Source organism: Salvia miltiorrhiza, chromosome 8 (genome assembly GCF_028751815.1).
Source record: "Salvia miltiorrhiza cultivar Shanhuang (shh) chromosome 8, IMPLAD_Smil_shh, whole genome shotgun sequence".
NCBI classification, from domain to species: domain Eukaryota; kingdom Viridiplantae; phylum Streptophyta; class Magnoliopsida; order Lamiales; family Lamiaceae; genus Salvia; species Salvia miltiorrhiza.
Genome location: NC_080394.1, coordinates 49,270,406 through 49,333,633, shown reverse-complemented (window position 1 = coordinate 49,333,633; position 63,228 = coordinate 49,270,406). Strand labels below are relative to the sequence as shown.

General features: G+C 38.4%; 5 protein-coding genes and 1 non-coding gene across 15 annotated transcripts; 5 read left to right on the top strand and 1 right to left on the bottom strand.

Moving 5' to 3' along the window:
- Nucleotides 1-7,532: 7,532 nt before the first annotated feature.
- LOC130998599 (uncharacterized) lies at nt 7,533-7,949 on the bottom strand. Its single transcript, XM_057924013.1, has one exon. The coding sequence runs from the start codon at nt 7,947-7,949 to the stop codon at nt 7,533-7,535; it is 417 nt and encodes a 138-aa protein (XP_057779996.1).
- A 4,248-nt stretch (nt 7,950-12,197) lies between these two features.
- On the top strand, nt 12,198-12,304 carry LOC131002130 (small nucleolar RNA R71). The gene has a single exon (XR_009094204.1). It is a non-coding gene; the product is annotated as a small nucleolar RNA R71 (small nucleolar RNA).
- A 12,683-nt stretch (nt 12,305-24,987) lies between these two features.
- Nucleotides 24,988-26,058, top strand: LOC130998597 (uncharacterized). Its single transcript, XM_057924012.1, has 2 exons — nt 24,988-25,773; nt 26,050-26,058. Exons 1-2 carry the CDS (start codon nt 24,988-24,990, stop codon nt 26,056-26,058), a joined length of 795 nt encoding a protein of 264 aa, XP_057779995.1.
- A 1,197-nt stretch (nt 26,059-27,255) lies between these two features.
- LOC130996955 (uncharacterized) lies at nt 27,256-32,605 on the top strand. Of its 7 annotated transcripts, none has more exons than XR_009092887.1 (6): nt 27,269-27,542; nt 27,611-27,759; nt 28,569-28,730; nt 29,940-30,094; nt 30,684-30,799; nt 32,204-32,297. XR_009092887.1 is itself a non-coding variant. In XM_057922244.1 (6 exons), the coding sequence occupies exons 1-5, from the start codon at nt 27,365-27,367 to the stop codon at nt 32,229-32,231; spliced, it is 633 nt and encodes a 210-aa protein (XP_057778227.1). In that variant the 5' UTR covers nt 27,269-27,364; the 3' UTR covers nt 32,232-32,275; nt 32,385-32,605. The 7 variants fall into 7 exon arrangements, 5 of the variants coding, with proteins under 5 accessions (XP_057778229.1, XP_057778225.1, XP_057778227.1 ...); XR_009092886.1 differs by having other exon boundaries at nt 29,928-30,094; XM_057922244.1 differs by lacking the exon at nt 29,940-30,094 and adding an exon at nt 32,385-32,605 and having other exon boundaries at nt 32,204-32,275.
- A 1,243-nt stretch (nt 32,606-33,848) lies between these two features.
- Nucleotides 33,849-40,074, top strand: LOC130996935 (probable E3 ubiquitin-protein ligase LUL4). 4 transcript variants are annotated; one of them, XR_009092885.1, is made up of 5 exons: nt 33,913-34,624; nt 35,534-36,041; nt 36,515-36,617; nt 37,425-38,774; nt 39,381-40,074. XR_009092885.1 is itself a non-coding variant. In XM_057922215.1 (4 exons), exons 1-4 carry the CDS (start codon nt 34,056-34,058, stop codon nt 39,455-39,457), a joined length of 1,260 nt encoding a protein of 419 aa, XP_057778198.1. In that variant the 5' UTR covers nt 33,849-34,055; the 3' UTR covers nt 39,458-40,074. The 4 variants fall into 4 exon arrangements, 3 of the variants coding, with proteins under 3 accessions (XP_057778198.1, XP_057778200.1, XP_057778199.1); XM_057922215.1 differs by lacking the exon at nt 37,425-38,774 and having other exon boundaries at nt 33,849-34,624; nt 39,378-40,074; XM_057922217.1 differs by lacking the exons at nt 37,425-38,774; nt 39,381-40,074 and adding an exon at nt 36,713-36,955 and having other exon boundaries at nt 33,849-34,624.
- A 10,661-nt stretch (nt 40,075-50,735) lies between these two features.
- Nucleotides 50,736-51,678, top strand: LOC130998596 (uncharacterized). Its single transcript, XM_057924011.1, has 4 exons — nt 50,736-50,745; nt 51,067-51,135; nt 51,223-51,285; nt 51,401-51,678. The coding sequence occupies exons 1-4, from the start codon at nt 50,736-50,738 to the stop codon at nt 51,676-51,678; spliced, it is 420 nt and encodes a 139-aa protein (XP_057779994.1).
- The last annotated feature ends 11,550 nt before the right edge of the window (nt 51,679-63,228 follow it).

The window sequence follows — 63,228 nt, the reverse complement described above, 5'->3', positions numbered from 1 at the left end:
AGGGTATGAGTATTCGTCACTTTCATTGACGATTACTCAAGATATGGATATATTTACCTACTTCAACGCAAGTCTGAATGCTTTGAGAAATTCAAAGAATTCAAGGCAGAGGTGAAGAAGAGATTGGGTAAATCTATCAAGTCATTGCGGTCTTATCGCGGTGGCGAATACCTCGGGAATGAGTTCTTGCAATACTTGTCAGATTCAGGGATTACATCCCAATTGACTGCACCGGGTACTCCCCAACAGAACGGTGTAGCGGAGAGAAGAAATAGAACTCTTTTGGAAATGGTAAGATCAATGATGAGTTATGCATCATTGCCTATTTCGTTTTGGGGATATGCCTTGGAAACAGCGGTATACTTGCTGAATCTAGTGCCTTCCAAATCGGTTCCTAAAACTCCTGTCGAGTTATGGTATGGGCATCAGCCCAGTCTAAACCATATAAAGATATGGGGTTGTCCTGCATACGTGCTAGACAAGGAAGCGAAGAAATTGGAACCTAGATGTGAAGTAATGTTGTTTATAGGATATCCTAAAGGAACGAAAGGTGGTTATTTTTATAATCCTAAGGATCAGAAAGTGGTTGTTAGCACCAACGCACGATTCTTGGAACAGGATTATATAGATAAACACAAGTCTAAGTCTGAGATTGTCCTTCAAGAAATCGAAGGCAATGGACAGGCGATTCCATCACCCCAGCCAAGTGTGCAAGTGAATGCACCACAGGATACTGCACAAACCATTGTCACAGCTGTACCACCACCGCTTCGTCGTAGTGGGAGGGTTGTAGTTCAACCCGATCGATTTATGTTCTTGGGAGAATCTTCGGATCTTCTTCATGTTGATGAACAAAAGGATATCGACCCTGATAACTATAGACAAGTGATGAAAGATCAGGATGCAGATTCTTGGTACGACGCCATGGTTTCTGAAATAGAATCCATGACTGCTATGGGTGTATACGAGAAAACTGAACTACCTGATGGCTTTGAAGCTATAGGTAGTAGGTGGGTATACAAGAGAAAGCGAGATTCGGATGGCGAAGTCGCAGCTTTTAAAGCTAGACTGGTGGCGAAAGGCTATACCCAGGAACAGGGTATAGATTATGATGAAACTTTTTCGCCGGTTGCCATGCTTAAGTCTATCCGAATACTCCTTGCCATAGCAGCCCACATGAACCTTGAGATTTGGCAAATGGATGTCAAAACCGCTTTTCTAAACGGTTTCCTTGAAGAATGAAGGGACATTTATATGCAGCAACCCGAAGGGTTTGTGAAGAAGGGCGAAGAGCATCTTGTTTGGAAGTTGAAGAAGTCCATTTATGGACTTAAGCAAGCTTCGAGGTCATGGAACAAACGTTTTGACGAGGTGATTAAATCCTATGGATTTACTCGTTGTGAAAACAAAAGTTGCGTGTACCGTTTGGATGCCGATGGTGACGTGGTTTTCCTTGCACTTTATGTAGATGATATCCTCCTCATTGGCAACAATGTTGAGCTATTATCGGACATAAAGAAGTTGTTATCCGAACAGTTTGAAATGAAGGACTTAGGAGATGCAGCGTACATCCTGGGGATCAAGGTTGTCCGTGATCGCCAGAAAAGGATGTTGAGCTTATCTCAAGCGACCTACATTGATACTGTGATTGCTCGTTTTAGCATGCAAAATGCCAAGAAAGGCTTGCTACCTTTTAGACATGGCATTCCTCTGTCTAAGGACATGTGTCCTAAGACGCCTAGTGAGGTTGAGGAGATGAGGAAGATACTCTATGCTTCCGCCGTAGGTAGCCTCATGTATGCAATGCTTTGCACGAGACCTGATATTTGCTATGTCGTTGGCATGGTTGCAAGATATCAGTCGAACCCTGGACCAGGACACTGGACTGCGGTAAAGCATATTCTCAAGTACCTGAAGAGGACTCGAGATTATAGGCTAGTTTACCAGTCAGACAGTCTATCTCCTTTGGGTTACACCGATTCGGATTTCCAGGCTGACCGGGATGAGAAGAGATCTACCTCTGGATATGTGTTTACCTTGGGAGGTGGAGCCGTATCATGGCGGAGTGCAAAGCAGAAGTGCATTGCAGACTCCACCATGGAAGCCGAGTATGTAGCTGCTTCCGAAGCTGCTAAAGAGGCTGTATGGTTCCGGAACTACCTCTTGGATCTAGGAGTGGTACCTAATTTGCCTAAGAGTATCATAATTTATTGTGATAACTCGGGTGCAGTGGCAAATTCTAAGGAACCCAGGAGCCACAAGGCGACCAAACACATAGAGAGAAAGTATCACATCATACGAGAAATCGTAAGCAGAGGAGATGTGCTAGTGTTCGCTATTATTTTCACCACGCCGCAAGTATACGGGTAGTTGTAATATATGGAAGCAAGGTCGTATCCCACAAGGATTAGTAGTTCAATCTAGTGATTATCCTAATTCATTTTACTCGACTATTTAGACTAAACGATTGAGTGATTGGTTTGATTATCTAACTAAATACTTAACAAGTGCAAAGACAAATAAAAATCAAATAAGCAAAGTGGATAAATAAGATGATTAAGGCGATTTAGGGACTAGGCATCGATGATTAAGAAAAGGACTTCAATTATAACTCAATACTAATCTTGACGAACCTAATTATCTAGAGTGATCTCCCAACTGGTTTTAGCCCCCTCCCGGACGACTAAAACGGTAGATTACGGGTCATAGTTGCCGTCCCCGGTCAACTTCTAACCTATAACTCCCAAAAGCACACAAAGATCGACATACTCTCACCCAACTCTCAACCTCCCGGTTATCGAATTGATATGTTTCAAACACCTTATCTATTGCAATTATCCTCTCCCGATTCAAAGTGCAAATTAGAAATGCATAGAATGTGGCCAACAATCCATACAAGAAATAAATCAAGGGTTTGAAAAGATAATGTGCAAATGAACAAACAAGATTTATATTGAGCATAAATAATCAATCCATTACAATAATCATCTAGCCTAATCCCCAAATCAAAGAGAAATTTAGCCTAACATGTTCAAACACAATAAATCAAAGTTAAAGGTGTACATAATGAAAGAGAGAGTAAGAAATGACAAATCCTATTTATGAGCTTCTTCTTCCTTCTCTTCTCTTCAATGGTCTTCAATGGTAGATGGGTGTGTTAAAGGAGGCTAGGGTTTTTGTGTGTGGAGTGTTGGGGAAGATGAGTGATGGAGAAGAAGAATAATGAGAGAAAAAAGGGGGGAAATGGGGTTTAAGGGCTGAAAAACGCGACTCCGCTCTTTTCCCGCGGTCATGGCCCGCGCCCGTGGTGCTCAAACGTGGGCAAAACTCAGGGAACCCGCGGTCCCGCCCCGCGGCCGCGGGTGGTGACCGTGGGGGGGACCCGCGGTCCCAGCCCGCGGCCGCGGGTGGTGACCGCGGTACACCCCTGGACTTGAGCACTTAGCCCGCGGTCCCACCCCGCGGCCGCGGGTGGTGACCGCGGGCGATACCTTCCCCACGACGCGTGACCGCGGCCGCGGCCTCTGTGCGCGGCTGACTTTGTCGGCCCCGTTCTCCCTCGTCCGAGCTCCGATTCGGGCGCCGTTCACGCTCATGGATTCCTCTCGAGACGTACTTCAATCCTATGCTCTCACAATTCTCCAATCAACTCTTGATTTGCCCTGAAAATACTCAAAAACTATACCAAGCAATCAAAACTTCATAAATACTCAAAATTGGGATACAAACACATATATGCAATCAATTCATGGGGAAAAATGACAACAATTCGTGTGATATTGAGGTATGAAATCCATGTTTGTCAACCCTCCAAACTTAAAGCGTTGTTTGTCCCCAAACGACAAAAAGAAAGAAATAAAAGTAAACAAACATGTAAGCATGAATTGATGTCATTTCAAGGGCTTCAATTTTTGCAAAATATTTCACTAGTGTATCACAAGTAGATATGCATTTCAAGAAGTCACAAGTGATAGTAAGTTCAACATTATAGCCTCCAAGCTTGAATCCTCACAAGGTGGATGTTTCAATGGTGCACTCAACTCTCAAGTGTTTAGAATGGACGTGTTTGCACTCAACTTGAAACAATGCATGCAATCTACCATAAGCTTGCCATTTATCCTAACTCTTTATACTTCAATGTGTTATAAATAAAGATCAAAAAGGGCTTTCCTTGGGTTGTAATGAGGGTTCTTTGGTAAGGTGAGTAGTTTTTAGGCAAAGTGACTCATCCCACGATCAAATAATCATAATGAACAAATCGACTTCACTATTTCTCTTATCAAACATAAACCACAATCCCTGCATTTCATCCTTAGTGATATCTATCATGGCCATGATTCAAAAGGCAAATCACTCCCCTTTATGCTCTTTTATTCACATTCATTTTCATTTCTTTTTCTTTTTGAGCTCATAGGGGACTAGTGATTTTCACTTAATCAAAGCTTGATAAGCACTTTCAATCATTTCCCAAACTTTTCTTCATCAAAGCAACCACCAACACTTTAGGTTCTACCCCTTTATTATTGGTTATTCAAAGAAAGGCTACAAGGCACAAAAGGGGTAAACTAGGATCATATGAGAATTTGGACACAATTTGAGTTAAGTGGCTAACAAAGATGGCCTTAAATCACTTCAATATTAACAACACATCTACTTTTATTTTCAAGAGAGGACTCATGGCAAGTTCTAGAGATCAACACACATGCTCAAATGATTTACACTCAAGAACAAAATGAGATTGTAAATGTATGACAATCAAAGGCTCAATTCTCACAAGCTCATTTCTTTTTCAAGTTCTTGGAGGTGCAACATTTAGCTCATCATCACAAGTTCAAACTCTTCATGCAAAATCAACAAGTGATACATAACAATTTCTTTTCAAAAACACAATCATATCATAAGCCCAATAACAAACAAATCATCCTCACAAAATTTGTTACAATTATCCCAACAAAAATCAAAACATCAAAAAGTCTTTCAATTATTCAAAACATAACAAAAACACAACATGCAAAAACACAAGATAAACGAGACAACTAATCCATCTTCCCCCTCCCCCCAAACTTATTTCACACAAAGTGGAAATAAGGATGGAGGAAAAGAGAAGGATAAGTTGGCTCGGACTCACAATGGTACGGGCACGACTACGGTGGCGGGAAGGGGCCATGGAAGGCATGGAAGTGGCGCATGTGCTCTTCATAGCGGCGCCGCTCATCCTCTTGGTATTGCAAAAAGGCTTCATATTGCCTTCTTTGCTCTTCTTGGATTGCATCAAAGCGGGCCATGTTTGCGGCTTGGAAGGAGTCAAAGCGGCCCATCATCCTATCCTCAAATCCGACACCCCCTCCTGGATACGCCGGGGGTGGTTGAGGTATCTCACCACCTGGTTCATATGCTTGCTCTTCCTCCTCGCCCTCGGGGGCGTGTTGTTGTGCATGTGCGTCTTGGAGGTGAGCAATGGTGGCGGCAAAGTGGGCGGGCTGACGCATGCCTAGGTTAGCGGCCTCCCCGGGGCCCATGATGGTGGTAAGGGCCGGATTGGGCAATGGGAAGTACACATTGCCGTTGTCGCCCTTTAGGATCCACAAAAGCCGTCTCCCGGAGGCGAGAAAGTGTTGTTGCACTAGGCAACGTTGGTCGAGGAGGATGTCACGGGAGATGGGGTCTTCTTGAATAGCCACCCCAAGATGTGTCGCTATAGGGGTGATCATGCCTCCAATGCATATTTTGCCCCCTCTTGTGTGAGCTTGAGATTCGAATTGGTCGGCCAAAAGACACCCAAGAGATAAGGAGATGTTGGTGAGGGCGCCTTGAATGAGTAAGAGCTCATTCGACCGACAAAAGCCCACATTCTCCCGACCAAGGAAAGTGAACCCGAAGGCCCGTTGGGTAAGGCGGATAACCGGGTTGCGCAATGACGCCGCCTTTGATCGCCGGGAGTCATAGCCTGCAATCTCCTCCACGCCTCGAAAGTGACATCGTTCCCACATACGGGTGGGATTGAACTCTAACCCACCGGCGTATGCTCCTCCTTGGGGGCAACCCAAAATCTCGTCCAACTCATCAATAGTTAGCTCTCGGGGCTCATTCCCGAGTTGGAAAGAGATTCTTGATGGAGCTCCGTTGGACTTGATGAGCTGGAATGTGGAGAGGAACTCAAGAGTGAGCCCTCGGTATGCTAACCATCCCCCAGTGATTACTCGCCGCCATCCGCCTCTATCCGCCAAAGACCAAATGTCTTCGGCTATTCCCATGGCCTCGATAGTTTCCGAGCAAATATACCGGCATTGCCGGTGAGGAATGGCACAAAGTTGCTCCCAACGTTCGCGGGAGTCCGGAGTAGGAAGTCGAATCCCATAGAATTGAGGAGTGTGCCGAGTGATAGTCACCTCATCGGCACGGGAGGTACTGGCCTTCCCCTTTCCTTTGCCCTTTGTTACACGTGGTGCCATAGCAAAATGTGCCTACAAAACCAAGTGTGAGTCTTTATTTGACACAACAAACGACAACAACAAGATACTAGAAAACAACTTAACTAAGCAAATTAGCCCGGGAAACGGGCGAATTCTTATTCTAAAAGCACATAAATTTATCACACCATCACAATGCATCTCACAACAACACATAGCATCAAAATCAAGCCCACAATCAACAAAATCTCCCCCCCAAACTTAGACATTTATCTACACCCAACACAAGCAAATTCTTAAGCAATAATGTCAATTAAGCATAAATTCACCGATTAAATTGCAATTAAATGAAAGACCCATCATCCTAGACATGTATAGAAGCAATTAAATGCATCAATTCAACAATGTAGCACAATGTAGGAAAAATCCTAATTTTGAGCCCTAATTGCATATAAACATGTAGAATGCAAAATATCACAAAATAATCGGTAAAAATCTTCTAATTCATGCTTAGAATGTAAAAATGAAGGAATGAAAGCAAGTAAAACATACCTTGTAGTTGGATTTGGAGGTGAAAGTAGAGAGGAAGAGTGTGTAATTTCGTGGGTGGTGTGAAATGAGAGTGAAAAGTGAGGAAAAATGGTGAAAAAGGGTTAAAAAACCCGAGTCAAAGCAGGTCAACGCGGGGCCAGGAGGCCCGCGGTCCCGCCCGCGGCCGCGGGTGGTGACCGCGGGACATCCCTGGATCAGCGCGTTTCGCCCGCGGTCCCACCCCACGGCCGCGGGTGGTGACCGCGGGCTCCCTGGGAGTCCTCACCTCTAAAAAAAAAATTCAATTTTTATGCGTTTTTCTCTCAATTTTTTTTTTTTTTTTTTTTTTAAGATAAAGGGAATTAAACTCACAAACAAAAGAAATCACACACATATAAAAATATATACATAGATGAATATATAATATCTATGTATATGTGTGTTTATTGAACTTGCAAAAATTAAAGATACCTTGTTGGGGTGCCTCCCAACTAGCGCTTAGTTTAACGTCGTGAGCTCGACGTCTTCATGTTGGTGTCATGTCTTTGGTTCGGCGAGAATGATGACGGACACTTTCTCTCGTGGCTCGGCTCAAAAGTATGCCTTAATGCGTTGGCCATTCACCACAAAAGTGCGTCCATCGTTGCCCTTCAATTCAATAGCTCCATTGGGGGAGACCTTGTTGATGAGGAATGGGCCCGACCATTTGGACTTGAGCTTTCCCGGAAAGAGTGAAAGGCGGGAATTGAAGAGAAGGACCTCATCCCCGGGTGCAAATTCCCGTTTGTGGATCATCCTATCATGAAACCTCTTGGTCCTCTCTTTGTAGAGACTTGAGTTTGCAAATGCCTCACTTCGAAATTCATCCAACTCATTGAGTTGAAAGACTCTAGCTTGGCCGGCCTTCTTGAAATCAAAATTGAGCTTCTTGACCGCCCAATATGCCCTGTGCTCTAACTCTACGGGGAGATGACATGACTTCCCGTATATAAGTTGGTATGGTGACATGCCAAGCGGTGTCTTGTACGCCGTTCGATATGCCCAAAGTGCGTCATCAAGCAAGATGAGACCAATCCTTCCGACTCCCATTCACCGTCTTCTCTAGCACTTGTTTAATCTCCCGGTTTGCCAACTCGGTTTGACCATTGGCTTGGGGATGATAAGCCGTTGTCACTCTATGCTTCACCCCGTACTTTTTGAGAAGTCCTTCCATCCACTTGTTGCAAAAGTGGGATCCTCCATCGCTTATCAAGGCCCTTGGAATTCCATGCCTTGTCAAAATATTCTTTTGAAGGAACTTGATCACCACTTTGGAGTCATTGGTTTGAGTAGGAATTGCTTCCACCCATCTTGAAACATACTCCACGGCCAACAAAATGTATTGGAAGCCGAAAGACATTGGGAATGGGCCCATAAAGTCTATGCCCCATACGTTAAAGAGCTCAACTTCAATCACATTGTTAAGGGGCATCTCGTGCTTCTTTGATATTCCTCCCATTCTTTGGCATTGATCACAACTCAAAATAAATGAGTGGCAATCCTTGAAAATAGTTGGCCAATAGAAGCCACTTTGAAGCACCTTAAAAGCGGTTCGGTTGGTGCCAAAGTGCCCTCCACTAGGGGAAGAATGACACTCCCTCATAATAGCTCCCCATTCCTCTTCGGGTACACACCGCCGGATGATGGTGTCGGCACATCGTCGATACAAGAACGGCTCATCCCATAAGAAGAATTTCACATCATGAAAGAATTTTTTTCTTTGGTAACGATTCAACTCGGGTGGTGGATGAATGCCGGATGCAAGATAGTTGACGTAGTCCGCATACCATGGGGTGTGGGTCTTGACTTGCAAGATTTGCTCATCGGGAAAATTCTCATTGATGGGCACATCGGCATTTTCCCCTTCCACGGGATTCTCAAGTCTTGAAAGGTGATCCGCCACAACATTTTCACATCCTCTCCTATCTCGGATTTCAATATTAAACTCTTGAAGGAGGAGGATCCACCTTATCAACCTCGGCTTGGCATCTTTCTTCTCAAATAAATACCGGATGGCCGCATGGTCGGTGTGAACAATAGATTTTGTGCCAATGAGGTAGGAGCGGAATTTGTCGAAGGCATACACAACCGCCAAAAGTTCCTTTTCAGTGACGGTGTAGTTTGATTGAGCCTTATCTAGAGTCCTACTAGCGTAGTAGATGACTCTAAATAGCTTGTCTTTCTTTTGCCCCAACACGGCCCCGACGGCGATGTCGCTTGCGTCACACATGAGCTCAAACGGTTGTGACCAATCCGGTGTGATCAAGATGGGAGCACTCACTAAAGCCTTTTTGAGTTTCTCAAAGGCCACCAAACAATCTTCATCAAAGTTGAACTTTGCATCTTTTTCAAGAAGGTGACATAAGGGTTTGGTGATCTTTGAGAAATCTTGGATGAATCTTCGATAAAACCCGGCATGTCCAAGGAAGCTTCTCACGGCTTTCTCATTGGATGGTGGTGGAAGCTTCTCAATGGCCACTATCTTTGCTCGATCCACCTCCAATCCGGCTTTGGAGACCTTGTGTCCAAGCACAATTCCATCCCTAACCATAAAATGACATTTTTCCCAATTCAATACAAGGTTAGTTTCCTCACACCTTTGCAACACAATAGATAGATTATGGAGACAATGATCAAAAGAATTGCCAAAGATAGAAAAGTCATCCATAAAAACTTCCATTACATTTTCAATTAAATCATGGAAAATGGCCATCATGCATCGTTGAAAAGTAGCGGGGGCATTGCAAAGACCAAATGGAATGCGTCTATAAGCAAAAATGCCATAAGGACAAGTGAAAGCGGTCTTTTCTTGGTCCTCCGGGGCAATCATGATTTGATTATACCCGGAGTACCCATCAAGAAAACAATAAAATTCATACCCCGCCAACCTATCAAGCATTTGGTCAATAAAAGGAAGAGGAAAGTGATCTTTTCGAGTAGCTGTGTTCAACATCCTATAGTCAATACACATCCTCCATCCATTTACTAACCTAGTTGCAATTAGCTCATTATGCTCATCTTTTATGACGGTTATCCCCCCCTTTTTAGCCACAACTTGAGTGGGACTAACCCACTCACTATCCGAAATAGCAAAAATAATTCCCGCATCTAGCAATTTGAGAACTTCTTTTCTTACTACTTCTTGCATAATAGGGTTTAAACCGTCTTTGGCCTTGCCTCCTAGGTTTAAAATCATCTTCCATCAAAATCCTATGCATGCAAATGGATGGGCTAATCCCTTTTAAATCGGAAATTGACCATCCTATAGCGGACCTATACTTCCTCAAAACATTTAGCAATTGATCAAGCTCATGAGGAGAAAGGTAGGATGATACAATTACCGGATACGCCTCATCCTCACCAAGGAAGGCGTATTTCAAGTGTTCGGGGAGAGGTTTTAACTCCAAGCTGGGAGTCTTCTTCTCCACTCCTTCATCTTTCGGCTCTCCATTTCTCAAGTCCAAGAAACATGCCTCTCCTTGTGAAATTTTCTGCACAAAGTTCATTTCATTAGCCTCAATAAATAAGTTAGAAGCATTAAACTCATCATTATCAACAAAAGAGAATAGAGGGTTTAGGAGGCAAGTGTCCATTGGATTGTTGTAGATGTGGTACTCCTCCATGTTGATGCAAGACTCTATCACTTGCATCATCTTGCATTCACCAACCCTCTTTTCTTCTTCCTCCTTGTACTTGAGAGCCTTGTGGATTGAAAATGTGAAGCTCTCGTCATTCACTCTAAGGGTGAGTTCGCCCTTAGCAACATCAATGAGGGCTCTCCCCGTTGCCAAGAAGGGGCGCCCAAGAATTAAAGGTACATCTTTGTCTTCCACCATGTCCAAAACAACAAAGTCCACCGGGAAGATGAAATTGTTGACTTTCACGAGGACATCTTCTACTATCCCCTTTGGATAAGAAACGGAACGATCCGCCATTTGAAGGGCAATTGTGGTTGGCTTGATGGTGCCAATCTCTAGTTTGTTGAAGATTGAGAGCGGCATCAAATTTATACTTGCTCCCAAATCACACAAAGCTTTCCCAAAACGATCATTCCCAATATCACAAGGGATTGTGAAGCTCCCGGGGTCCTTGATCTTGGTGGGGATTTTTCTTTGGAGAACGGCACTACATTCTTCGGTTAGATTGACCGTCTCATTCTCTCCCATCTTCCTCTTGTTTGATATGACCTCCTTTAGGAACTTTGCATAGGAGGGCATTTGTTTCAAAGCTTCAATAAGTGGAATGTTGATGTGCACCTTTCGAAAAATCTCAAGAAACTTGGAGAATTCATTCTCCACATTCTTCTTTTGATGTCTTTGAGGAAAAGGGATTGGTGGGCAATAAGGTGGTGGAGCCACGTACACCTCCTTCTTCTTTCCTCTATCTCCTTGTTCCTTTGAAGGGTTGCCATCTCCAACTTCAACCACAACACCACTTCTATCTTCTTCGTCGGGCATCTTGGGTTCTTCATATGTTGTCCCACTCCTTAGAGCAATGGCCTTGCAATGCTCCTTGGGATTCACGATTGTGTTGCTTGGGAATTGCCCTTGTTGGTGTTGATTGTTTATAGACTCGGCAATTTGTCCCACTTGTATCTCAAGCATTTTCAATTGCTTGGCTTGAGCCTCTAACTTCTCATCCGTTCTTGTCATGTGAGCTTGAGTCGTGGTCATGAACTTCATCAATATTTCTTCAAGGTTGAGCTTCTTCTCTTCCTTGATCATGCCATGGCTCACCGCAAATCCGGGCGGTGGTTGCAAGAAATTGTTTGGATTGCTATAGGAGAGGTTAGGGTGGCGGTTAGGTTGGAATCCTTGAGTGTATTGCCCTTGCCCTTGGTAGCCACCTTGTTGTTGGGGCCGGAAGTTCGCATAGCCTCGGTTGTTGTTGTTGATGTAGTTCACATCCTCGAAGCTAGTTTGTTCTTCAACCACGGGCTCTACCCTTGACATTGATATAGCATCAATCTTGCTATTCATGGCGGTCAATTGAGCCGTCAAAAGAGCTATCGGATCCGAGCTTGTTGTAGCCGCCACCTTCTTCAAGATGATCCTCTCCGTTGGGAATTGATGGCAATTGGTGGCCAAGTTCTCTATGATGTGAGCAGCCTCCGCGTGGCTTTTCTCCAACAATGCTCCATTGGCCGATGCATTCATGTCTCTTTGCATCTCACCACTACACCCGGTGTAGAATACACAAATGATTGTGTTTTGATCTAAACCATGGTTAGGGCACTTCCTTAGCATCTCTTTGAATCTCTCCCAAGCTTCGTAGAAGGATTCTCCATCAAATTGGTGAAATTGGACTATGTCCTTCTTCATCTTCATGGTTCTACCCGGAGGGTAGAACTTGTTGAGAAACTTTTGAGCCATGTTCTCCCATGTAGTGATAGAACCACCCTCTAAAGATTGGTACCATGTCTTGGCCATGCCCCTTAGCGAAAAGGGGAAGAGTCGAAGTCGAATGGCATCCTCCGGGACTCCATTCATCTTGATGGTGCCGCATATCTCCATGAAGTTTCCAAGATGTCCATTCGGGTCATCTTGGGAAAGACCGGCGAATTGGTTTTGTTGTACCATATTTATGAGGGCCGGCTTGAGCTCAAAATTTGTGGCGTTGATTCTCGGGGCATTCACTCCTCCTTGTTGGACAATGGGTTGGAACATATTGCTAATAGGTGGTGGTGGAGGTGTATTTCTTAGAGTTTCTTGCTCATTGATTTTCCCTTGCATGGCTTCTAATTGCATTTGAAGTTGACGGATTAAGTCGTGATTTTCCGCCATAGCTTCCTCCAACTCTCTATCTCTTCTTGTTCTTGCTTTGTTGTGTCGACAAAAAGCTTCAACCTCAAGGTTTATAGGTATAAGAGGTGCACCCTTAGATCTTGTGTTCATACACTACCTATCAACCAACAAGAACAAGAAGTCAAAACACAATCTTAAAATAGAAAACAAAAATTAAAGCAAGTAAAATGTCTAAAGTAGTTAAGCACAATGAAGCAAAATATCACAAGCAAAGAAACTAAACTGTTCCCCGGCAACGGCGCCAAAAACTTGTTCGCTATTATTTTCACCACGCCGCAAGTATACGGGTAGTTGTAATATATGGAAGCAAGGTCGTATCCCACAAGGATTAGTAGTTCAATCTAGTGATTATCCTAATTCATTTTACTCGACTATTTAGACTAAACGATTGAGTGATTGGTTTGATTATCTAACTAAATACTTAACAAGTGCAAAGACAAATAAAAATCAAATAAGCAAAGTGGATAAATAAGATGATTAAGGCGATTTAGGGACTAGGCATCGATGATTAAGAAAAGGACTTCAATTATAACTCAATACTAATCTTGACGAACCTAATTATCTAGAGTGATCTCCCAACTGGTTTTAGCCCCCTCCCGGACGACTAAAACGGTAGATTACGGGTCATAGTTGCCGTCCCCGGTCAACTTCTAACCTATAACTCCCAAAAGCACACAAAGATCGACATACTCTCACCCAACTCTCAACCTCCCGGTTATCGAATTGATATGTTTCAAACACCTTATCTATTGCAATTATCCTCTCCCGATTCAAAGTGCAAATTAGAAATGCATAGAATGTGGCCAACAATCCATACAAGAAATAAATCAAGGGTTTGAAAAGATAATGTGCAAATGAACAAACAAGATTTATATTGAGCATAAATAATCAATCCATTACAATAATCATCTAGCCTAATCCCCAAATCAAAGAGAAATTTAGCCTAACATGTTCAAACACAATAAATCAAAGTTAAAGGTGTACATAATGAAAGAGAGAGTAAGAAATGACAAATCCTATTTATGAGCTTCTTCTTCCTTCTCTTCTCTTCAATGGTCTTCAATGGTAGATGGGTGTGTTAAAGGAGGCTAGGGTTTTTGTGTGTGGAGTGTTGGGGAAGATGAGTGATGGAGAAGAAGAATAATGAGAGAAAAAAGGGGGAAAATGGGGTTTAAGGGCTGAAAAACGCGACTCCGCTCTTTTCCCGCGGTCATGGCCCGCGCCCGTGGTGCTCAAACGTGGGCAAAACTCAGGGAACCCGCGGTCCCGCCCCGCGGCCGCGGGTGGTGACCGTGGGGGGGACCCGCGGTCCCAGCCCGCGGCCGCGGGTGGTGACCACGGTACACCCCTGGACTTGAGCACTTAGCCCGCGGTCCCACCCCGCGGCCGCGGGTGGTGACCGCGGGCGATACCTTCCCCACGACGCGTGACCGCGGCCGCGGCCTCTGTGCGCGGCTGACTTTGTCGGCCCCGTTCTCCCTCGTCCGAGCTCCGATTCGGGCGCCGTTCACGCTCATGGATTCCTCTCGAGACGTACTTCAATCCTATGCTCTCACAATTCTCCAATCAACTCTTGATTTGCCCTGAAAATACTCAAAAACTATACCAAGCAATCAAAACTTCATAAATACTCAAAATTGGGATACAAACACATATATGCAATCAATTCATGGGGAAAAATGACAACAATTCGTGTGATATTGAGGTATGAAATCCATGTTTGTCAGCTAGTTGAGAAGATTAACACCTTGGAGAACTTAGCTGATCCTTTCACGAAGAGCTTACCGCAAAAGGCCTACGAGAAGCATGCTCGAGAGATGGGGCTGCGGTTGATGCCACCCACTTAGAGAAAAACTTTCAGTATAAGTGGGATAAGAAGTAAAGAGTGAAGTGGATGTTGTAATAGCTAGTATTTAGACACATTGTATACTAAAAGTTTTGCTTTAGTATAAGTGGGAGATTGTTGGATTTGTATACTGAAAGCAAGAACGTTTTATGCTTGTATACAATGATTCCTGTTTTCACTATTTAATCTCCTATCTGATTGGGTTCATGATTGCATATGTATGTTCTTTATCTCTATATAAGTAGATTATATGGTGTGTTGTAGATCACAGAAGACCATATAATTGGATTAACCTTAAGAGATATAATATGATCACAACCGAAATAACTCTAGGACAAGTTATTGGTTTAGGTTGCGGTATAGATGGAAGTAGTTTATCTTGACTACTTATCTATACTGGTACGTAATACGTATTGATAGGACCACAGTGAGATATATTCTTCTATCTGACTTAAGTGAAGAATTAGAGATCTCGGTGACTCATAAGATCTTAATACTAATAAGATGTCAGATATATATATTGATTCGTCTATCACTTTGACTTACTATGAGCAAGAGTTATATAGTAACTTGAGTACTCTGTATCTTGGGTGATAGCGGTTAATATATGATATCTGATTATCTGTATTGGTACTCGTATCCGTATAAGATAATGACATCCCCTTAAGGAGCTCAATAATGTTTATTGCGCTAAACCCTGCAGGTTGATTTAGTTCAGGCGCAATAATAAGGTTTGAGTGGTACTGCTTAAGGATTACAAAGAGATTAATTAATTTAGGCTGTCAGAGCTCTAATTAATTAATGGATGTCGGATATTTTAAATACGAGGATTTAATAAGTCTAAATACAAGCCCCGACTCATCACCGGCAATAAAGGGGTAAGTCAATATTGGTTCTCTAGTGGAATGAACTAATATTTATAAATTAATTATGGTCTGGGCTGACCATAGATAATTAATTTATTTGAGGCCCATCTTTATTCCTTGTATCTGGTCCCTAGACTGGCCCAAAGTCTCCCAGCCCAGAGAAAGGCAGAAGACGCCCCTACACCCTAATCTGCGCCCCCTCACTATATTTTATTATTAAATACAGCTGTCAGCTCTCAGGAAACACACACTGATAATTATTAGGGTTTGAGAACTGAGAGGAGGCGCAGGAAAACGTGGGAGCTTTCTGTCTTGGGATTTCTCACAGTTCATTGTCCATCCAACGGTGAGACTTGAGCGGGATACAGTCTAGAAGATCAGAACTGGAGCTGTTCGATACGATCATCAATCATCTGTGCATCCGATTCACAAGTAAGTAAATCCCAACACCTGTGTGCAGCTGTTAATTCATAGGAGCATGTTAGGATTAATCGTTGTATGATGAATTAATAATAATCCAAGAAACGATCATCGGGCAAACGGAACATTAATTCAATTTAATATTCCTTCATTGGCTTCATCACTCGGAATCACCAATGAGAGATTGTTGTTGCAGCTAGTAGCAGGTGGGTTACATGACATCGGGTTCTGTCTTGAGCATGATTTGGGGCCGATTGTTTTATTCACGGATTCTTTCTTGGCAATCCATGTCCTTCATGATACTTATCATGGCTCAGAATCGCTTAGTGATGAGTTGTGGGAAGTTTTCGATGTTGGGTATTTTCTCGGCACATCGTTGTCCACGGACTCGTTAGCACGGAGCCAACGAGCTCTTCAAGCTTTGGAGGGAGAAAGCAGTAGCAACAACAGGAGAGTGACAGGAGCAGCGACTTCCCAGAGAGCAGCTGCGCGGCGGCAGGGTTCCAGCTCCGACGGTATAAACACGAGCAACAGGGGGCAGAGCTTCGACTCAGTCCCGTTTCCTTCTCTAAGCGCACAACAACGTGCACACCAAAACAATCTCCGGCAGCTCCACACACCCACGACACCCTTGACCCTCTCCGGCGGCTCCACACAGTAGCTGCGGCGAGAAGACACGAAATAGGGGAGAACAGGCAAGACACAAAGCTTCTTGTTCAAACCACGTGAGGAAGGCGGAGTGAGAGATAGAGAACAAGGTTCACTCGATCACACAAGAACATCGACAACAATCGTCTTCTCTCTCACACTCAACGGCACCTCTCACTCTTTCTCACAAAGAGAAGTAGCCACACCAATTTTGAACTCACGCTGCCTCTTCTCTGCTCACTTTCCCGCACTTAGAGCATCTCCAAAGGAGACACTAAAATAGCGTTGAATGTTATTTTGCAGTGGAGATGCTCTCCAATCATCTCCTGTCCGCTACTCTAAATTGAAGTTTGTGAACAGTGTCCCGCCACATGTAGCGGGCACTGTTCACTCCTTTACTTTTTTTTCTTGTTCTTTTTGTTGCTTTATTGTATTTGTTTTTCCATTTATCTTTAAAAAATACTTATCTTTACTTGATTTAATTTGTAGAATGTAATTTATTAGTTTTTATATTATTTATATTTTTAAATTAACATAAATATGTATAATATTTAAAATATATTATATAAAATTTAAAAATACAATAACATGAAATATAATATAAAATCATATTAACATAAAATTACGAAAACATAAATAACAACATAAAAACACAATAGCATAAAATTACAACTACATAAAAATACAAGAACATTAAACTAATAATACAATAAATGCTAGTAAGGTCCAAGATCACTTCCAGATCCTCCAACGTCGCTTCCAGATCATCCAATGTCGCTTCCTGATCCTCCAAAATCTTGAAAATTTCCTCCAAACATATTGAAAGCATCATATGGACTTGAATGTTGTTGTCTTTTAAAAATGATTTTTGCTTGTTCACTTTTGAAATAATCTCGTCGAACAGATGGTTGTTATATAAAAACTAATAAATTTTGAAATAATCTCGTTGAAAATAATAAATTCTTTCAACCACTTGGATAATGTTCGACGATATTATTTCAAGATTCTTTCAAGTATATGTTCGTCGAACAGATGGTTATTATTATATAAAGTACAATGTGGGCTATTATTTAGCAGATGGTATATATCCCAAGTGGTCCACACTTGTATAAACTTTTCATGAACCACGCTCTGTCAAAAAAAAAGTTTTTTGCAATGAGACAGGAATCATGTAGGAAAGATGTGGAGCGTGCATTCGGAGTTCTTCAAAGTCGATTTGCAATTGTTGCAAATCCAGCTCACTACTGGCAAAAGAAACATTTGGATAATATAATAAAAGCGTGCATTATTATGCATAATATGATTGTTGAGGATGAACGTGACCTGTCTGCAGACTGCACCAATTGAAATTGCAAGAGAAGTGCCAATTCCAGATGTTGAAACAATGCCAAATGAAACAAGCCATTTCCAAGAATTTCTTGGACGCTATAAAAAAATCAAAGATAGAGTGGCTCACTTTGCGCTTCGTGATGCATTAGTCGATCATATATGGGATGAGTTTTCTAATTTAGAAAATTAGTTGGTTTTATCATGTAATTGATGCTTTGTTAAGTATTGTGTAATGTTTAATTCTAAGAGTATTATGTAATTTCAGTTTTTATGTTGTTGAAATAAATTAATCGTTCTACAATATTTAAATATAGGACTTTATTAATTAATTTTTCTAAAAAATATTTAAATTAATTTATATTTGAATTTTAATTTTAATTACATTTAATTGAATATAAATATAATTATTTATAAATATATATTATATATAATAATTAAATTGACAAAATAATTTAATAATAAAGAGCATAAAAAAGGAATATTTTATTGTAGAGGGAAATGTAGAGTTGATTATTAGAGATGAAAATTCAAAAACTCTACATTTCAACTCTACAATAGAGTGAAGGGCCCTCTAAAATAGAGAAACCCTTGGAGATGCTCTTAGCAATTAGGGCAAAGAGGCTTAAGAAGGCAAGGAATGGGTGTCACACCCCAATTCTTGAAGGAATAAATATAATCGAGGTGTGAATAATTTATAGAAATAAACAAGGGAAAAACCTTGTTAAAACCGAATAATAAAATATCCAGTCGAGCTATGCCCCTTTGGATCACAAGTTTTGTTTCATGCTTCTGACAACCAACATTCATTGGCATAAATTTAGTAGTGAAGAGTCTAAGCTCGGTCAGGTATATCATTTGAAATTTAACATGAAGATCTTAAGTTGGGAAAACAAAAGACTGATATGAGTAATTGCTACAGCGGAAGTCTAAAATAGGAATTTATCTCTAGCCTCAGCTCCGTTCCGTCAGCACCAGCCAGCCAACCTGAAAACATTTGAAAGTATTTTTGGGCTAAGTACTAATGTACTTAGTGGGCATGCATTTTCATAAACATTTCATAATCATAAGAGCAGTTTATCCAATCATACTTGACATGACTTAGAAGGTTTTAAATTGAAATAACTTCTAAGCATGTTAAAACATTTTCTTTCATTTGTGCGCACATGTCACACTCCCTTTCCGTTACTCGCTGTGATCCCGGACCTTTTAGCCACCGACGGATCCATTTCTCCCATTGCACTTGCCCTGAGGACGTAACTCAGACAAGTTGAATTGACCTCGGGACGCTACCCAGGCAGGCCTTACATGATACATGCTCCGGAACACATCCCGTCGAGCACCCTTATAACGCCTCTTACATGAATTAGTGCCCGATGGAGATCAACCCACCGAAACAACTAACAAGTGTACACAATTCTCAAATAACGTGTTAGGCCATAAGAGAACCTCGATCGATCCATGAATTGTGAGCCTTAAACAGAGCAGAGTGCACATAAACATTTTATTGGATAAACAGTTTGCATTTTATTAAATAAACAATTTGCATTTCATTGAAACATTTAGAGCTTAATAACTCAATCATACTTTATACATTTGGAAAGTAAGCCCACCTGGTTAGGCAAAGCCTGAAGATCATAATCACATATAAACCTGTCTTGGGAAAGCAGCGCTAATCCCCCTGGTCACAAAGCCTACAAGAAATTCTATTCTTAATAGGTCTCGTGAAGCTAATCTTACTTCTTAGTGAGTGCACTAAACATTCTATGATTCATCACGCCAGGTTTTCAAATTTAATGAATAAATACTTGAAAACTAAATTTCTTGAGTTAAGGACACCAACAATATCCTTACTCGATTTTCTTAAATAATTGGAATTATAAATAAAACCAATTAAATCATAAATACTTTTATTACAAATAAAAATGCAATTTCATGTCATGCTTAGCATATAATAAGTAATTTACTTAAAATATGCACATAATAATAATATAATATTATTATGCAAATTAAAATAATTAATCAAACTTAATAAGTCTAATTAATTAAAATAGTGCAGTCCATTTTAAATAAAGAAGCTGCACAACCCAATTGAATAAATTAATAAAGGCCCAGTTGCCCAAACTGAAACAAAAACTCGGCCCAATACTCGGCCCAACACCCCAAGCCCAAACCTAGCCCAACTCTCAACCTTTTCTCCCCCTCCCTCAACAGTCACGCACCTCACGAAATCATCAATCTCACTCTCCCTCAACTGCTCCTCTCTCCCTCGACTCCTGTCACTCCCGCCGCCGCGGCTCCTTCTCCGGCGAAAAGCCGGCGACTGGCCTCTCCCTCTCCCCCATCTTTTTCTCCCTCGTTTTCCCTCTACCCGCACAACCCGACGGCCGCAGCAGCTGGAACCAGCCACCGCCTCCATCGTCCTTCCAGCGACAGCAGCTAAGCCAACATCACCGGTACCCTCTTCCCCCTGTTCTCTCTCCTCCTTGGCGACGGCGGAACGCCGCCGCCTCCCTCAGCCTCTCTAAGATCGCCTCTGCTCCTCTCCTTGACAGACGAACAGCAGCAGCCATCGGCCACCACCGTTGTCGATCTCACCATCTCTGGACCATCGATCGACCTCAAAGGCCGAGACCGCCGTCGCTCCCTCCGCCGAACAGCCCTGCTGTCCAGCCGCCGTCCACCCCTCTCTCTCTCTCTGGATCGACGGGCAGCAGGAGCATCAGGCCGCCGCCGCCGTCGTCCTCCGTTCAGCCCTCCACCCAAACCAGCTCCGACCAACCCACCTCCTTCTCTCCAACCGTGGCCGGGCAGCAGCGGCACAGCCGCCGTGCCCTGCCTCCCTCGACTCTTGACTCGACAGTAAACACACAACCAAGACTCAACCTTTCTTCCTTTTCTTTTTAGAAAAAAACATGCTTCATGTATGTATGTATATGCACAGACAATAAAATAAACATCATTGAGTTTGGGTCTTGTTGCCATATGCGAATTTATATATGATGAAATCAGTGTATGTGTTGTGGGTTCTGATTTGAGTTTCTGTTTCAAAAGAAATGCTCGAGCAAGAGAGTTAGGGGTTTAAACCTTCAAAAGAAATCTGTTGGGTTATCATTCTGCAAAACTTCTGAATTTGCTCAGTTGCCGATGTGCTGAAAATTGATGAGGGAGATGAAATTTGATGCATGTTTTTAGTAAGCTTGCTAGCTATAGTTATTAGTGTGTGATGGAAGGAGGACTTTGGCTGATGAGATAAAGAGTGAACCTTCTACTTCTTGCGAGAATGGGGTGAGTGAAATTGTGGGAGAGGTGGTGAATAATGAAATGTTGCTGCAAGCTCAATTTATAGGCAAACTTAGCCGTAATAGTTGAAGACAATGGCAGTAATAGTTGAAAACAATGCATCAACTTTTGACAATGAGATTATTTGCCGTAAATGCATGGAAATTGGCAAGAGCTGTGAATAGTAGCCTATGTGCTAGCCCATTTGACCAACAACAAGAATAGATTTGCTGTCGTGTAGTTCAATTTGGAGGGGAGTTGGTGGCTGTCAATTGCCAAGTGTGGCTAAAAGTTGAAAAAACTAAATGTAGAAGCATGGCTCTTGATGGGAGTCTAAGTGAGGTGAGTGATGATTTGACAATTAAAACTGTCTCATAAAAGAATTGTATCTGTAAAAATCTTTCAGGATAAAATTGTCGAAACTGTAATAATTCTTTAGGATTTGCTAATTAAAAGCTCGTGAAAATACTTGAATGTTAAATTAAATAAATATGCAATGCATATAAATTTAATAACTAAATTTACCAAAGCTTTTGTAAATTATTTTTGTTGGAATTAAAATAAATTCTTTTTCTCAATTCGGCGTGAATCTTCTTAAATCTAAGTTCAAAAATACTCTAAATATAGCTACGAGGAAACGGGGTGTTACAATGGGCCTGCCTGGATGGGCTTTGGTGTGTGGGTTTGTGTATGTAAACATTATTATAAAAAAGTGTTGAAACATTATGTATTAATGTAGGAAATGTAAAATAAACAAAATACAAAATTTATTTTGCAGGAATTGATCCAAACTAAGAATATACTTCAATAACTTCAATTTTGGTTAAACGACTAGGGGATTACTTTTGAGAAATTATTAGAGATTTTTTTTTTTTGCATAAAATTACGTATTGGTGGCACAAATTGAGAGTAATTATAATTGGATTAATTAAAGCGGGAAGAAGTTTTTTTTAAAAAAAAAAAAGCTTCTGGTGAATAATAATAATAATAATAATAATAATAATAATAATAATAATAATAATAATAATAATAATAATAATAATAATAATAATTTAAGAGGCTCTAAAATTATTGGGCTCGTAATCGAAATCCCTTCAGCTTTGGGCCCATTATAATATATTTTCTTTGTTCACAAAAAATAGTTTATTTTTGTTATTTTGAAACGTCCACAAAAATTAATATTATATTTTTATTTTTGATTTTTTTTATCACATGATAGATCATTTTCTCCACTTACAATACAATTAATTATCATTTTTAACACTATTTTTTAAGTGAGATTATTTCTTCACTCACAATACACTAACCATTTTTATTTAAACTATGTCATCCGTTTCTAAGACTATTTTTTATGAACGGAGGGAGTAATAGAATAGGTTGGACCCGATCTAAATATCAAATCACAAAAATCCTAAACATTAATCGAACATTTGAAAATTCTAGTTCCCGACTCCCATAATCATGGCGTAGTTCGCCGAATGGCACTATGTAATTTATATTTTATTTTTTGGAATGACATGACACAAAATGAATCATTTAAAACATTAAGTCTGCGTTGAATAAAATTGACTTTCAACGAAATTTGAATTAACCGACACGGTACGAAACGGTCCAAATATAATACAAAACGCCATTATTTTATGTCATATCATTTCAAATAATAAAATATAACGGCGTCTTGATTTTAGGGATCGAAAAATGAACGCAAAATATTTTTACACAAACACAATAATTTAAGATTAATTTTTTTTATATATAAAATATTAATTTGGAGTTTACTATATTATTTACCCAACATTCCATTAATAGAAAATGTTAATAAAGATATTTTCGATACAATATTAATAATTTGAATATTTTATTAATACCTTTAAATATCCAAGACATCTTTAATACTACGGCCCATTCGGTTTCACATATTGTATTGATTGTAGAGTTTGTAAGATTTTTTTGCACTTTGAAAGTCTGGAGGTATTCAATTCAAATTTTTAAAAGTCTTTAAAAATTTAGAGGTATTCAATATAGATTTTTAAAATTCTTAAAAGTTCTTAGGTATCCAAAAGTCCATGGATTTTAAAATTCTATGGATTTTGGTGGATTTCCCTTAAAAAATACAAAGAAAGAAATCTCACCTCATCACACGAGATTTCTGTGGATTCTTTCACCTCTCTTCTGTCCAGCCTCGCTCGAGATCAACGAATGTTGCTGCTTCGACCATCAAGCATCTCAGTGTCGGGATGAGCTCCAGCGAGCACTGCTGCTTTCACCTCTCTTCTAAAGAGCATGGCTCCAATTGTGTGAACCAGAATAATTAAACAATGATCATGTGGATGTAAAAGTAGATATATTTTGGATTGTGGAGCTACAACTGCTACAAGTATAATTATAACACTATCAAGAGAAAGCTACTGACTACAAATCCAGATTCACACGAAAAGCAGTATACTCTATGGGCAAGGGTGAACCATCCAGCCTAATGATACAAGCAAATGGATTAAAGAAAGTTTCGTTGGAAGGATCCAAAAAAAAACCTGGAAGTAAGACCCTGAGCCATGTTGTCCGCATCCAAGTTTACACTCTGCCTTCCAACTGTCAGATCCTTCTCCCGGTCCTAAGGTTTCCATGAGTGCTTCCCTTCCTAGTCTTCGTTCATTGGCTCCTGCTTGGACTTTTTGTTTGAAGGACTCTTAGACGACTCCATGTGCTTTTCCACCAAGGATTTGGATCGTTTGGCTTTGTTGTACTGATATACCAATTCTGCATCAAGGGTTGTTGTCTTCCTAATTTCTATCGAGTCTATGAAAATCAATAAAAAAAAAAAAAGTTAGTTAAACTCTGATAGAGTCTATAAATTTCCTAAATCCATGAAAATGCATGAACTTTTTAAAGTCTAAAAAAATTCAATAGAATCCCAAATCAATACACCCCTAAATAAGATAATGAGCTATATATAACTAAGTAAGTCTTATGCTTGGTTTATTAGATTTAATCATGCCAGGCCCAAGACTTAATACCAAGATTAGAGGGCCCAAAACTAATCATATGATTATTGATCGGAGCCTATCCCTTTCGACTAAAAGAAGTCTTAGACAATTAGCTAGAAATATTACATTGCAAAATCTTTGGGTTTAAACTTATTACTATTTTTCAACGCCAACTTTTCTATTTTGTAACTAATATATTTATAATTTATAATTTAATTTAATTATTTTATACCAAAATATTTTTCAAGTTAAAGCAACAAATTCGGATGTGAAATTCATAAATTAACGTAATTTACACCTTTTTTAGAGATATATTACAAAGGGGTGTATCAGTAAAATTACCAATTAAAAATTGGTTCAATATAATCTTGCAAACCGAACATAATTACAAGATTGTATAACAATTGACACTCCAACTGAACAACTTTTTTAACCATGATTTAGTCTTGATTTATCTCATACTATATCTCATTGTTAGCTTAGAGCACCCACAATGGGGGTGCAATAACCGGTGCACACCCCCTCCTATTGCCTCCGCTACCAATGCCGCACCGTCGGTGCAATGAGGCGGAGCGCCCCCGGTGCAATGCTTGGCACCTGTGCCCACCTCCCTTTTTTTTAAGCTTTTACATTAAAAAAAAAAGAAATTCAAAAATTCAAAAATCAAAGGCAGAGAGACGTTGGATTGTGGCCGTTTTTTTGCCCTTCCCTCATTTTTTTTTGTTTTTTTTTTCTTCTTATTTTCCTTCTATAAATATGTTCATTCCCTACTCCATCTCCTACTACTACTATAATTCCTCTTCTATACTCTATTTTCCCTCACAAAAAATCATGGAAGGAGATTGGAAAAATTATTGGCATGAACACCCCCAAAATTCATCTCCCGGCGAATCAAATGCATCCGACCAAGGATTCTCGCCATTCACGCAAGAATCAAATGTCTTTCGATCGGCCACCAATTTGAACACTCGATTTGCCGCGGCGGTCGACCCCGAGCCCGACGGGGAGGAGATTGCTTCTATGCCGGCGACCACCAAACAACGTAGTAACTACCGTCCGTCGGAAACGATACTCATATGTCGTTTGTATCTCGAGCAGACCCACGACTCTGTGGTGGGGATCAATCAAAAATCAAAGGAGTATTGGGGCGCCATCTGCGCAGCCTACAATGCTCAAAGGCCCCAAGGAGCTATTCCACGCGACATCCAACAAATCAAGTCACACTTTCAACGCGTGGCAAAAGACTGCAAGAGGTTGGAGGCCTTGTACAAAAAGTGCTGTGATAATTGGGCATCCGACATGAGTGATGATCAAATCATCGAGCAAACAGAAAAAATGAGGATCGCCGAGTTTCAAGCTAAGTTCAGCTATCCGTATGTGTGGAAGGTATTGCGCGAGTCCAAGAAATTCGCAAGCATCGGCGAGGATGTCCACTCGGATAAACGCTCGAAGGGCTCCGACGGTCAGGGCACAACGACTTCTAGCGACCAAAGTATCTCCACACGGCCCCAAGGGCAAAAGGCGGCCAAGAGAGACAAAGGAAAAGGTAAGAAGAAGGTGGATGAGACGTCGGAGGAAAATGCCCGAGCTCTCGGGTACATGGCGGAGATGGTGAAGGTAATGAGAGTATTCTCTCAAACTCAACGCGACCTCGCCGATAGCATGTTGATGAGTAGTGACACCTCTCAAATGAATCCCGACGAGTTGGCGTTTCACTTGGCCAAGGTGGCGGAAATCAAGCAACGCAACAATCTCCCATAGATTTTAGGTGGTTCTTGTTTAGGATTTTATTTAATTATATTGCAATTTTAATTTTCAATTAATGTATGATTAATTTTTAAAGTTAATGAAAATTTAATTTTTCAATTTAATGTTAAATATAATTAAAAACAGATATTATAATTATGCGCCCACCTTCTAAGTGCACCATTATGAAAAGTGAGTGCAATAAAAATGGGGACCACAATTGTGCACCAAAGTGAGTGCACCCTTGTGGATGCTCTTATCTAAGACTAGTGCCATTGGTGAGTTTTTCTATAATGTCACCATAAAAGACAAAAAGCTAAATTAATAAAATAAATGAGAAATCATCAAAAAGTCATGATATTGGTTGGCTAACCGCCTTTGAGGCATACAAGAGTGACTTCCATGTGGCACCATTTCATTGGGTGTCACTTATATATATATATATATATATATATATATATATATATATAGGGTTGAGTTCAACAGAGAATTATCTTTTTATTCATCATGAACAAATCTATATATTTTACGAACAGATCAACATAACTAATGAACAGACGTATTTAGTAAAAATATAGAAAAACTCGCCACCAGCAGGATTCGAACCCGTGGCAAATTGCTGTTCATGCGGTACATTGATCTGTTCAATAAAATTATAGATCTGTTCGTTTTTATTTTACGAATTCTCTATTCTCCACAATATTTAGCTTCTCTGTTGAACCCTTCTCTATATATATATATATATATATATATATATATATATATATATATAGGGAGTGGTTCTATTGAGAAGCTATATATTGTTGAGAAGTTGAGAAGCAATCTAATAGATGAACATGTCAATACATTTTGATGAACATGGCAATTAGACCCTAGATCAATAAATTCTTTGAACATACCAAATATAACTGACGAACATACGAATCTATTTAATTTGTTAAAAAATACATCATCGCCAAGGATCGAACCCAAGATCAAACCCGCGTTCATAAAAATTAATTGACTTGTTCATCTATTAGATTGCTTCTTAACTTCTCAACAATATATAGCTTCTCAATTGAACCACTCCCTATATAGATATAAAAGAGTTAAATAAAATTAAACATAAATAATATTTAACATTATATATATATATATCACAATTAAATTATTAAAAATTAATATTTAACATTATATATATAATGTTAAATATTAATTTTTAATAATTTAATTGTGATATAAAAAAAGTAAAAATTGAAACAAAAAAATTTCCTATGTGTATTTGTAATATGCTTTATGTATTTTTAATTTTATTTAACTCTTGTAATTTTCATTTATGATGAAATAAATTTTGAATTTTAAAAATTATTTATCCCCTATAAAAAAACAAAGTTGTATATGAGAAATCGCATATCCTAAAACCCACAGGGCGAGGGTTTAAAGAAGTAGAAGCAATGAATATTCAACAATCAACATTAACATAATGATCCGATCAATTCTCTCATCTCCCTGCCGCCGGAATCTCTCTCCGTCTAATCTCCGCCGCATCTCTACCACGCCGCATCTCAGCTTCTCATGGATGGACAAGGTCAAAGGAGTTCTTACCGGCCAGAAGACCGAATCGCCATCCTCACAATCGGCCCAATCATTTACCCTTCTACGTGAGTGCTTCCCCCCCAAAAAAAAGAAGACTAGTTGTGTAAATGCTGATCTTGTTCTTTATCTGCAGGATTTGCGGAGGAGATGAGGAAGGCAAGGAAATTAGGGACTTTGAAGCAGTTCGTAGTTGGGCGAAGCAGCGAGGCGACTTTTGGTGATGCCTTTGAGAAGCAAGAGGCCATTATTCGATACCTAGGCGGTGTTGATCCTACTGGGGAGGTTTCTTCCTAATAAATTCTTTTTCTTTTTTTAATGTTACGTTGTTGAATTAGTGTAATTGGTAGTGTTTCGATTTCTGGTGCCTACACCAGATATTGAATATGTTCCTCGAGTTCGTCTGTTTTATGGAGTTTTATTGAAATTAATTTTATTTGAAGACCCGTGGTTGGATATGGCCTTCATTTGACTTCCTTAAACTTGGATGTTTTTCATGATTAAACCTTTTACCCCAATCATAGGAAGATCAAGATCATTGCTTTCCTAAATTTATTTCTGAAAGCTTTTAATGATGAAGAATGTCTTTTCTGCCTGTCATGTACAAAGTTTTAAACTGATTAAATTTGTACAGATCTTCTTTTTCCTTTTCTTTTCCCTTGGAAAGCTCTGTTTAGTTTGCTAGTGGGAGAAGCAAGACTTACTGATGAAGACTTACTTGTTGCCTTATTATTTGGTTGGTTAGTGTAGAAACCTCTGCTTGATTTTCAGCTTTGGAAAAGCCAATAACTTTAGCTGGTTCAGCAGTTGTTCCCTTGTTTCTATACAATTTTCTAACAGATATACATGGAATTGGTAGATTTGCTTGGGAGTTCTGCTAACTTTTTGTTACTCATTTTAATGTTCTTCTTTGTTCAAATTTTCAAATATCCAGAAGCTGAAGGGTTGAGGTTATATATTGATGTTCTTAGACTTAGTTCACTGCTGTATAAATTAGTTCATAAGGGGTCATCGCAGAAGGCTGTTTGAGAATGATATAATTGGGGGTCCGTGAGTGGTGTCTGACTTCCGATTTTCCTTCCTATTCTCTGTAGAAAATCGAAACCCGTCACAAGCAGGATGCAGCGAAACAATGTAATTGCACGCTGACAGAAGTTGAGAATACCTTAGCTAAGTTTACATGGGCCAAACAAGCGCAGGGAAAGCTTGAACAACTTCATGCAGAAGGCAAACCTATACCAACGAGCATGGCCGAGGTGCTCATCATACTGCACAATGTTTTTCATTTTCTATTTGCTGCTAGTGAATCTTCCATTGATGGAAAATTGATGATTTATTCTAACTGCTCGAAGTCATTAAATAGAAGTTCTACGAGGTTGGATCTACATACATGTAGATCCTTTCAAGTTGCTAGAACTAAATCCACCTTCCCAGACATTACGTTAGTTGTTAGTCTCCACAGCAAAAAAGTTTGTGTCAACAAAAATCTTTAATCTGAAGATTCTGAACATAATTCTAACGAGGATTTCATTTTTTGTATTTTAAGAACTTCGATTTAATGGTTTTTAGATAACAGGAGGTGTGGAAAAATATATGGATCTATTTCTTTATCTGCGTGTAGTTTGACTTACCAACTTGGACATTATTATTAATGAAAATAATTATTTTGTTAAAGTCTTACTATTTGAGGCAAATTTTAATGTTTTCTATTTTATTCGACTATTAATAACATTTTTGAAACTGTCCTTGTTTATTTGGCCTCCGACTGTAAAAAAACAGAATTGTAAACATATGCTGCTTTAAGCATGATTTCATGATGAACGGAATGAGTGATAATTGTAGTCATGCCAAATAAAGTAGGGTCTCAGATAAGGATGAGAACGTCTTTTTGCAGAACTTGGAAAACTACCTTGGTTTTTAGGCATTGGGGTGTAGCCAGCAATATAAAGTTGAATCATATTATGGAATTTTATGGTATCCTGAGTGTCTGTTTCTTAGAGGCAACTAAGAAGAAAAGAAACTGGCAAATAGCAAAGCAAAATCTAATTTTGCAATTGGAACAAACAAAGACACATATAAAACAATACATGGAGTAGAACGAGTAAATTGCTTAAGAGGATACTGGAAAAACATGCATTACTGAGCAGCAAATGACAAACTATACTCATTGTTGTAAAACAGCCTAGGCAGTGCTTAGCCCACCTACATTTGTGATAATCAGCAATCTATGCACCATTTGAACTAGGTAGCAACTAGGTGGTGCATAGGCTGTCCACCTGTTATTTGTTCCTAGAGAGATTGTGGTCGAATCATAACATTTCTTACCTTTTTGAAATTTTATTTGAAACAAACTCTAAAATCATAAAATTATTTTGATAAATTTACATTTCAAGAAAATTCATGCTTTTAACTGCAAAAAACTAGTGTAAATTAGTAATAAAGAATGTTAGTAGCTTGGAAAACAGGGGTCTGCTGCAGAGCCCCTGTTTGGCGCCCAGGTGCTGGGCTCTAGGTGGCCACATAACAAGAGCTCGTTGACTTCTGCGACACTGACTATACTTGCATATAAGAAGGAGCTTATCTGTTTGATTTTTGTTCTTCTATGAAGTAAAGGGGCCAGGTGTTCATCATTGTTTTCTTTGCTTTACCTATTTATTGCTTCTTTTTCCTAATTCATTAAGAGGGTGTTTGGCTGAGCTTATAAGCTCTTCAAAACAGCTTATAAGTTGAGCTTATAAGCTTCTTCAAAGTGTTTGGCAAAATAAGCTGCTGCAAAACAGTTTATAAGCTCCAAAAATAAGCTCTAAGAGCTTATAAGCTCCCCAAAAAATAAGTTCCCCTACCCCAACTTATTTTCTTATAATCTTATATGCAATAATCATTTTGCAAATATTTTTCAATTATAATTTATTATTTTCATCATATATTATTCAAGTTCATTTCTCTTTGATTTTCTCTCTCTAAAAAAATATTTTCTCTATCTAGAAAAAAAAAATTCTCTCCCTAGCTTATAAGCTCAATCATCCAAACACTTTGACAACTTATAAGCTCTTAAGAAACTACATCTTATAAGCTCTTGAAACATCTTATAAGCTTCAAGAGCTTATAAGCTCTTTAAAATAAGCTTAGCCAAACACCCTCTAAATGTGCTCTTTGGTTAATTTCTCATTTCATGAATTATTCATTTGTAAAGGTTTTAATAATTGCAGATTCAGAAATTGATGGGATCATCTCCATTGGATCATGCAAGATCAAACATGGCCAAAAGTGGGAAAACAAGTAGGAATTCACCCTGCCCATGTGGTTCTAAGAAGTTGTACAAGAGGTACTTCCTTGTTTATTTAAGAAAAATCTGTTCATGCTTAATGTTTTATGTATATTAGGAAATACTAAAATGCAACTTGGATATTTATGCTATAAACCTCCAAAGTCTAATTTTCAAGACCAATTACTGGAATTCAAGTATCAAGATTTTTATCTATAAATTAGCTGACAATGATATTTGCTCTGACATGATTTAGTGGCTTTCAGAAATTCTTCTTTTATTGGATTGACATAAGTTGTTAGGAAAGTATTTGTTCTTAATACCTGACGTTGGATGACGAATCGTTGATTTGAATCTAGTGTTTCTAAGTTTTTTCATTTCTTATGCTTGATCGCTTAATTTGTTTTTCAACTTGATTTTGGATGCAATACCTTGAACTAAAGTACTGTGTCTGAATTACGCAGTATGTTAGGTTGATGGATGGATGTTATAGGCGTCTAACTCCCTTTATTGCTGCCTCACTCCTTTAGGTTAAGAATAATGATTTTTTCTTTTGTAAAGAAAATCCTTAAGAATTAAGTTATGTTGTGTTGCTTCCTGTTTAATATAGAACAGGACTAAATTCTGCTTGCTCTTTACAGTTGCATCTTGTGAGTTTTCCTCATTTTCTCTTTTAAATATTCTTGCATTTTCCAAGATGAAATATATTAACTTACCAAATTGGAAATCGAGTGGGGGTGGGGGGGCGAGAGAGAGAGAGAGAGTAGAAATACTTGAACCCCATGTTGTAATCTTGAGTTTCCAGAATGGAAGACGGCATTCTGAAACTAAAAGAGAGTATCGATACATTTATCTGTCTTTTTTTCTCCAGAAACTTACATTCTCTGACAAGTAAAAAGCATGAATTAGGAGGATGGAAATCGAGTGGGGGTGGGGGGGGCGAGAGAGAGAGAGAGAGAGTAGAAATACTTGAACCCCATGTTGTAATCTTGAGTTTCCAGAATGGAAGACGGCATTCTGAAACTAAAAGAGAGTATCGATACATTTATCTGTCTTTTTTTCTCCAGAAACTTACATTCTCTGACAAGTAAAAAGCATGAATTAGGAGGATTTGGACCTCCTGAATTGATTCCAAGTAACAAGATATTATGGGGACCGGGGGACCCAACATGTAATCTGAATCCACCAAAACTAAAGTCGCTAACCATTTATGTTTCGAAAGAATCAGTCTTATACTTTTCGTATTGCCTGGAGTCTTCTGAGAAGTACTGGTAAATTTGTAAAGTCTTCGTTTCTTCTTAATGACTGTAGATTGCATCATAAAGAACTATAGTTGAAAGGCTTACTAAATGGTTCTGACTGCTTTTATCCATTCCATGTATCTATTTGCATATTCCTTTTCTCCCTTGAACCGAAACATGTGTGGCCGTGTTGGAGTCTGCTGATTAGGTTTGATTTGTGAAGGTGCTGCGGCAAGGACAAGAGCAGTTGAGAGCGGGGCTCCGTTGCAACCTGGGTTGTTGAGTTGAGGGAGAGGTGAGGTGCAGGCAGTGGAAAAGAAGAAGCTGTGTTAGGATGATGGTAAGCTATGGTGTGAGGCATTGAAGCTGTTGTAAACAAACACAGTTTATTCTCATTTCTGCAGAAGAACTTGCTTTGGAAGTGTGGGTTGGCCATGGCAGTAGCATTACTAGAATACAAACCATTTTTTAGAGGGTTTATTTCCAAAATAAGATTCACCCATCTCATCTCTTTTAAGTTTTTGTGTTTGTATCTTTCTAACTGAAACTTAATTGTTTCGACATTTTTTTTTACTTTGACAGTATTTATTAACGTACAAGTTGAGTGGAAAAAGACTTTATTTCATGTATCATCTCTAAATTTAATTGCAAAAGATGCAGACCATATTATTATTTCATTATATAAGCTATACTAGCAATTGTATGGAAAAAAAAAAACGTTAGTGGATGACTGAATTATAGACAATGTACAATTCAGACTGCAATCAATTAACCACTTAAAACACACGTGGATTCCAAATTAAATAATAGGGTTAACTTTTCATAAAATACTGAATTTTCATTCAATTCTTGTTTTGCACATAAACTTTGAACTGTGGCGTGACTTTTGATTTTATCTGATTTTGCTACTAATATATAATATGGCGTGCCAATTTTGACGTGACGTATTTATTCTTGGGTGACAATTAGTTGGCAAAATAATATTTTTTATTTAATTTCTTATCAATAAAAAAAGAACACAAAGCGAATAACTCAAATTGTCAATAATTTAATATATCAAATCAAATAATAGTATTTTTTTTAGTTGAATAAATTCAATAATAGTAAGGGGATTCTTCGAATTTAGGTGTTTCAGTCAAAGAATATTTTAATTATCAATAACTTAATATATAACAAATTTATTTAGCTAAGTAATAAAGTTTATTAAATTTTCATTATCTAAAGATTAATTTTTTTTTATAAACTATATATATTTATACTATTTGAATGACTTCAATTTTATATATTACAGTAATCAGTTGTTAATAGTGAACTAGAAAAAAATTGATTTAAATTTGAGAATTAAAAAAAATACTATTATTTGATTTGATATATTAAATTATTGATAATATAGGTTATTTGCTTTGTGTTCTTTTTTTTAATTATTAATAAGAAATTAACAATAGATACGTCACGTCAAATATTGACACGTCATATTAGCTTGATATTTAACCGAAATTTGAATTAGTAGCAAAATCAGATAAAATCTAAAATTTAGTAATTATCACGCTGCATTGCCTCTACCCTACTAATTGCCATTGAAATTCAACAATTATAAGCAGTAAATCATTTACAAATGCCTCGAATTCAAGCTCAATTCTCTCCCATGACTTCATCCATCGACAACCTTTGACCGTCTCACTCAACAAAATTTAGATGATTATTCCAAAAGTACAATCACGACTGGTTTTTAAAGTTTTTATTCAAAATGACAAAATTTGGTTGTATATATATATAATCTAGTTAGAAAAAAATCCAATATGTACTCTTCTTGCAATTGTTACATCATTCTCAAATACAAAACGTGTATAAATCTTTCAAAAATCCGAGTACACACTTCACACACGGTTTTGTTTATTTAAAAGGAAAACAAAAAAAGTAGAAAAAAAAAAGTCGCTCCACTCCAGCCAAAGGAATTGCATAGAACGTCAACTTATTTCAATTTTCAATTCTTTTTAAGTATTTATTCCTCTTTCCAAACGTCAAGTTTTATTCCTCCTCCACCTCCGCCGTCGCCGCCGCCTCCCGCCGCCGCCATGGGCCTCTCCTGGAGCAAAAGGCGCCGCCACGAGAATCAGCAAGCCCCACCCCCACCACTACCACTTCCCCCACCCCCTCCCACCTTCTCCTCGTCAAACCCCCCTCCGCCACCAACTCCACCGCCCCCACAACAACCATCGCCGCCCCCGGCCCCGCCCCCCAGCAGCTGCAATCCAGCCACAACCAGCTATGCTTTCGCGGCCAACGCCCCTCATTCAGCCGCCCCCTATCCCGCGCTTCTTCCGCCCCCTTACGCCCCTCCCCCGCCGCCGCCTTACAACTACAGCTACAACTTCTCCGGCTACTACTCGAGGCCCGTCCATATGATGGGCCACCACAACTACCGCCCCTATTACGTCCCCCAGATCAGCGGCTGGGGCCCCTCCGCCGCACCCCTCCCGCAACTGCCGCCTCTGCAGCCCGCTCCCTATGTGGATCACCAGAGCGCCAAGAAGGTCAAAAACGATGTCAATGTTCACAAAGACACCATTAGGCTTCAATTGGATGATCTCTCTCCTGATTGCCACTTGGTTACCTTCACTTTTGATGCCTTGGTTGATGGAAGGTAGATTCCAATTTCCGGTTTTTGAGTTCGGAATTCGTCTTGATGTTGATTTGCCCTTTGCTTTGATAAGATTTTTTCCTCTTTAGTCGGTTTTGGGGATCCGATCTACATTGATCGGCCTAATTGAATTGTGTAGATTACTGATAAAACAGACTAAGAAGTTGATCACTTGTAGTTGTTGGCAGCTAAGAGTTAAATCTTTCTGATTGGCTTAAGCTTATCACTGCAAATATTTGATCATCAATTGGAACGATATAGGATTCTGCACACTTTTAGGTTGTGTAACTATAGTGGATGCCTTCTTTATGCAGACCGCGTATATGTCATTTGTTTCTATTTGCATTTCTATATTAGCTTAAGACTGTTTGCGAAAATCGGCTCAATTGCTTCATTTTTTCTCTCTGTCCCAAAAGGTAATTTCCTGCATGAATTTGACTACGTATCATGTCATTTCCATTTGGAGTTGAAGGTAGAATTTTGCAATACCAACGGAGTTGCATTGCTGTCTGATGTAACTGGAGATTTAACTAGAATTCGTTGCTGTTCCTGAACCGTTAATAAATGAATAGCAGACATAGCTTGAATTAGCTTCACATGAAAAGTTTCTTAGGTTAGAGGTGTGTGTGTCTCAGCATCTACATAGATTCTCCCTTAAACATGGGGGAACTTAGTCACCTTCTCTCCATGAAAAGTTCAACTTCCCAATCTCTGATTGAACTTGTTTTTCCATAAGACAATCAAATGAGTCTTTGATGATCTATCTATAACATCTTAGGATCTGATTCTTTTGCTTAAAAAGGTTAACTATAATGAAATTGAGTGGATTCTTAGTTCCTTATAAAACAAACAATAGTGTGGAGAATGAGTATTAAGTGATTCTTTAATCTAATGTTACACTTTTTACTGCAGAATTACTATCTTCTATTTTGCCAAGGAGGGAGAGAACTGTAAATTCTCTCCAGTTTATCCAGAGATCGTGCCAGTTAAAATCCCATTTCAGAAAGGACTAGGACAGAAATTCTGCCAACCTTCTGGAACTGGCGTGGACTTAGGCTTCTTTGATACCGATGACCTGTCAAAGCCTGTTCCAGAAGAAGATATCTACCCTCTTGTAATTATAGCAGAGTCATGTCAAGCATCGACACCTGTGGATGAGGGTTCAAAAGATGAAGTGCTAAATGCATCTCCTCATGCTCAGATCACTCAGGCTGTCTTACAAAAGAAGGGTGACGGGAGTTTTCAAGCGAAAGTGATAAAGCAGATTTTGGCAATTGATGGCGCACGCTATGAGTTGCGTGAGATTTTTGGGATAAGTGATTCAGGTGAAGCTTCAATCAGCAACGTGGAATCGGGAAAAGAATGTATCATTTGTTTGACTGAGGACAAGAACACGGCTGTCTTGCCCTGTAGGCACATGGTAATTTCCTTAACTTCAACCACTTTGTGGCTGTTCATGGATAGTGGATATGCATATAATAGGAACAGTGTTATTGCGCAATGAAACGAGTAAATGAACTTGTGGGTGCTGAAAATTCGTCCCACATTAGTTTGATCTAGTTTAAGTCAGAATCAAAAGAATTGTTTTTCATTGTTTTCCACCTTGTCTACTATCTGGGAATCTTGTTCAAAATATGCTGATCATTGAAACCATTCCTTACCAACTAGAGATTCTTCAAATGAATTAACCAAGCTGGAAAACCTCCAAGAATCATTGTTGCCCGCCCATGTAGAAAAAAAACCAAAAAGAATGTTTTTTAAGTATTAAATCCTGGTTGCAAGTTGCAACAATGAAACCTTTACTGGTGTCATCTGTTGTTGTCTATATCGTGTGTGCATAATGCTTGTGTTATCTATCGCTCTCCCATTAAATCCACTTTTACTGTTTTGCAGTGTTTGTGCAGCGACTGCGCCAAAGAGTTGAGGGTCCAATCAAACAAGTGTCCCGTATGCCGGCAGCCCATCCAGGAGCTTCTGGAGATCAAGGTCGATGAAGGTAAGCATTCCGTGAGTGCTTCTTCATTCGTTAATATGTAGGGGTGGTTTTTCGAGTCGTTGATTCATGAACTTGTTTGCATCTTTAAAAACCAGAGGGCTAATAGCTTGCCATGGCATCAACCACCAGCTTCTGTATGAATGGTAACTATACACAAATTTTACTTGTAAGAATATGATCACTTCTCATCAGGATCTGTACAGTCCATACCAAATCTTTTCTTTCTTTCTTTTTCTTATTTACAGTGTTTTATATACTTCACTAAAGCTTGTATATTTTATTTTGCTATAATTGATTTTGATTTATGATTAATGCAAAGTGTTAAGGGATTTTTTTGATTGGATTTGTGCTTGATTTTGCAACTCTTGTAGATTTTGCTTGACCTTAAATGTATTTTTAGAATGAAGTTCAAACTAGTCTCTCCATCTTTGAATAAATGTTGATAGGGGATATATACAAAGATAGCTTAGTTATCTTGGCTTAACTATATGTATGGTCTTTATTTCACTATTTAGCCGAGCTTAGGTATCCGACTGGGATGGCGTTGAACAGTAGCATAGATTAACATTAAGCAATAGATGATTTTTTTTTTAGTTTGTGGTTAAAATGGTAATTTACTAATTTAGTCTAGAGTTATATTTTATCTACCAAACAAGAATATTAATGGGTTATTTGCGTGTAAATACATAAACTTTCAGCATTTTCTAGTTTTTCCCACGAATTTTATTTTTTGAATCTAAATACACCAACTTAGTGTTTTTCTAATTTTTCCCATGAATTTTATTTTTTCTCAAATTAATGTTGAAGTGGCCGCCGAAACTGCTGAAATTTGCTGACGTGGAATGGCCGCCCTCGGACTACGAACAACACTGTCGAGTTGGGTTTATCGAAGTCTAATTCTACCCTCAATTAGAGACATAAATTAGAAAGTGGAGAGAATTGACCAAAATTAACAGAGAATAACAGCGAGAATTGATAGAATAATGTGTTTTTTCCTTCTTCTTTTTTTGAATAATTTGTGTTGTTTACGTAGAGAATGAGATGAATTCTATCACTTTATTTTTTTAAAGGGTTTTTGTTGTTTCACGCAGTGGGTAGAGAGAATGGCAGCGAAAATTGATAGAATAATACATTTTAATTTGATCGGAATATTTCGTCATGAGAAAAATAAAAAAAATACTAAGTTCATGTATTTAGATTCAAAAAATAAAGTTCGTGTATTTACACGCAAATAGCCTAATATTAATTATCTTAAAATTATCTTATTTACCAAACACATATAAACAATAATAATCTCACTCAATCCATATTATTTTAGATCAATCCACATTATTTTATCTAAGTTTTACCTATCATGCTTTATCTCAAATTAGTTACATATAACCGTAATTGTTAAAATAATATGTGAAACCAAATCGAAATACTATTAAAATGCGATTCGAATTTTTAGTTTAATTCGGTTTTTATTTTTCAAAAAATTAACTTTTCCATTTGGTTCAATTTGTTTTTTTTTTTTTTTTTTAATTGAACAAAATCTATATTCTGTATAAAGAAGCAGTTCAACGTAACAAATTCCCGACAAAAAATTTTGACAGTATTTTTTACAATTCACATTCAAATAAACATGGAGTTCTAAAAAAATAAAACAAAACATGGTGTTGACCATCGCAAATTTGATTCAACGTCTTTTTATTTAGGCATAAAAATTTGATTCAACGTCTTTAAATGAACAAGACAACAATCAACAATTTGTTCAAGTCTTAGATCTCATGTTTTTTCAATTAAAAAATGCTCGATCTTCACATTATTTAACATATTTCCACTGCTATTTATAATCCAGAAACAAATACTAGTATTACAATAAAAGGCAAAAAAAAAATGAAGTATAGCTCAATCACCTAACAATTCAATCGAGACGTGCGTCTTCTCTGCCTTCCCGCAACATCTGTACGATGAAATCATGAGCGAAGGCGGCTCGATCGCCGGCGACGGAAGCCGTTAGATCGTTAATCCAGCAAGTGGGGGTTACCGGATCTTTCTTATTCTCTCTGCTGCTGCTCTCCTTGACGCACAAAGAAAAGAACGCATAATGAAGAAGAAGAAGCTGTAGCGGCGCTGGATTCAGCTCACATACCCCTCTCTCTCTCTCTCTAAAAAGTGAGCTCAAATAAACTGTCTGCCTCTCTCTCTAGTTTCGCTGAAAGATTTCTCATACAAACACGCATGTTTTGGTGCGCTTGTGCGTTCTTGACTTTGGGGGTTTCTTGGAGTGGGGAAGTGGAATTCATTCATATTGATGCTCGAAAGAGCTAAAAAAGGAAAAAAAAAACAAACAAACATTGTATAAGTTTTTAACTTCAATTACGAGGATTTAACGGATTGCGAGTTGAAATCATTGCTTCTGTAAGTGTATAATTCGCATTCGTGTGAGTAATCGAGTTTTTAAGCCTTACGCGCGCGCTGTGTGTGTGAGTTCTTGCCCCCTCTCGTGCTGTGTGTCGTGAACCCTAGGTAATATCGCTTCATTCTTGGCTTTAGATCGAGTCTTTTCTTTGAAAATTAGGGTTGGATCGAGTTTTTGCTGTTTGTTCGTTTTCTGTTACGCTAATTTTCGCCAATTTCTGAATTTCTTGTTTAGTATTTTGTTTGTTGATGCATTTAATTTAATTATCCTTTTTTCTAAAGTAAGAATAAGTCTCTAAAAGATTTGTTTAAAAGGGTTTGGCTTATACTTGCATGTTTTTTTTTGCTTACATGTAGCAGACGAATCTGATTCTACTGTTGAAAGACTGCAACTTGGAGAGAAGCCAAAAGTAAAACAATGGATGATGATCGACTGAGTGAGTTACCTGACTCGTTAATCCTCTCCATTCGACAACCCTTCTCTCCAAACGAGTCTTCACTTTGGCTGTTGAATCTTGAAAGTTTATTTCTGGGGCTCTTGCACAATGGAAAGGTGCCATATTCTTCCCCTCTGATCCCATCTTCTGATATTGATTCGTGGCCCAAAAACAAGTGGAAAAGCTAGCTTTTGGTTTCGGATATAAAATTCATGGTGCACACTACTTGGTTCCACAGTGTTTGTATTCATGCTCATCAATCACAGAATTAAACCTACGCAATTGCTCGTTGAAATTCGAGAGGAATGTGCAGTGGAATCAACTCAAGAGTTTATCAATTAAATGTTTGGAAAAGTTGGTTTTTCCGTGTGTTTACGAATTACTGAAAACTTCAATATCCGATCTACTAGCTTGAAGATTCTCAAAATGGTCTGGTGTATTGTGAAGGCAGAGGGAGAGCTGAGAAATCTATTGAAGTTAAAAATTTCAGGTCGTGTTTGTGGTAGTTGTTTGCTATATGTCCCTTCTTTGACTACTGCAACTCTTTCTTACTTTATGACTCGTGTGGACGTGTCTCGTGAGAAAATGTTGCATCAAGTTTTTTGAAGCATCCGTTATGTTGAGAATGTGTCGTTCCCAGATTGGAGCTTTCAGGTTTCATTTCTTATTGCTTTATGATTTATAGTATAGTAAATTTCTAGGTGGTGGATGTCATTTGCGGAATTTGATTTGATCTCAATCTCATGTTGCTACTTGCAGTTTCTTCAATTCCCGAATGCTGAGTTCTGCGTTTCCGACTGATGTTCTTGACATGTTGAAGAATTTAATTGTTGATAAGGTTTCTCTTTACCACTTGAGAGTCCAACATTCTCTAACTCGTTTTAGGTTTCATATCTTTTGCTGTTCTAAGTCATTCTACTAATTCGATTTTTGGGTTTCTTTCTTTTTTGCAGAATGGTTGTATGCCTATCAAAGTGGCGTACGAGATTATTTCCCTTAGTCCCTCTCTGCTACATCTAAAGACAGCTCAATATCTTCATTGGTAAAATTTCTATTGGAAAACGCCCACGTGCATCAAAAGATGGTGCTTCAACAACTTGGCGAGGAATATAATCAGCAGTTGGAATTTTGAACCAAGCTTGTGTTTTGATTATTGATGTCAATTTGGGCAATCGATTTATGGTACAATGAGTAGTGTTTTGTAATTATAGTTATAGTGAGATATTTTTAAAAAAATGCTCAAACAATAGGCTAAAACTAAAATGGCTAAAAATTGATATTTAATATTACTAAAATAATAAGATATAATTATTCAATAACCAATGTATTTATCTTTTTCAAAATATATTTTAATGATAGATATTGATTAAATATATTACAATAATTATTAATATCCGAACCAAGATAAAAGACTTTCTTGGAGAAAGTGCTAATCTTTTATTAGGGGTGAGCAAACTCAAACCGAACCCGCTAAATCGACCCGGAGCGACGGGTTCAGTCCGTATCGAACTGAACCAATATGTATAAGCGGTCTGGTCTGGGTCTATTTTTTAGGACCGAAATTTTTTTGGGTCGATCTGGGTCTGAACTCGATCGAACCCGCCGAACTTGGACCAACCTATACATTTTATAAAATAATAATTTAATTTATATATTTATAATAATATTAACAAATATATTAATTTTCACCTAAATTCTAAATTTCTGATCTAATATATATATTTTTAATTATCCTTCAAAGTAAATAAGTATAAATTACAATCTTCAAAATATAATATTTAATTACCTAATTAAAAATAAAATATAATGTTTATAATTAACTTGTTTTGCTTGGATTATTATGTAATGGATTGATTTTAACATATATATATATATATATATATATATATATATATATATTTTTGCGATTTAGGATTGAGAATATTTGAGGCTACTATAGGTGTTCGTATGGAATTTCTTTAATTTTAAATCTCAAAATTAAGTGTGAAAAAAAAAACATTTCGGCGGGTCGGACCCGAACCGAACCAGACCCAATGTTCGGGTTCGGTCCGGTCCCGGGCCGGTCTTCTTTGAAAATTCGGCCTGGATCGATCCAACTCTTAAAAAAATTCGGACCATCAAACCCGACAGGTCGGTCCGAGTCGATCCGGGTCTGACCCGCTGCTCACCCCTATCTTTTATCTTCTCTCTGCACTCTCCTAAAGCATATTTTACCCGTTGATAGTAGGGTTTTTGCTTTTTCTCTTGATCGAAAACTAATATGACTCGTGCGCAGCACAGAGAATATTGAATGTTGTGTAATTTTAATATTTTATTAATAAATATAAAGATTTTTGTATCTATTATTTTTATTAAATAATACTTCATTCGTCCACGAAATGTGTACCCATTTGGGGTGGCACGAGTTTTAAGAAATTGATTAAGTGTGTGAGTGGAATAAAGAGCCTACGTTTTATTGTGAGTGAGTTGTGTGGAGTACATTTATCAAAAAAGGAAATGAGTACTCATTTGGTGGACAGACCAAAAAGGAAATATGATTACTTACTTTGTAGACGGAGGGAGTAATAAAATATGAAAATTTTAGAAATATAAATGCAAAGAAATGTTCTATTGAGAATTCTAAATATTGTGAAAATGAATATTGACATTGAATAAGTCAATAAATTATACGAATAAATCAAGGGATATTTGCCGTAAAATGCGCGAACTCTCAACAAATTCTAATTTTTCTCATGATCTTTAAAATTTGAAAAAAAAATACCACATTTTGATTTTTTTATTTTTTTCTAATCAATTTTTTTTAATTAGAGCAATGTACATTATTAATGTTAATTATACGATTCATAACTCTAAAATTAAATTCATATTTTGTAATAATAATAATAATAATTAATAACATAAAGTATGATTCATAATTATAATAATTACATTATTACTTGCTTAAAATAAGTGATTAATTAATTAATCGATTAAATAATAATAATAATAATAATAATAATAATAATAATAATAATAATAATAATAATAATAATAATAATAATAATAATAATAATAATAATAATAATTCACAATGCAAAATACACGAATCCTAAGAATGAGGAAAAAGAATACCTAACAAAAGTTAAGGAATAAGAATCCTGAAAAGTTGCACTACTTTTCTTTCTTTTCAGAATTTCTTTTTACTTTTCCTATTTGATAAAAATTTAAATATAGAAATTGAATATTTTGAAATCAGATTATTTTTCCATGACAGAATCCATGTTAAACAAAGAACCCTAGGGTTTTCTGCTTTATTCACTTATGTGGATTCAAGCTCATCTTAACTCTTTCCAAGGGGTTTTCTAAAAAAAAAAAAAGCTTCTTCATTTGCCTTTCTTAGCATTTAATTTGATTTTCGTGTGTGGGGTTTTCAAATTAACATCTTTTACACTAAATTAATTTCATTAATAAGTTTTGCATGATTTTTATCCGGTCGTCACGAGTCTTGACACGACATTCCCAAGTCCCACAATTTAGCTTGTCTAGCAAAAAATACTGTTCAAACCCTTCAAAAAAAAAAAAAAAAAAACAATAGTACTCCCTCCGTCCCACTTGAAATGTCCTGTTTTTCCTTTTTGGGTTGTCCCACTTCAAATGTCCTATTTTTTTTATAGGAAAAAATAAGAGATAATAAGTGTCTAATTAACTTACTAATTTAGTCTTAATTTAAACCTTAATCTCTCTTTGTCAAGCCCAATTTATTTCAGCGCAAATAAGGAAATGAATCTCACTCTCTCCCAACCCTAAATCAACGGCATCTCCTCTCTCTGACAATGCGCCACCCTCTATTCTCTTACCCTCCGTTCGCGGCCCTCTGTTCTCTCACACTCTGTTCGTGCCGCCCTTCATTCTCTCACCGACGGTTCACGCCGCCCTCTGTTCACCATCATGCACGGAAGTTCTCTGAACCCTAACCTATCGGATTCAGTCAGATCGTCGGAGGTTACATCGGATTAGTCAGATCGCCCTCTACTCACCATCACGCATAGGGATGGCAATGGATCCTGGACCCGGTCCAGATCCGTGGATCCAGATCCGATTTTACGGATCTGGATCTCAATTTTTTGGATCCGCGGATCTGGATCCGGATCTGGATCTCATTTTTTAAAACGGATCTGGATCTGGATCTTGAAATTTGAGATCCGGATCCGACCCGTGGATCCGATTTTATTTAAAATATATTATTTATTTTTTATATTTATTTTATTAATAATATTATATATATTAAAAAATAAAAATAATAGAAAAATTAGAATAACTTTCCAAACCCTAGTTTCTAATACTAATTTCCCCTTTCTCGGTTCCTCTCCCTCCCTCACTCGCTCGCCGCCTCAATCACCCCCATCTCCCTATCGGCCTCTCCAGTTCGTCGATCGTCGCCTCACTCCCATGTCCGGTCTCCCTCTCCAGCAGCAGCACACGCCCTGACGCCCATCCTCTTCCAGTTCGTTGTTCGCCCGCCGCCCCTCTTTCTATTTTTCAGCCCGCCGCCACCTTCTCGGACCACTCCAGCTCGCCGGCCACCTTCTCGGACTTCTCGGAGCACTCCAGTTCGGCCGCCATCTATGACTCTGTGTACGACTCTGCGTGCTGTGGGCTGCAGTTCGTCGGCGGTCGGCCTCACCCTGCCGGCCTCCCTCTCAGTTCACCGGCGAAGGCGGAGTTACAGGTCGCCGCTTTCTCTTTCACACTCTCTCTTTTACTCTCTGCTCAACTCCCTCTCACGTCACGCACCGGTCGCCGTTGCGCCGCACCATTGGCCGCCGCCATAACAGCCACCTCTCGACGCACCGGTCGCCGGATGTCGATGTCCACCACAGTGCTCAGAATCTAAAGTTAGCCATTTTGTTAAATAAATTGTTAGATTTAAGACTATATTTGAAACTTATTGTTAGATTTGTTGATTTGGCAGCCATTAAATTGTTAGATTTTGTTAGAAAAATTGTTGATTTCAGCCATTTTTGAGAGATTGAGTTTGTTAGATTCAGTCATTTGACTCATATCAGCCGTTAAATTTGTTCATTTCAGCCATTGATTTGGCAGCCATTTTGTTAGATTAGATTATGGTTTTTGATTGAGTTTGTTTGATTCAACCATTTCAGATTGGATTTATCGAAACTTGTTGATTTTTTGAATTTTTTTTAAATTAATTAAAAAATAGTAGATCCATGGATCTGGACCCGCGGACCCGCAGATCTGACGGATCTGGATCCAAAATTTTCAGATCCGCGGATCTGGATCCGGATCTGGATCTGGTATATGCAAACGGATCTGGATCTGGTATTGGCCAGACCCGGTCCAGATCCGGCCCGTTGCCATCCCTAATCACGCACGGAAGTCCTCTGCTAAAATGATGAGGAAACGTCTGAAGCTGTTGTTCGAGGATCCGATTCCGGTCGTCAAAGCTGTGGAATCAGAATATCCACCGGAGGTGCCAACCTGGTCATACATGGGGAGTCCATGCTAAGGATCTTATTCCCTGCCTTCTTCGAAATCCCTAACTGCTATGGTGGCTGTAAAGAGATTCCCTCTGTGTATGCTGAAGATTCGATGGAGCCTCTATTTGTGAAGACGATACGATGAGTTCGTTAGAAGAGCTTTCATATCTGCCATCTATGTCATTTTCGGACTATAATCCCAATAATTTCCCAGTAAGCACAGGGGATGTGTATGAAGATATATGAGCATTCATGGCACGGAAAGAGCTGTTGCTGAACAGTGCAGCTAAATGATCTACCTTCAAATTGGTGATTTCTAAACCATCTTGTTATTGTTGAATTTTGAATATATTTTCTGTGGTTCAATTCTAGCAATTGATTGTGGCTAAAATGATGATTTGTTGGGAACTTAATGAAATTTCCTAATCCTAGTTTTGATGATACCAAAATCCTTAGGTTTCACTTGTAATAGACTAGAACTGCTCGAACTCAACTGTTAGAGTTCTTTTTCTAGTTTAGTTGCTGTTCTGAAGACTGAAGCCGGATGACTGAAGACTGAAGACCGAAGTTGCCAACTGATGTAACGATGAAAGGCAGAGTCAAATACTGATATTTGACTGACCAGTCCAAGAATCAGTTACGACTGATTACTTAATGCGAGCCACGTGGATTCAGCGAACTGATACTAAAGTCAAGTATCAGTTAAACATTCTTCCTCGGACTGAAGCTCCAAAGCTTAAAGGAAGCCACGCACTCCAGAAGTACAGCCGCATTAAATGCAGAGATTTTGAGGATCGTCCTTTCTCTGCAGGGCCTTCCTTTTTGGTGATTATCTTTTCTGAGACGTCGTACCTCCTGCTCTCAAAGTAGCCATTCTCACCAAACAAAGGAACCTCGAAGATTGAAGCCTCATCAAAGTTCAAATCTATCTCCAACGGATGAATTCTTGAAGACCATTTCAGCCAACGGATCTATTCAAGACCTCTCCTATAAATAGAGCTCGAGGATCACTTCAATCTTCACCGATTCAACTACATAAGCTGAAATGCTGCCGAATTCGTCACTCGACATTCAAAGCCATTCCAAAGTTTGAATCGAAGAAGAGAATCACAAAGCCAAAAATCAGTCACTGTTGATTACATACATTCTCTTAGAACTTAGGCAAATATTGTATATCCAAAGGTTAGGTATAACTGATTACAGAGAACTTGTTCTTTGTAATCTAGTTGGCAAGTTTTCGAACCTCTTTTCAACCGACCGAATCGAGGGTTTGAGCCGAGAGGAGTTCAGATCAGTGTTATGACTCCAAGAGATCTTAGTCTTTGTGGAAAGGCATAGTTTTGTCTCAGTGAAGCTAAGAGTGAGAAATCCAACCCAGTGTGTTGAAACTGAAAATTGGATCTTCGGTTGTTTAGGTTTGCTGTGCACCCGTAAGCACAAGCCCAGTGAAGTTGATCAACTGACCGTGGATGTAGGAAGTATTTTTCGAACCACGTAAAAATCCCTTTGTTGTTTATTGCTTTCAGTATTTACTTTCCTTATCTGTGCACAAACGTTTTATCAACTGAAACTGATTAATAGCAAAGTGAAACACAAACCTTGACAACTTGCTTAATCACAAAGGTTATTTCGAAAGAAAAGTTTTTCGTTGTCGGTAATATTAATCTAACTGATGAATCTCTGGATAGTCAGTAAGATTCATATTACTCCTCTGTTTTACAAACTCGACTGAAGCCTAACGTGAATCAGTTAAAGTGTTCAATATCAGTCGCCAACCAAAGTTTCACTAATCTTTTTTAACTGAAAAAGGTTGTGTCAGTTTATTTTCGTTTGAAAAATAATCTATAGGTGTATTCCCACCATACACCTATTTGAGACCCCAAGGGACCTAACATGATTATTTGCTATCTTGTTTTTGTGATATGTGATGAGGAGTAAAATATGCATCAGCCCAGCCTGGAACACTCAACGCTGACCTTGAGACAATGGGAACCAGTCAACCAGGGACTCTGCAAGAAGACCACGCAATAAAGCTGACAGGAATGTGACCATGCTGATTCTACGACAACAGGAGAGCAGCGCTGCATCCAGGGAAGGGATAAAACCAAAATGGCAGGGCTGGAATCAAAGTGGCAGGGCTGACATCGACTGAGCTGAGGAACAACATCCACTACGAAGAATGAAGGGCAGGGAGCAGGGCTGTCTTTAGGCATGCTTAGGGTCTTTTCTCACTTAATGTAGGGCAGGGCTGCGACCCTAATTTTACCATTTTGCCCATGTTTATCTATATAAATAGAACCATTGTACCATAATGCGACTTACTTGATTCTCAATACAACAATTCTTATTTTCTTTGCTAATTGCTCTCAACTCACATTCAACGCACAACGGGTAAATCTCTTTGAAGTCACCCACCAAATCCGAACTCATCAATATGCATCAGTGATTCGATTAGGTATGAGATGCATTTGTTGTGTGTAGGTGTATGACTTTACCTTCACTTTGTTGCTTCTTTGCCGCAGCCCAAAGTCGACTAATTGTTCTTGGTGACGCTCCAAAGCGAGTCGCGACTGCCATCATCTTCCCTCTCAACGGTTTTCATCAATGCTATTTTGAAGAAGGAATTTCACTACTTGATTTCTTTCACTAGTTGATAGATTCTTTTTTGCTTGTCATTGAATTTTATAGATTCGAGGTTGTAAGAATGTTGGAGTAAATAGGAATGAATGCTAATTTATTCTCTCTAAAATGGAATGTGTTGGATGTAAAAATGAATGCACAAAGGCTGTATTTATTGTTTTGATTGCTAATTGACCGCCAAAATATTTAGAACAAATTCGTGACTGTCAATTTTTTTTACTTAATGGCTGCCATTTATTTAATTGCATCCACCGCCAAAAGTTGATTCATTAATTATTTAATGGCTACCATTTAGTGTTTAATTGATTCAATTATTTTATCATTCTGCTATGTTTCATTAATTGTTTGGTTCGAAAGTTGTAATTTTAAAAAAGTTTACTTTCAACTTTAAATTATTAAATGTTTTTTTGTTGGACCCACTCAGTTTTTAACTTTACAGAACACTACTTAATACTCTAATTAACTTGCTCCTAAATAACCGTGCCGAAAAGAAACAGGACATTTCATGTGGAATGGAGGGAGTAAAATATTTTAACTGTGCCAAGCCTTATCTTTATGTTGTCAGTCAGAAGTGAATCCCAAAGTGAATTTAAAATTATACATAACATAATACTCCCTCCGTCCATGAAAGAACTTTCTATCTTTCCTTTTTGGGACGTCCACAAAAGAACTTCCTACCTATTTTTGGACTATACCCCACCACTTATAATCCTCTTACTTTTCACTTTTTACAACTCTCACTATTAATTATAACACATTTTCACCACTTCCAATACACTCAACTGCCTTTTATCCACTCTCAATACACTCAATAATATTTTTTCTTAAAACTCATGCCACTCCCTTCTAGGAAGTTCTTTCATGGACGGAGGGAGTAAATGTTAGGGTTTTAGGGTTGATTGTTATTTTATGGAGTAATTTTTGATGTGATAAAAATTGAAAATATAATTTTTTTAATATAAAAATAAGAATAAAAACTCATAAATGATATTTTTTCATATTTTTATTAGGGTTGATATTTTTTCGGTTTCCTTATACTCCGTGCACCAAAAAATTTCATATTTTTCCTTTTTGGGAGGTGCACAAAAGAATTTCCTACCTATATTTGGACTATACCCCACCACTTATAAATATCTCATTTATTCTTAATTTTTCATTTTTTCATCACTTTCAATCATATTCTTAATACATTCAACAACCTTTTCTCTGCTTTCAATATATTAAGGCAATGTTTGATAGGCTTCATTAGGTGAGATAAATTATATTTCTCACCTAAACTGCCTGTTTGATAGACTACTGAAATAATGTTCCAGGCCCGCATGCAAAGCCCGCACTAAAACTACTGTGCCACTTAGAATTCTCATCCAATGCAGACCCCCAGTTCAATAATCTCCTCACCAACAGTGATTTAGATTAAAATTTTTGTGTACAATTTTATCCCTCAATTCACTTCAAATTCTAATGCTTCGTCAAATCCCGCCCTATTACAATTGCCTATTTCACAAAACGAAAATGAGTTCTGAGATGGATCGTCGGTAGACATTTGTTGAACTCCGTCGACGGTGAGATTTCCGAAATTTCACAGGTGAGATTTGAATTTGTAAGGACTCATTTGGTTCTGCAGATTTTCAATTATTCCATTTGGAATTTCGAATGTTCGAAATCAAATTTGTGAAATTAAAGATTTGTGAAAATTTCCGTCTGCTTCCTTTGTGAATTCCCTCGAAGGTGAGTCACGGTGAAATCAAAGTTTGGCAGAGGTTGTCTAGATTTTTTTTTTCTTTCTTTCTTAATCTCATTCTGCAAATTTGTTTTGGGGCTCCACAAATATTGGTGTCAATGCTTTCTCTTTCATCAAAATATATTGCTTTTGATGTGAAGACCAGCGTAGATTTTGAGTCTGTGTAAAAATGTGGTGTGGTTTAAAATTGGGTCCGTGTTGGGTTTAAATCACTATTTCTCTTCTCATTATTTCTTCAATTTTACAAATTTTGAGCTCTAGAACAATCTGAAATGCTCTGATTATTGTTGCTTCATGGATTTCTAATCTCAACTTCGAAATTTGATGAGTTTTTACAGATCTGGTGTAGGGTTGTTCACCCGGTGCAGGCTGTTTTTCGTTGAGCGAGGTTTAAACTTTACCGAAATCAATCGAAGTATTTGGTGTAGATTTTTTACCCAACGTGAGGGAGATTGTCCGATTCTTGAAAAATAGCTCATACTCTGGAATAGGCTGCTTTGTTTGGCTGTGAATTGTTTTTTGGTTAATTGTGATTTGTTCAATACTTGAAATGTCTTGTTCCATATTAAACGAATTGCATTGGCTTGTTGACATTTTTTTTTTTGTATCTTTATGAATTATCAAATATAATTTCAGTTTTCTTATTCGATTGATAACATATGCGTAATAAGCACCTGTCTTTTTTTTTTTAGTTTGAGAAACTACCCAATGTGTGAAGTTTGTGGGTTGTTTTCTGATTTCGGTTCTTTAAGAAGTGCTCAATTTCTGAAATATCTTCTGCCACTTTAATTTGTATGTAGATACTACTCGTTATTCATTTGTAGATTTATATCTTGCTCTGGGACAATATTTGCTATTCGTTTGCAAACAGCTATATTGATTTTGTTGGTTGAGAATTGCAATGCCAACAGATGATGTTAACTCGATGTGCATATACTTGTTGATGGAAGAACAAATTTTCCATCAACATTTAATTTTCCTACTGGTAGCTTATCATATCATGGTTAGGATGACATCACGCAAACGAAAAAAAAGGTTCTAACAATGCAACTTTTGGGATGATTGAACGATTACCTGATCAAGTTAAGCATATGAATAGGTTCATGGGTGTGAGTGATGTAAATTGTATTGCGAACTTACGCATGGACCATAATACATTCGGTAGACTTTGCATTTTGTTGCGTGATTTAGGGGGGTTATCAGATGAGAGGTATATTAGGGTGGAAGAACAAGTGGCAATGTTTTTGTCCATCCTATCACACCACAAAAAAATTAGGGTTGTTAGGTTTGATTTCTGGCGGTCCGGTCAAACCGTATCAAAATTTGTGCACCTCGTCCTAAAGGCAATTATGAAATTGCACGTTGTTTTACTTGTCAAACCAGTGCCCGTTCCAGTTGACTGTACGGATAGTAGGTGGCGATGGTTCAAGGTAATTCACTATGAATCTTTTGTTGTTTCCAGTTTCTCTACACATAGTTTAGGATTTAAATACACTGACAAAGCACTTACATTTCAGATTACCATTGATTTTATGTTGCATATCTTTCATATAATGAGCTGAAAATTCTAAAAATCTTGTTTAGGGTTGTTTGGGTGCTCTCGATGACACTTATATAAATGTAATGGTGATTGGTGAGGAATGCTAACAAGCCTAGGTACCGAACCCGGAAAGGGCAGATTTCTACTAACACACTCGTCGTTTGTGATCAAAATATAAAATTCATCTATGTGTTGTTACCTGGTTGGGAAGGGAGTGCAGCGGATTCGAGAATTTTGCGCGATGCCCTCACACGGCAAAACGGGTTGCAGGTGCCTAAAGGTAATTCACATGAGTAGATCATTGATTTTATGTACATTAGGAATAAATTTTGCTTCGAATATGACATTATAATTCTTAATGTTGCAGGACATTATTACTTATGTGACAATGGGTACGCTAATAGCGAGGGATTTCTTACACCGTACAAGGGTATATGCTACCATTTGAAGGAATGAGGACCGAACACAGCCACAAAATACAATGGAATTATTCAATCTCCGCCATTTGAAGGCACAAAACGTTATTGAACGTGCTTTCGAAATAGTGAAAATGCGTTGGGGGATCTTGAGAAGCACTACGTTCTACCCTATGAAGACCCAGAACCGTCTAATCATGTCGTGCTTCATCTTGAATAATTTCATCAGAGCAAAGATGCCCAACGATCCTATCGAGCATGAATTTGATAATGCAACTACAAACAAGCAGGATGATGTTGAGTTTGAGGGTGAATTCATAGATGGAATAGAGTCGTCTCCACTGTGGAATGCGGAGCGAGATGCAATTGCCCAAGCCATGTGGCTCAACTACTTAGAAAACATTTGAATTGCTTCATAGTTGTAGATATTCTACTGAAATTTGCTACATCTTGTTTATATCTAGTTGATAGGGCCTAAATTTCTACCTAACTGAATTGATTTTAATTACAATGTCTATTTAAATCATGATGGTACTTGATTAAGGTGTGTTTTAGTGCGAGCGTGCCGTTAACTCGTTGTTTTGGGTTTGGAATTGGTATTTTTTTAGAATAAGGATGGTAATTGCAATTTTTGTTTGACCAAATGAGTGAGTGATTGCTCGAATTATGATATGTATGAAGCTCTCAATTTTATGTTGGACTATTGTCTCTATTCATTTTGTTAGAACTACGACCTATGCTTGCGTATTATGGATTGTGAACTTTCGATTATGGTTTTTAGTTTGTTGTTTATGCTTGATGATTGATTATGCATTCATCTTCTAATGATTTTAATACTTGCTTCAGTTCATAGCCATGGATAGGAGACTCGCACCGTGTTGTAGATGCGGACGTGGAAGGATGTTATTGATGTGTGCCGGCCCGAAGGCTCAGCACCCGGGGAGATGGTAGTACACATGTCCTACCAAGAGAGGTCATAATGGAGGCTTCGTTTGGTATGGCGAGTACCATGGTCCATGGCTGAAATGAAGACGAATGCCAACAACTATTCGGCGCCTACTTACCAGCCTCTACATTCGGAGCACACATCAACATATGGGGTTGTAGATTCTCCACCACCGACCTCTAGCAATCACATTCGACTAACCCGAGAAAATGACGTCTAGATTCCGCTTTTCTTTTTGCTTGTGATCATGGTAGTCTGTGGGATTGTAATTGGGAAGTTGCTCTAGTTATATCCATGCTAATTAGATTGAAGTTATGAGTACTTTATTAAGGTTATGAATTTAGGGTGGTATTTTGTATTATATGTAAGCAGAATATGTATCATTTTGTTACGGTGGACTATCTATCACTTTATACTTCTATTTAAAAAAAAATTGTTACAATCAAAGAAAGAAAAAATCCACTCACATTCTAGCTCCTAGGGTGACTTGAACCCCCGACCTATTGATTGGAGGGGGAACGTCTTACCTACAGACTGCGCTTCATCGTCGACTCACTTTATACTTCTATTTTAAATCTTGTGGAGACAAATTTTATGTTCCTACCCTTTGGATGGTACTTTGTAATATATGTTCCTGCCCGTTGGATTGTACTTTATGATAATAATGGGTATCATTTCGTTGCCTTATAAATTCACTACATGTTATGCACATAAAGTAACAATCATTCCAGTTTTATTTTTACTTTGTAAAATATGCTAAAATAATAGTCCTCACAAACTTGGAGCTATTTTGGGTTTTTCGAGAATTGTACCTTTTGTAGTTTGCTAACATTTAATTACATTGTAATGATTCATTTTCAGTCAGCTTTAAATGGTTCAAGACAATTGATTCATTTTGTAGAAATTGGTTGCGCAAGAAGGGAAGAAATTAGCATAAATATGTCATCTCAAATTAAAAGTTTATTCAACCCCCAACAACCACAATTATTGCAATTGATCAAGGAGGTTTATTATCACAACATGAAGGAACCCAATACTGATTCTTGCACCATTATATATAGCCCATCTCATCATGCAAGTAAATAACATCCAACACTTATCAAATTTAGCAACATCAAGGCATGAAGCCCTTTGGTGAGCCTTCGCAAGATTGGTTTTTTAACACTGGCAAATGGAACATTGCGCTCGATTCTTATTTGATCAAACGTCTTGTGGAACGTGAAGAGGAGTGTAAGCCAACTCTTCCTACTGATTCGCCGCATGCACTTATCTGTGCGATGGAGGCCTTGAACAAAGAGGTTGGAGCCGACGTCACATGCAGCGACGTACTCGACCATGTGAATTTCCTGCGGAAGCGCTACAATTTCTTCAAAAACTCGCTTCTCGTGTGGAGACAAATTGGGATGTGTTGAAGAATCGGGTTACAGCAGATGACAAAGTTTGGAAGGTCATATTTAGGTAAGGAAACTTGGCTGACAACCATTTAAAAATCGAGTATGATTTGTATTATTTCTTACCGGTATCAAGTATATATTTTTTACTGTTGCTTCTCTCTTACACAAGGAGGATCACTTTGCTCAAGCATGCTACGAGAGTGGTGATCCATTATGGTTCAAGCTGTGTAGACTTTACGTCTACAATGCCATCAAAAAGGAGGCCTTGCCTACTGTCATGATAATAAGTGACTCTACTCATGGTTTCGTAGCCCCATCAACTAACATTTGCGTGTCTCAGTCCGTTGATGACGTAAAGTCACCTGTGATGAAAGCCCCGACAGCCCAGAAATTGGATTTTGAAGACGACACAGAGTTGAACGTCAGGCCTACTGCTGCAAAGACCTCTCATGTGTACCATATTTGGCCTCCGATCGAGCGTCGCTTTGCGTTTTCCCCTGCAAATGCATTTCTGTTGAAGCCAAAAGCTCTCGATGGCAAAGAAAAAGGTGTTGCACATAGTTCGTGTGCGTCGTCTAGCCCATACAAGTAAGAAGTTGTGTAGAAACTCCACCCTCCCCACAGCGTCGGTGAACTCTATTAACAACTTTTGTATTTGGGAATGAAATAGGCTGCTTGAACGAACTAGGCTGTTACTTAGTAGGCATGTTACATGTTTTGTTGAATTTGCTTTTGGTTTTATGATGAAGTAGGAAGTAGTTAACGTGGTATACTTTCCCATATTCCACTACTTGTTTAAAATTTTAGCATAAAAAATAGGCTGCTTGTATTTTGTATTATGTAATAGGCCGCAGCTGTATTATAAGGTATCAATGGAGTTCATGTAATTATGCTGGTTGTGGAGGCAAGGATGCTCGTATGTGTTAACCCAAGAACATTTTGTGAAAATCAGTTTGTGGAAAACGTATGAAATCTTTTGGTATTTTGGAATAGTTTATTAATGTAACCTTGGATTAACATAAAGACTATAAATTAGGATGAATATAGTTGATTTCTATCTACTAAATATTAGTGAAGCAGTAAGTTTTAATTGCTAAGAGTTTTGAATTTCAAAGTTCGGAATCTTGATTACTTGTCTATGCAGCATTTCATTTCAGTCTTATTTTTCTGTGAATCAGATATTTTATAAACATTGAATCATGTAATTATACACCATCTTCTATTGCAGTTTTGAGTTTATGGAATGAGGTATATATTCATGGATTCGAGGCATATGGAATGAATCCATGACACAGTGGTTTTATAAATATGGTAGACTCCCTTGGTACTACACATTTTGTTGTTGTAAATACCTCATAGAGTGATATAAATTCACAGAAACAAATACAAATTCACATACAGAGATAGAAATCCACAAGGCAAATGTAGTAAAATTGCATCATATGTATGTTGAACTCCATTCTTAAAAATTCACTTCATGAGACAAAAACATGTGTTGGGAACCCCATGGAATATCTTGTTTTGTTTTGATGATACCAAAATCCTTAGGTTTAATATGTAATAAACTAGAACAGTTTGAACTCAAGTGTTAGAGTTCGTTTCTAGTTTAGTTTGCGGTTATAAAGACTGAAGACTGAAGAACGAATGACTGAAGACTGAAGATACCAACTGAAGTATCAGTTGAAAAATCAGTTCGGAACTGATTACTTAATGCGTGCCGCGTGGACTCAGCGGACTGATACTAAAGTCAAGTATCAGTTAAACATTATTCCACGGAGTGAACTTCCAACGTTCAAAAGGAAGCCACGTACTCCAAAAGTACAGCCGCATTAAATGCAGAGATCTCAAGATCTTCCTCTCTCTGCAGAGGTCATTCCTATTTGGTGGCTACTTTATCAGAGACGTCGCATCTCCTTCTCTTCAACATAGCCGTTCCCACCAAACAAGGAACCTCGAAGATTGAAGCCTCAGCCCAAATTCAAAAAGCTCTCCAACGGGAGAAATCTTGAAGGCGTTCTCCGCCAACGGATCTATTCAAGATCTCTCCTATAAGTAGTGCTCGAGGATCACTTCAATCTTCACCGATTCAACGACTTAAGCTGAAACTCTGTCAAAATTGTTTCTCAGCCAAAAGCTTAATCTCCCCAAAGATTGAATCGAAGAAGAGAATCTCCCAAGCCAAAAATCAGTCACTACTGATTATACACATTCTCTTAAACCTTAGGCAAAACCTTGTTCACCAAAAGCCTAGGTCACAACTGACTTCAAAGAACTTGTTCTTTGCAGTCTAGTTGGCAAGTTGTCAAACCTCCCTTCAAATGATTGAATCGAGTGTTTGATTCGAGGAATTCAGGAAGGTACTCTGGATCCTTGAGTGTTCAACGAAGGTAAAACGTTGAACGGTGCTCAGCGCAGGTAAAACGCTGAGTGAGAAATCCAACGCGAGTGAAGTGTTGGTACTGAAGAGTGGAATCTTCAGTGGTACGGTTGTGTGCACCCGGCAAGCATACGATTCGGTTTGCAGTGCACCAGTTAAGCACTTGCGGAGTGGATTGTTGGTCTGATCAACCGACTGTGGATGTAGGAAGTGTTTTCCGAACCACGTAAAAATCTCTGTGTTCTTTACTGTTTTCAGTATTTACATTCTTACTTGTGCTATTACTTTGATAAACTGAAAACTGACTAAAGCATAGAGAAACCTAAAGACTAACATCATGCTCAACCCAAAGGCTATTTCGAAACAAAAGATTTTCGCTGCGTGTGTTATCAGTCTGTCTAACCTATCCCTGATAGTCAGTAGGACTTATAACATCTCTGTTCAACAAACTCGACTGAAGCCTTAAGTGGATCAGTTAAGGACTCTAAACTTAACTGATCACTCCTAACTGAAGAGTGTTCAGTATCAGTCGTCAACTCCGGTTCAGTCAAAACACGTTTTGTAAAATAAGAGTCAAAGTTTGTGTTTAAAGTTTCGATTCAAAATCAAAAATAGCCTATAGGTGTATTCTCCCCCCCATACACCAATTCGTGACCCTCCGGACCTAACAACATGTAATACTTTGACCACTTCAAATAATATGGTATCTAATGCGCGCAGTAGGGGGATTTCATCCAAAAAAATATATATATGGTATCTCCTCCAACATGGGATTACAAATACACTCACAAAGAACCAACAAAATATGGATCATATTTATATATAGAATTCACTTGGAACATTTTTAATATTTACACAAAAATGAGGACAAGGAATCTACTACAACCGCTCCCATAATTGCTGCAACTTAACATTGACATTTCCCAAGCTAAGATTCAAAACAGACAATAGCATCAATGTGCTTCACAATATCACTCCAAAATAGATTACTAGCAAACCTAACAAGCCTAGAGTTTCTTAGACATAAGTATGCGCAAGACATAGTGTGGTTTCGCATCATCGGCAAGTCCCATGAATAATTAAAGACCTTGCTTGTCACCTGCCAAGATTTCACATGCGTCAAATTTATCGCTCATGGTCAAAGTAGGCATGTTGCTCAATTGTTCGAATACTTCTTTTCTAGCTTTCCCCAAGTCTTGCCCATACCCAATACGCGATGCAATTATATCTACTCTTTTGTCGGCGTTTTTGCTTATCTCCTTCAACAGTTCACAAAGACTGTCAAATGCTTCGTTAGCTTTACGTTTCTTGCCCGAGACTCTTGCAGCAACTCCTTCCTTCTCAGGTTGACACACACTGTCATCTGCCCCTTCGATCTTAGCCTCAGTCTCAAAATGGAGATGGTAATCACCTTGCACTCCATCGTTATCATCGTTATCAATATGTTGCATATCGTTTACTGTATCCGTGATGTCTTCTGCTGTCGTACCAGTTGCACGATCCTTTCCGAATATCTATTTCCATTCTTCTAAGTGCAGCCAACTCTTAGAACGCATGTTGCGTGTGTTGGGGTCACACTACACACATGGAGACATCAAGGGAATCAACACAATAAACTGTAAAAAATACCGTGCAAACTGTGCCAAATTTTGTTGAAATTGTGTTTACCTTTACAATTTGATCCCATAGCTCGGCATCGCAATCTATCATGAACTTCCCATCAACGTTGAAACCAACTCCACTCTTCCCCAACATAGCAATTAGTGAATTATAGTTCTTTTTCCATGTTGAAATCTTAGAATGGATATGGGCCATGCCTTTCAAATCCGTCCCTGGAAACGTATTCTTAATTGCTTCTGCTAACTTTCCAAGATACCCAGCTCGGAAGCCGTTATCCGACTTCCAACCCTGCACCACAAGCTCTTTCAAAGCAGTAATAAGAACCTCCTATTCCCCCACTGACCAACTACGTCGTGTCTTATTGGGTTTATTAGGCTTGCCACGTCCCATTTCGTTGCTCGTAGAGTCTGATCGTGCATCCATAAACCACAGAATGAGCACACAACTATGGACATAAATTAAAAAATAAACGAGCAAAATAGCCTGATTTTCCTTATTCAAAGAAACCACCACAACTATGGACATAAATTTAAACATAAACGAGCAAAAATATCCTGATTTTCCTAATTCAAAGCAACCAACTGCCATCTTCAAACAAATAATTTCGCTATGCTGAAAGTGAGATTGATTCATTACTCATGACTCTTATGAATGTAAATTCGAAGTAACCACAACATATTATGGTCATATATGATATCACTTATCAAAAATTATATAACAGCGATAATCTTCTCACAAAAAATGAGGAATCAATCGAAACGCAAGGAAGACGCAGATGGAAACGAAAATCACTGAAAAAACATGAAAATACTTACCTTGGTAGAACATACTCATGGTGGTTCGATTTCTTTTGCGTCAAAGCAACAACGACGCAAGGGGATTTTGAAAAATTCAATCGATTACGCAAGAATAACTATGAATCAACAATAGGTAAGGCTTGTTAGCGGCAAAGCGAAACTGAATCGATGAAGAAGACATTGCCCTACGTTCATGAATTTGGAGGGTTCCTTCAACGTTTGGCGCCCCAATTTTTGAAAAAAGTGGCTGTATTCTTTGGGCTCATTTTTTTTTATCAATTATGTCAAGGTTCAGTAGACAATTTTCAAATTAAGTAGAGGGTAATATGGTAATTTCACCATATATACCATCAATTAAATTATGTTATCAAAACATGTTATGCATAGATTATTTACTAGCTATCACACAGTAGATTAATTAATTAAACTCACAAAATATGGATTAATTATCTCTATGTAATTAATATCTTCATTCCTATACCACACTATCAAACGGACCCACTATTTAAAAATAATTGTCTCCCACTAATATCGCCATTTCAGATATTTTTTTAAATAATGTAAACATTCGATTTTATTTTTGTCATCAATGCAAATTCTTTAATTGTTTGATTTTTCATGCAATGGTTAAAATTAAAAAGAATTAATGTATTCACTTCCATGGTAAACGATTTATTATTATTATTATTATTATTATTATTATTATTATTATTATTATTATTATTATTATTATTATTATTATTATTATTATTATTATTATTATTATTAAGTACGATAGAGTATTTTACAAGAAAAACCATTTAAAAAAATTTAGTTCAAAATTCATGCTTAACAAAACCTTTATAATCGCATGTTGATATATTATATAAAAAATTATTGATTCGAACCTTGAAAATTATAAATGACTAAAAGAAATATCTCAATAGATTTTTTTGGGAAAATTTAAATACTTTAATACTATCATCGTCCACAAAAAATAATGCTTATTGAATTGTTAGTGGAGAAAATATTTCATTTAAAACGTAGTGTTTATAATACTAACTCTTGTCTTGATACACTTTTCTTTTTAGTTTATTACATTTATAATGATATTTTTCAAAAATAGTATGTGATTTCTACCTTCTCTACAACCATCAAATAAGTGGTCCCTATCCACTTCAGATTCTTAACACCTTATCCTTAATCTCTGTGCCCAAAGTAAATATGTCAAGATAAGTGGACGGAGGGAGTAATAATTAATTGTATTATGAGTAGATAATAAAGCCCCCCATATAATAGATAGTTTCCAAAAATGAAAAGATACTAATTTTTGTGAACATCCCGAAATTTTTTGTAGATATATGGAGTAAGTTTTAATAAAGTCAAATAACCTTAGAGCATCCACAGCGGGCCATTTTAAGGCTTGGATCGACGCAGCAAAACTGGCGCACCACGCATTGAAGTGCCGTGGCGGTGCTCCCCCGATTGTTAACTAACAACCGGTGCTTAAATGAAGAGAGAGAGAGAGAGAGAGAGAGAGAGAGAGAGAGAGAGAGAGAGAGAGAGATTTCGTGTGCTACACGTGCTTGAAATGAAAAATGAAAAAAAGTGGCTGGGTGGAGAAATAGAGAAACAGTTATAGTCGCAGAGGATGGGGGAGAAAAAAAAAACGGGGGGTGAGGTGGGGTGGGGTGGGTTTAAAATTATGTTTTTTAATTTAAATATTTTATCTTTTTTCTTTTAAAATCCTAGTAATTTTTTGAACTTTTTTTCATTTTCACCTTTTCAATTGTTGTAATGTTTTTAATTTTAAAATCTTATATTTTATTTTAGCTAATGTAATATTGAATATTTAATTTTAATAAAATATTTAATTTTAAAATAGAAGTATAGAAATAGGATTAAATGGAAATGGGGATTTAAGCACCTCCACAAGAGCATCCACAGTGAGGGTGACTTGATAGCTGACTTGATAGAAGGGGGACCACAATGAGTAAGAAGGCCATAGTGGGATAACTTGATAGCTTACTTGATCTTTTTAGTTTTTGATTTTTGTATTTTTCATCTAAATTTAATTGCACAAATTTAAATAACACAATTTACTTCAAATTTAAATTGCATTAATTTTAAAATCCTAAAAATTACATTAAAAAATTACATAAATCTTAAAAATTTAAAAACATATCCTAAAATAACTATTCCGGCGCTAGAGGTCTGAAATGTGCCCAAACGTGCTCGATCAAATCATTTTGGAGCTGAGCATGTATCTGCCTATCTCCAAGAAGTGCATATCTTTGCACATATTGCTCGTAACAAACCGGGGTTGCTTGAGCACTCTCCGTCGAGTCACTACTAGATGCCCTGTGTCCAGCGTCGTCATCTCTTCAATGGGTAGCTCTTTCACCTTCGTTCTCCACAATCATGTTGTGGAGAATGATGCAACACATCATGATGTCCTTGAGATGCTCGACGTACCAACCCCGCGCCGGAGAGGGAGAAGGGGAAGGGGAGAAGTCAGGCTGGGCGATGGAGGTAGAGGCCATGATCGTAAAAGACTAGAAGAAGTGCTAGGGTTTCACGCTCAGTCAGAGCACCGACAAATCCAGAAAAGAACTATACACTAAAAACAAATATCGGGAGGGGAGGATACGCGATTTACCTAAGACAAGACTGGAAAGGAAGGATTGTGAGAAATACGCCGAAATCGAGAACAGGGAATTGCCGGAAATCGCAGTTGAGAGAGAATCGCGAAGAAGTAAAATGGAAGAAGATGAATAGTGAGGATTTGAATCGCCTAAGTATAACGTACGCGGGTAACTACCAACACGCGGGATGAACGACATGTGGCATCAAGGAAATAATCAATGGTCAAGGATTCCTACGGAGAGACGAAAAGACGCGAAGGGTAAAAAGTAACCCACTGTGAAGGGACGGGCAGTTAATGCGAATGACGTCAGCCATGCGGGTGATTACTCTGACTAGGTTACTCTGCTCCAGAGCGAACTAGTCAGACCAGAGGGGGGAGTAGCTGATGAGGAGTCATATGTGCAGAGCAGAGAAGTGGTCTCAGCCAGAGGAACGGGCTTGACAGAGGAGCGGGCCTCAGCAGAGAAGTTAGAAGGATGAGCCTTATGAGAGGAACGGTTTGCACCAGAGAAGTCATTCTCGCCAAAGAAATGGCCTTCGCCAGGGAAATCTCCAGAGGAGTGGGAAAATCTCCCGCCTAAGGGCAATTTTACTATTATGCCCCTGACCACGCAAGACGCATGCTCCAGCGATGAAGTTACTATTTTATCCTTTACGTGTAACCTATAAATAGCTACCAATGTGAACCTTGTAAACTTACGCTTTCAATACTTTTACTACGGCAACAATCTTTCCTCGTGCTCTCAGCAATCTAGCAATCTTCTCTCACTTTTACGATCAATCTCTAGGTAAAATCCACAATTCACCGATAATTCACCAAACAAACGATCATCGTTCATTTATGCTTTACCAGCTGGCGCCGTCTGTGGGAAATCTGGGCTAGGACGTGAGTTTTGTTCGTCGGTGCATGTAGATCCGTAATTACGGTCGAATTTGCGTGCGCAGGCACCGATTGAGTCATTGATCCGATTACCCAAGCGAATTTACACTAATATTCATGTTGTTTCTGCTTATCTAGCTACGAGCCTTTGAGATCTGTGATTTTTCGTATTTTCCCCTGCATGTGCATGTCGGGAAGCGAATGGGCGCGGAGGATCGAGCGTTAATCTGTGTTTATGTTTACGTAATTTTGATAATTGTGTGTGATTATAATGTTTTCTCGTCTAATTTATGTTTTTCTTACGAATCTAACGTATTTCACTAACGATCTGTTGATTGATGTTCTGTCTTTGTGTTTTTTGGGGTTTTCATGATTATTTCGCCGGATAATACGTTCTCTCTCGCGAGTTTAACTCTGAATCTATGGGAAGTATCCATTGTTCTCCCGGCTCATGTTTTAAACCGTGTCCTGGGTTTATTTCCCAGGGCACGGGGGTGTTTCTCTTGGCATCTCTTAGTGGCCTTCGGGCCACTGTTCGGGATGCTCTACGTTGCGTATTTCTCTGATAACGGACGATCTAATTTATTTTTTACTTGAAATAGTTTCTTACATTTTCCCTATGTAGGTACTATGGACTCATCCGATGCTCGCCGTACTCTTGAGAATGAGTTTGACAACGCAGGGCTCAGCTCTGTTGCCCACACCACCGAGATCCCTGCCTCACTGATTAACGGTCTGCCAGCCAGCACCGTCTTCACTACACTACCGAGCTTTCACACCATCTCTGCCACCCCGCTGACGGGTCTGAACGCTAACACCCAGAGATCTGCTCTGGTGACCCCGGGCTCTGATATGCCAAACTTGGTTCCCACATCTGGTGGCGTACCACTGAATTTCATGCTAACAGAGCAAATGATAGCTCTACTCAACTACGCCGCTGTGCGACAGGCGATGGGAACTCCCCTGTTGTCCACCGTTCCCGCCACAACTCCCCTGCTGGGAGGGCTCAACCCACAGGGCACTGAAGCCTCGCCTTCCGCTGCTCTGGAGGTGAATAATCAACTCGCAACTAAACAGACCCCGCTGCTTAAGGAGACACCGAGACTCCCTGCTGAGAGGGAACTGGAAAGACGCCCAGAAGGGAGCCGTGCCCGTCTAGGGAGCATTGTCAGAAGGGAGGGGGTAGACGAATCTGATAGCCACTCTATCACTCCTATGTTTGAAGAGAAAAGACCAAGGGAGACCGCTAAGCTGAAGAATCAAGTATCACAGCTGAAACATCAACTCAAAGATCTGGAGGACAGCCTGAGGGAGAAAT

Coding starts and splice junctions, on each gene's coding strand:
- LOC130998599 (XM_057924013.1), bottom strand. CDS start 7,949: ATGTCACCATACCAACTTATATACGGGAAGTCATGTCATCTCCCCGTA.
- LOC130998597 (XM_057924012.1), top strand. CDS start 24,988: ATGGAAGGAGATTGGAAAAATTATTGGCATGAACACCCCCAAAATTCA.
- LOC130996955 (XM_057922242.1), top strand. CDS start 27,365: ATGATCCGATCAATTCTCTCATCTCCCTGCCGCCGGAATCTCTCTCCG. Junction 27,543..27,610: donor CCAATCATTTACCCTTCTAC/GTGAGTGCTTCC, acceptor CTTTATCTGCAG/GATTTGCGGAGGAGATGAGG. Junction 27,760..28,568: donor GTGTTGATCCTACTGGGGAG/GTTTCTTCCTAA, acceptor TATTCTCTGTAG/AAAATCGAAACCCGTCACAA.
- LOC130996935 (XM_057922215.1), top strand. CDS start 34,056: ATGGGCCTCTCCTGGAGCAAAAGGCGCCGCCACGAGAATCAGCAAGCC. Junction 36,042..36,514: donor TCTTGCCCTGTAGGCACATG/GTAATTTCCTTA, acceptor ACTGTTTTGCAG/TGTTTGTGCAGCGACTGCGC. Junction 36,618..39,377: donor GGAGATCAAGGTCGATGAAG/GTAAGCATTCCG, acceptor GCTTACATGTAG/CAGACGAATCTGATTCTACT.
- LOC130998596 (XM_057924011.1), top strand. Junction 51,136..51,222: donor CGGGTTGCAGGTGCCTAAAG/GTAATTCACATG, acceptor TTAATGTTGCAG/GACATTATTACTTATGTGAC. Junction 51,286..51,400: donor ATTTCTTACACCGTACAAGG/GTATATGCTACC, acceptor CTTTCGAAATAG/TGAAAATGCGTTGGGGGATC.